Source organism: Thalia democratica, chromosome 5, assembly GCF_965202585.1.
Source record: "Thalia democratica chromosome 5, ktThaDemo2.hap1.1, whole genome shotgun sequence".
NCBI lineage: Eukaryota > Metazoa > Chordata > Thaliacea > Salpida > Salpidae > Thalia > Thalia democratica.
The window spans coordinates 14,354,578-14,426,666 of NC_139169.1; the positions used below are offsets into that span (position 1 = coordinate 14,354,578).

The following is a 72,089-nucleotide window of genomic DNA, read 5'->3' on the forward strand; positions in this document are numbered from 1 at the left end:
GTTAAATCATATTGACTCTTGTAAGAGAAATGATGTAGAAAATAAAATAGTTAGAACTTGCAAATACAATGCCTCCAGTAGAATTAGCAGCAGCGCTGTAGAAAACTTATTAAAGTTTTATAACAAAGGTTGGTTTTGAAAACACAAATTCTTATTTTGTTTTAATTATTTTTTCATTAATAACTTTGCCTCGAGCATAAAGCATGTACTTAATTTCATCATTTAATAAACTAACAGAAAAGAAGATCTTGAAGAAATTAGAAACAATAGGTTTTATTAAGGTTGGTAAAATGCTTAACTCTGAAGATTTGAAAAAAGTTGGTAAAGGCATGGTTGCAATATCATTTAATGTGCAGAATTCCTTATGCTGTTTTGAAGTATCAAGGCTGTTCAATCTACCACGTTTTCAAGCTTGTGCAATTAAGTGCATCGAAAGATGGTTTTGTTATTTAGTAGCCAACAAAAGTCACTTCGATTTAAGTTTGGACTCGTTCAGAAAACTTTTATCGAGCTCAGAACTGGAAATAACTTCAGAAATGGAACTTGTAGTTGCTGTTGATAGCTGGATTAAGCATAATCACAATCAAAGAGGTAAATTTGCCAAGGAACTGATTAAACGAATTCGTCTACCATTGTTGTCAAAAGCTTGCTTAAAAAATTTGTTAACAGATTACTGCTCGTTTTCAAATTGCGCAGACAGTAAAACGTATATAAATAATGCAATTGATAACAAATCAATAGATACATATGACCCGAGTTCTATTGGTTACCAAGCTCGGTATTGCAACCAGGAAAATTTTGAGATAATTTCTAATAAAGGAACTAGTTTGTACAAACTTGATAATACAAAGTCAACCGACGCAAGTAACAGATTTCTAAGCTTTTTAAAACTTCATTCTAGTATTAATAAAAGCGTGTTTATCAACGAAGTCATTTATTTTATGGGCTCTAACTTCATATTTTCCTATTCAACATTGACAAATAAAATAAGTGAAAAGAGAATGTTAGGTAAAATATACTTAAACCAACATGCTTGCATATGCAATTTTATGGGGAAGATTAATATAGTAGGTGGATTCCATGCAAATGGTAGAAGACTAACAATCTACGATCCCAAATTGAATACCTGGGAGGAAAGAGCAGAGATGTCAGTACACAAGTCAGATGTTGCGTTCTCAGTGTTTTGCGGGAAACTGGTAGTCACTGGAGGTTGTATTAGAGACCAACGCCAAGTGAAACATTTGACAAACACAGTTGAAGTTTATGATCATTTTTCCAATTCGTGGTCTCCAATGCCTCCAATGCTTGAAGAAAAATGCAGTCATGACTCAGTGAGCATCGGAAGCAAGCTGTACGTAATCAGCAACAGGAGTAGTAGTGAAGTGTTTGATTATTTTAGCAACGTCTTCGCTCGCATTCAAAAAAGAATGCCCCGTTCTGGCTGGTTCTGGAGTAATGTGAAATGTTTGTCAATTGGAAACAAGATTGTAGCTTTCTCAAGTCACCACCTTTACAAGTATGCTGAGTTCGATGTGGAGAAACAAGAATGGTCGGAAGTCGATGATCAAAAATGGCCAAGAATGATCGAGGGTCGAAGGTCAAGAATGGTTGGTAAGGAAGAAGACCTCCAGTTCTGGTGCAGTTATATCAAGTCGCCTATGTATTAACTTTATATACATATTCTTAACTTTTCTTAAAAAAATTAATCCTTTTTACAAATGGAATTTTTATGAAACACGTTTGTCATAAAAATCGCAATTCATCAAAAACTAAATCATGTGTTTGTTTGTTTGCAACTTTTTATAAATAGAATAAACTTACATATATAAAATTTTAGTTTACTCTGAACATAATTGTCTGGTTTACAATTTTTTTATCTAGTGTTTACTTTTACTTTTTAGTTATTTTGGTTTTGGTGATAAGTTTTAACTCAGGGTTTCTAAAAGTTGAACATAACTGAAATTTATGAGGTGATGAGCGGCAAAGGGAGGGAGGCATAAGCATTAAAGGATAGACAGGGGGCCATGAAGTCATAGTTTGATACTTACACTAGATATTCTTGAGTAAATGATGAAGAGCAAAAAAAGACTTCAAATGTTTTTAATTGTAATTTTGAAACTTATACAGGACATTAGGGTAAAATTTAAGATATATAGGGGCCAAAAGCTATAAAAAGGGGAGTCACAAGGCCATATTTCTAAAATTGAAAATTACACTAGATAGTTCTTAGGCGTTTTTAATGGTAATTTTTCGAGTAATTTTGTTACAGGAGGAGGTCATAGCTTTTTTCATTTCTTTAAAGGGGGTCTTTTGAAAATAGTTTTGGAAACCCTTTTATTAATTGGTTAGATTGAACATTTACAGTCTGTATTCTATACTAAATTGTTTATTCAGAAGTGTTAAAAATCATTACGGTTTAGTTGCTATTTTTTTGCATAGTAGTTCATTTCGTTTTACTTTATGAAAGTTTGTTTATTTTTAATGATGATAATCCTGGACAAGATGTTAAAAGGTATCATTGGTGTGTATCTTGATAACCGAAAGATTTTTTTGTACACTAGGTCCTTCACCCAAGATTTATATCGCTTTTTTGTCGTACATTCTAAACAATAACAATATATTAGTAGTCGCATTAAGTTTAATTTGTGTTTTATTATTATTTCCTTATTTTGAGTTTATCTTCATTGTGGGTCAAAATACAAAGCTATTAAAGATTTTTGAATATTTTATTCAGGTTTCCTAAACTTCTTCTAGGTATTTTAAACAACAAATTTTTAGCTTAATATTTGATATCAATTAGAATTTAAGTTAAGATATAAACTTAAACTATATAACAACATAAAAAAGATACTGTAAATGAGTTTAAAAATAAATCATGATAATAGTTTTTTTAAGTATCGATTTTTTGTACCAATTAGAAATATATGTTACACGTTTAGTCAAACTCGGACAAACTCTTAAAAAAAATTTAAAAGGCTACAACTCAAAAATTAATATACATTTAAAAAATTTTAAAAATGCGTATTCAGTTAAAACACGTTTTTTGTTTGTTTTTACATAAATATATTTATTAAAAAGAAGTTCAAAACACGGACGACTATTATATTTTAAAAATTATATTTGCCACATCACAAACATAGTATTTAAAATAAAAAGACGTTGTTTGTATTAAATAGACCTACACAGGGGCGTAGCGTGGGCAGGGACACTGGCGCATGCGTGCCTCCTAAAAAAAGAAGATAAAAAGAACTTGTTATTTTTATTTTCAAATAATTTAATTTCACTTCTTAACTTGAATTTTTTTCACCATTTTATGTAGTATTCAAAAAGTTTGTTTAACTTATCACATCAGAGATAATCAAATCAGCCGGTGCTAAAATATCATTATGTACCGGCTTTCATGCAAAACTCCATAAAAATATTTTACATTCATAAACTTCATAAGAATTAGAACTCAAAAAGTGCATATATTTGGTAGTGCACTATGGTAGTATATCAGTCAAGTTTGATTTTCTTACAAGGAAAAATACTAACGATTTGTAAACAAACTATCTATTTAAACATATCATATGATGAAAATGATTTAATAAAATTTCTGAAAAATAATAATATTTAACTAAAAAGTATAAAAAAGAGTATTATTGATAAAATATAAAAATAATTACATAAGGATTGTTAATACTAAAGTTAAACATAATGAAATAATCAATAAATAAACCATTAATATAATGTTAACTTCACTATACAAAAAGAATAAGTAAAATGTCAGTAAACTTGAAAATTTTAGTAAAAGTACCTTCTTATTATTATTATTAAAGTGAACAAATCAATTAGTGTAGTTGTATCAACCAGTTTAGTTGGAAAGTTTTGATGTTTTTCCAATGTAGGAAATTCTATGATCTGCAGAGCAGATGTATTTATAAATAACATTTGCTTAAAATGCTTCCGAGAATTTACTTTTGCTGCTAAAGTAGTAAAAAACTTTATTAATGGTGTAGGCCAGTTTAATAACAATGTTGTGTTTTTTACATAACGGCAAGTCTTCTGACGAATTACAGACCACTTCGGAACAAATAAAAACAGATCAATATTTGACTATATTTTAAATTGCACACACTTTCAAAACTCTGAAATAGTTCAAAATTTTAAAGTTTTGAAACGATGTAAACAAAGCGAATATACAGCCTATATTCAATAATGACTAAGGAAGAACGGCCTAAGTTAAAATTGAACGTAAATTGCATTAGAGTTATACCAAAAATAAAAACTGCACACAGCTCTTGACAAAACCATACGTATGCATGATTTAAAGTTGATAGTGACTTCCTTTTTTTTTGTATTTATTTTAGAACTTTTTAAACAACTAACTTTTTACAGCAAACCTTTTCTTTATGGCTTCAAAATTGCAACTATTTTGCTTGAATCGAAAAGTTTTGTTTTTGCGGAGTAACATAGTAATAGTATTTAATTTTAATAGTCTTTAAAACATTAATATTTTTGCATTATGTAATAATTTGCAATCACTATTTCCTATATTTTGATGACTTTTTTGAACTTCTTTGAATACATATACCTTATAACAAATGATCATTGCATCACTGAAGTTTGTGAAAAAATTAAATTTTGGTAGATTCTTTAAAAATTGAAGTTTCTTAGTGACACTGTCAATAACTTCACAAGTGTTAGAATAATCTCCACATATAACAAAAAATTGTAAGTCATGGTTATACTGGCATTAAAAGTTCTTTTTACCAACATATTAGAAACTTTTGTCCATTTTATTCTCATGAAATCAGTATGCTTCAGTTGAATTTCTAAAGTAACCACCAGTAACGACAATCTTACCTTTAAAATCTACTCATGATGCATCTTTTATACTTACAATTATTGAGCTGTATAAGTCCATTTACCATTTTTGATATCATAACACATACATGTTTCAAAATAAGAATAAACGTTTATTTTTGTTTCCCTGCATCCATCAATTATATACAAATTTTGGATAAAACTGCAAGCAATAAATATAGATTGATTATCCAACATTGAAAGCAAATCTATTAAATTTTTACTGGATTCAGAAAGCTTTATTAGCAAGAATTACCTGACTACTGTTTGTACTGTACAAATTTTAACCACAAGCGACTACTTTAGAGTTGAAAATCTAGAAGGAGCATATTTGTTTAATATTTTCACAGCTATTCAAGCTCAAAGGAAATTCCAATCTTTAAATACTTCCTTCATACAAAGAGCAGTACTAAAGTCTTCTTTAGCACAGTATCTTGTTTTGTGCAATAAAGAAGTTCTTTTAATAAGCATTTTGTTTTTCGTGTACTACCTAGACGCTTCAGTTTCCTTGGAAAGTCTGTATCTGGTGCTCCTAAAAGTATTTTCTAGTCTCCTGGTGAATTTTTTTTAGCATGGCAAAACACATATAACAACAACAACACAAAAACAATAGCCTCCTAGTGTAACAAATTTTTCTTTGTTATTTTTGACTTTGAATTCTTACTAGACTCATTTGTAAAATTGGCTCCCGAGAGTACTTGTATTTTCCTATGATTATTTTGTGTTATCAGTTGCTACAAGGTTAGTTAGTGTATGTTTTGTATTGGTTTGTTTAATAAAAATTTTATTAAGCTCAACTACTACTATAGTAGTATTTACATCCGGCAGTAAATACTAATTTGTTTTTAAAAATGGTAGTCCCTTAACTCAGGCCGGGAATTATACTAGCTGTTACCAATTTTAAGGTAATGGTGTTTGAAATTTTGCTTAAACGATTTTTTCAAAAAGACCAATGGAGAGGTCAAAGTTTTATTTTGAACATTTTTCTTTTTGATTTAAATTTTGTGATTATGTACTTATTTGCCTTTAACTAAAAAAGATTACTCAGTTTACTGAAGTGTAAAGAGTTTAATTAAATAGAGATGTGCAAGTTAAATATTTTATTTACAACCAGATTTCGGTGGCAAAATATTGCGACGTTGTCAAATATAATATTTTTACTTTCAGTTTACTACTCTACTATACATGAATGGGTTGCAAAATTTTGCAACCGAAACCTGGTTGTAAATATAATTTTTAATTTCCACATCTCTATTTAATTTTAATAACTTTTAAAAGTTGTTCGTAAACTTAAAAAAAATATACAGTTATTTAAAATTTCTCAAATTTTTTTGTATTTTTAGGTTTAAGTTTCATTTATACGATCCTTTTTAACTAGTTAATTCTTTTGAAAAAGTTCTTCATTTTTTTTTGGCAAGTAAGAAAAGTTGCTTCATACTTTAACACCTTGTTCGGCAAAGTCGTTGACAAGACTCATGTCATTTACTGTTGTTTTTACTTCTAGGTAACCTTTGTCATTAATCCATTGATCTTAAGAGGTATGGTAAGAAAAGAATGACTGCAGCCTAGGATTTAAAATAATCTTGTATTCTTTCCAACAAAATCAGCTAGATCTTTCTTTTTCCTTTCCCAGGTAGCTTTGTAAAATCATTCTTGTATCTAAATATTTTGATCTGATCCTGTTCTGTTTGTTGATTAAATGCATTAAAAATCTAAGGTTCTACTTATGGAGTAATACTACTACTAAAAAACTTAAAGGACATCAGAGATGCCGGTTTATGGAATTTAAACCAAAGGTGCTTTTTTAAATTTGTAATTTTGTGTTATCAAACCCAAGTCTTTGCCAGGAGCTGTTGGGGATGCAGTATAAATGATTCAACAAGGAATGAAATAACGTATACAGAAAAACCAAAAAATCTTGTAAGTTTCCTCACACAAGTGAAGTAGTTTTTTCAATATGTTTTAAGATAATATTATTTTAAATAATAATAATAGGTAAATAAGAATAAGACATTTTTTCAAGTATATCTATAAAATAACGTTGATAGATTATTTTAAAACAAGTTTTCTTGGTTTCTTTTACGACAAACTAAGAGTTATGTTTTATTTCTTGTACTTTACTAAATTTTAGTAGATTTTTATTTTAACCAGTTATTATTTCTTCACTTTATTTAGTGTTCTATACAAAAATTACTGAATAAAATATCAATATTTCTGAATTTTTTTATCTTAGTTTATTTAGTTCTTAGCTAGTAAATAGTATAATTAAGGTGATAAAAATTATATATTTATATTAGCAGCTTAACACAGCATATGTAACTTGATAAAATTTCAAATAAAAGTGATTTACCAGATTATTAGATCCTAACTTGTGCATGACTGGTTGATGAAAACGTTTTTTTACAACTAAATGATTAAGTTATACGTGTAATTTAAAGACTACAAATACTTTTGTTATTAATTTGCACTAGCTAACATGTATTTTAAGTAAAATTTAAAAAAAATTGTATGCTAGCAGTACTTTTTAATTTATTAGAAGTTTTGTTTTTGTAACTAGTTTAATAATAAAAACACGTTAACAAGTTACTATGTTTCTTTATAAAATTAATTTTCAACTTTAATCTAAACTTTCTTTATTCTGACACTTGAGCTGTTATGCTTTTAAGTAAAACCAGTTTTTTTGTTTTAATGTTTATAATACTTAAAACAAGAAGCCTAACACAGTTTAAAATTTTCTTTATCCAAACAAGTTTACGAACGCTTCTTAAATGAATTTCTGAAGTATTGTATTTAAGGTAAAAAAAATCAATAAAACTTTTGTTTTTGTGAAGGTAACTTTAGTCAGGCAATAATGGTTAATTAAATATCTATAACGTATCAATAAGTCAAAAACTTAAAAGTTTACAAGTTATACGAACAAGAATATAAATTACGAATAACTATAAAAAACAATAAAACTCATAACATATTATTAACGCACTCAACTGCCAAATTTGTTTTACTATCATTTCTAATCTGATGATTTCTAACCCGATCACATATAACCTGATGATTTCTAACCCGATAATTTCTAACTCGATCATATCTAACCTGATGATTTCTAACTCGATCATATTTAACCTGATGATTTCTAACTCGATCATATCTAACCTGATGATTTTTAACTCGATCATATTTAACCTGATGATTTCTAACTCGATCATATCTAACCTGATGATTTCTAACCCGATCATATCTAACCTGATGATTTCTAACCCGATTACATCTAATTTGATGATTTCTAACTCGATCATATCTAACCTGATAATTTCTAACTCGATCATATCTAACCTTAGGATTACTAACTCTTTTGTTTAGCGGTGGATTACTACCATTGTTATCCCTAACCCTTTGTTTGTAAGCAGTTCTTTCTACCGTCTTGGGTTGATGACTGTAGGGGTGACTTAAACAAGTAAATTGTGCAAAAACTACGGTTCGTGCTCAAGTGACAAAATTGACTCTCCTAGCAAAAGTGACTTGTGCAAAAAAGAACCGTCCCCATTTTTTAGTAGATAACAGGATGAGCCGGTCAGATTCTGGTCCTGAAGCAGAAACAGAGTACAAAAGTGTCAAAAGTGGTAACTTATGGAATCAAAGTCTAAAAGTAGACTAAATTTTACTGGTTGGGCTAGAAAAGATAAGTTTATAAATGATCGTCTCCCACTATACATGGAAAAAATTAGATTGACTAGGTAGAAAAAAAATTTAGCAATTACTGTTAAAGAGAAAATTCAGTAAAATTATGTCATAAAACTTCAAATAAACATTCTAAAAATTGTAGAATACGGCTTAAACATCTAGCTAAAAACATTCCCACTATTTCAAGACTGTTGTAATATTAAAAAAGTAATTAAGTAAAAAAAAAGTTTAAGCTTAGTGATTAATTTTAAGAGAATTACTAAAGGATATCTAATTGGTTCTACTTCAATTAAAAGCTTTAAGTATTGTTTAAAATTAATTATTAATCTTGGAATTTATCATTTGAGAAGTAGAGAATAACTTATGTTATTTCGTAGTTTAAATAAATTTATTTTTTACCGACTGGTAAGAAAGACAACATTTAGAAAAAATTCAGTTCATAAGCGTGAGTAAAATTGTGAACAAATATTAAAAAAACAAACTTGTTTTTTTTGTTCAAGTAGATAGTTAGGAGAATCATTAAAAATATTTTATTAAAACTTACCTAAATTTTCAGTGGCTTATTTTTAAAATACAACTTTCTTGTAAATCCACTATAAAAAGAGCCAATGTTTTAGTAGGAAACATGTGTTTAAAAAAATATTCCCGTAGTTTTTGAACAACAAACAGATCCAAATAACAAACTAATTTTTATTTTGTTATATTCGTAAAGTAATAATTCAGCTATTTTCAGGCTAAAAAGTCTTTTTTTTTTTGCTTTCTATTTGCTTAACACTAAAAATTAAGCCAAATAAACAAAAATTATTGTGTTGATTAAAACTTTCTTCATAACAATAAGTTACAGGTTGTAACCAGAGGCATTGAAACAAAGTTTAAGTCAAACTAGAAAAAAAAAAAACTTTTAGGCATTAAGTCATGCGTCTTGTATAGCAGGGTTTGCCAAAGTGGGTCACTTTGGCAAGTCAGGGGGAATATGAAAATAGCTGGAAAGGTTTCTTGTTAAGCTTTTTAAATACTTTAATGAGAAACAAAACGAATGTTTAGGTCAGGGTTTGAATAAGTTCAGAAATTTGGGGTTTCATTAAATTCAGGGATTCATAAGCTGCAAAAGTAGGGGTGAGGGGGCGTGAGTAGTAAAGGGGCTATAAGGAAGGTTTACGCTAGTTAATCTAGAGTACATGATGAACTGAAAGCAAAAAGTACTTGGGTGAATCTGAGAACTTTGAAAATAGCACTAGATCAGGGGTCGGCAGCCTTCCAAGGTGGCGGGCCAATTTTTCTAGATAACTCGCAGGCCGTATTGTTAATATTTTTTTTTCCGCGGCGGCAGTTATTTCAAAGAACTTGTGATAATTAGCATTAGTAAAGTTAATGAAGCATTGGTAATGAAGATTTATCAAGTTATAACACTTAGTTGTAAGCTTTTACCGTTTTTTCTTATTACTCTTTTTTGATATATATGTTTAATGTATATGAGCTGAAAAGTACTTCGCGGTCGCAGATTTTGACTTTGAGAGCCGCATTCGGCCCGCGAGCCGCAGTTTGCCGACCCCTACACTAGATGTACTGGGGTTTGTGTTGAGTAAGGGCGATCTGCTTAAATTTTTAAAAAAAAAAACGGCTATGAAAATGAAACCCTGTTATAGCTTAGCTTATCAATAGCTATATGAAAAATCAACTAAACCATTACACTGAAATTGAATTTTTTTGAACAAGTCTGGAAGTTGTTATGTTTAAAAAAATGTTAATTTAACAAGGTTAAAACAAATAAGCAAAAATAAATATTTTAAAAGAATTTTCAATATTTTATAAACTTAATTATGATTAATGTATTTAAAACTTAATAATTTTTTTTGTTAAAATATTTTATTTAATTTATTGTACTCCAGCTATTTATTACAAAACAACAGCTAATTTTTCTTTCCAAGCAGTACAAAAAGATTGCACTTAAAAAATATCAAACACGATAACAAACAATAATCATGCAGTGAAAAATATTCAGGAAAAAATTTAGCAAAATTGAAGTTAGTTAAAAAAATGATTTTTCTAAATTTTTATAGTAAAAAACTAAATAAGTTTAACAAAAAAAAGATTGGTTATGCCGCATTAGTTTAAAAAAAAATTCTGCTGTACTTACTCTACAGTAGCTTTAACTGAGTTGTACTACTAAAGCTAAACAAATATTTAAAAGGTTAAGATAAAATATTTTAGTTATCTAAAAAAAAAGTTAAAACTATTTTTTTACCAATGATTGTTACAAAGTTTTATGATGGATTTCTTAAACAAAATTTCAAATAACTCATAGCAACACCTTGGTCTAAACTGCAATTAAAAAACATTAAAAAAATATGTTTTTAATAAAATGATCAATAAAAAGTGTAATCTTAAAAAAAAAAAGCACAATGTTCATAAAAAACTATAGTTTGTAAAAAAGATAAGCAAGGAAAATTTTTAGTACAATTGTTACATATAGTACTAGTTTAATCTAAACATTAAATTCTATACAGTAAAAAACACAATGAAAATAGAAAAAAAATAAAGAAAAGTTCAAGAAAGGTTTAGGGATAGGAAAAGTTTTAAATGTTTCTTTATCTGTTTAAGTAAACTCTTAAAATCTGTTGGACACAACATACAATCAAAACTTAAAACGGTTATAAAATTTAGAACAGAATCCTAGCTATAATTAACTTTTAAAAGATAGTTTGTATTTACTTTTTGCTACTTATATACACTCTTAAAACTTTAATTAATAAATAAGTACTACTGCATTTTAACTTTTATGTTAATATAAAACATTTTAAAAACATTAAAAAATATAATTATACTCAAACTGTTCATTAAAACTCGACATTTGAAATTATGAAATAACATTTTGCTTTTAAATTAGTTTTAATTTTGCTACTTATTGTACTGCCTCAAAATAAGACTTAACATTAAGTAAACAGAACTTCACTGTTTAACTTAAAACTTAACGAAAATTTCATGTCACAATCTTAAACTTACTTCTTTGAAAATTCAAGCAACTTGTTCATAACCCTGTCTTTTGGGTTTGAACAGATTTTCAAGTTCTTCCAAACTTTTTCCTTTAGTTTCAGGCAACATGGTTAGTGTGAACACAAACATCAACATGCAGATCCCTGCGAATAATCCGAAAGCTCCCGTATCTGTGAGGCCTTTCTGTTAAGAAGATTAAGATAAATAATTACACATAACAATGATACTTCCAGGGTTGCCAATCGTTTTTTCCAATTTTTTTCCAGGTTTTCCAAATTTCTTCCAGGTTTTTGTAAGTACACACTTTTGGGTCTACTTTTAGTTTAAAGTCAAGTTTAAGGTATAAAACTGTGTTAAATAGTATAAAAACGTTGAAAAGATACTGTAAAGCTACTTTAAACATGTTTTTTACAAAAAAAAATATGATGACAAAGTTTTTTTAACTTATATGATTGATTTTTTGAGTCAAATCGAAATTTTACTACTCAACATGTGAAAGTTGTTAAAATTCCGAGTTTTTCCAGATTTTTTTTTGCCTAAATTGTCAAATTCCAGGTAAAGTGACAACCCTGTACTTAATAGCGTTATAAATTGTATACAAAGTTTTGGTATATAAAAACTTAACTCAAAAAAAATATTTAAGAAAAAAAGATTACACTTACAGTATAACTAATAACAAATGTTTACTATTAAACATTTAAAATATTCAAAGTTTTAAAAATAATATGAACATTGTAAAAACTATTGAAATAATTTTTTAGGTTTTATATTTTAGACAATCACTCTATTATTTCATAAATATTTCAATAGGTTAGTAATTAATTCATGTTGACCAAAAATACTTATGGTTGTTTTTATTGGCATAAACTAAACACACAGTGTTTTAATATTGAGCAATATTATACAAACTTCTAATTAAAATAAAACTTTATTTTCTGCTTTAGCAAAAGTTTCATATAGACTGCTTTAGCAAAAGTTAAAAGAACTAATAATTTTTAGCTTGAAGTTTTGGCTATGTCTAGTATTTTTAGCATTAAAGTTATTTAATTTATTTATAACTTTATATCTGAGTTATTATTTATAACAAATTTGAAAAAAAATTCCATTAATACTTCAATAAAATATATTGAAATAAAATGATGTCGACTAAACAATAACAACTAACAAATACAAGTTTATTAAAGGACTTTGCTATAAATAAATTTTCAACACGTTTATATTTACTAAAGTAAACAAAATTTATCGCATTTAAACCTCAGATATATATAATTTCAATGCCAAGTAAACAAACTTATGTAAAACAACATTATGCATTATAGTGCAATAAAACTTATTAAAAGTAAGTTTATCATTACAAAGCAATAAAACTATAAACTTTGAATGAGTTTTGCGTTGCAGAAGTTTATTGCTAGGTATAATAATAAACAAATTCTAATTTTTGTAAAACTTTTATTTTAGAACACTTTTAGAACTGTATGAATGTGATATAAACTTTAATTAAAAAAGTTTACAAAATAGTTTTAATTTAAAAGGAGTTGCAAAATTTTTTTTAAGTTTTCAGAATTTTTTCATGGTTTTTAAAAGTAAAGTTTTTTTATCCACTTTTAGTAAAAAATTAAATTTAAGATTAAAAATTGTATTATACAGGATAAAACTACTGAAAAAATATTGCAATGGTAGTTTAAATGAGTTTTATAATCAATAAATACAAAAGAACAAAAAAAAAACGGTATATAATAGGTTTTTTGTATCTAATATAAAGTTAATTATTTTCAATTAAAAACTGTTTCAAGTATTAGGTTTTTCAATGTTTTCAAGTGATTTACGTTCAAATTCCAGGTTTTCCTGTTTTTTTTTTCCAAAATTGAATAAATTTCAGGTTTTTTGGCAATCCTTTCAACAATTTTAGCAATATTTTTTTTTGCAATAATAACAACTTTACAAAAACTCTATATTAATTTTTAGTTACATTTAGCATTTAAAATAAAAACAGTATATACATACTACATGTTCCTAACTTGTACCTTTAAACTAATTGCCATTAAAAATACCTTTTAACTAATTACTACCCATAAAACTGTTGTTTTCCTTACAATACTTCCAAACATTTATAAACGAAAGATTGAAAAACTAATTATAACTACTTACTGTATTTTACTATTTACTTTGAAATCCAGTAACAAACTAAAAAGAAATATTTAGACTAGCGTTCCCAAAAGTAGGACCCTTTTAGATTGATTTTGACTGACAGGCGGCAATTAATTAGTAAAGAGCCAAAAAACTAAACTAATATTAAAGAAAATAAATATTTAAATAAGGAATAGGCGGTATCTAATAGTTGGGGGCAAGTTTTTTTAATTTCTGTTGAGTGGCATCGTAAAATTTAGTTTAGGAAACCTAGATCTAAATATTAGAAAAAACATAATAAAATCAAGCAAAACCTTACACAACATGTACAAGCAAAGCCATTTTTTTTTCAATTTGTAGATATAAACTTAAAAATAATATGTTTACATTACTGTAAGTAAATTGGATTTAATTTACCAACTTGTTTTAATGAGGTAAAACATATACCATTGGTCTTAACTTTTAGGTTTTAGTATAAAACTTTAGATGTCTCTTACACACTTAGTAAAGTCCTAAAATTGTTTTTTCAGACTTAAAGACTCAAAATCTATACTTTCAACAGGTTTCACAAAACATATAAAATTTTATTACAACACCATACTTACCCTTATATCAGAGAACTCCTTGGTAACGATGAATGCGCACAAGTAATTGAAGAATGTCGCAGTTGATGCCGATTTGCTTCTGGCCCTGGTACATGTCAGTTCTGCAACCATAAACCACGGTATTGGTCCAAGCCCGAATGAAAACGCCATAATGTCTACCATGACGCTTGATAGAGAGAGCCAAGATAGGTAACCTGTAAAAAAGTTAACAATATACTGTTAGGTAATTAATTAACTAGTCAGTTGTTGTATTTAGTTTGGCATAACATTTATTTGAATTATATTTAAAAAAACCATGCTTATCTTTTTAAAAAACAAAAACATTTTTTACTGTAATATTTATAAAATTTATATAGTGTCAACTATGACTTTTGATAAAAATCAATATGATAAGTAAGTAGGATTTTAACTATTGTATTTATAAATAAAAAAATAAGATTTTTTAGGTCAACTTAACCATTTGATAATGATAACCTCGAAGTTTGAATGTATAACAAAAAGTTAATGTTTTTTAAAGCAAAATGCATGTTATTACTAATAGAAATTAAGTTACACTACAAATCAAAATTATTCTTAAAGGATTTAAATAAAACAAAAAATTGTATATGGCTTGCCTATGTATTTAGTCTTATAATTTTTGATAAAATCAACGACATTCAGCAATTAAAGTTAAATAAATGTGAGAAAAATCTTTACTTAGATGTATAGAAAAAACAAAATAATAATTCTTACCATCAGGATCATCTGGTGTTTTGAAATGGAAGTACAAACTGAAAGCTACAAGAGCCAATGACATTACAAGACTGCTGAACATCAGTAGGGTTTTTCTGCCTGAAAAAAATAATTTGATTTAACAAGTGAACTAAACATTAGTATATTTTTTTACATTAAATTTATTAATTTTATACTAAAAGTAAACTAAACTTTAGTAACATTTATGTACATTTAATTCATTCATTTTATATTAAAAGTAATCTAAACATTAGTAAATTTTTTCTAGCCGAATATTTATTTTTTTTAAACAAGTACACTAAACATTAGTAATATTTTTATACATTAAATTGATTAATTTTATACTGAAAGTAAACTAAACATTAGTGAAGTTTATCTACATGGAAATTTTTAATTCCATACTAAAAGTAAATTAAACATTAGTAATCTTTTTGTACATTAGATTCATAAATTTTATATTAAAAGTAGACTAAGCATTAGTATTTTTTTCCACCGGAAACTTTATCAACAAGATATTAAAAGTGAACTAAACAGAAGTAAAGTTTTTTTTAATTACTTAAGATAATATTTACTTATATATACATATAATGTTAAAGGTTTTATAAAAAGTTCTGGTCAGTAGTGCTCGACAAATTAAATTGGAGCTAAATATTTGTTTATCGAATTATATAAAATTATACAGTTGTTTCACACATGAAATGTAAAATGTTCATGTGATCCTCAGTAAGTTACAGTTTATTATAATAGTAAACAGAAAGTTAGATTTTAAAATTTCTAAACTTTCCTAAAAAGCATAAATTAACAATTACAACGTATTATTTCAAATTCAGCTAATCGTACAATAAACTGTACCATTACTACGTCACAATTATTATAAAAATTTTAAAATCGAAATTTCTGTTCACTTTTAGAAAAAACTATAACTTACTGAGGATCACATGAAATTTTACATTTCATGTGTGAAACAGCTGTATAAATATAGTTTTTTATATAATTCGATAAATAAATACATATAATGTTAGATACACATAATATATAAATACTAATAATGAACAGAACACCAGATTTTTTACTTATTTGAAATTAAAATAAATCATTCCAAAGTGTTTTAGTAAAAAAAACAGAACCTGATTAAAAAACCATTGAAAAAAATTAATCTCAATTCTTCAAGCAATTCTCTTTTCGACGAGTTGAGACCAATTTTTTAAATGGTTTTTTAACAAACTTATGTTTTTCGAATCATCACAAGCTGTACGATTCTTTTTAAACAAGAGAGATAACCTACCAATCACCCTAATGTCTTAATAAATGGAATATAATTATAACAATTCAGTAATATAAAAGTGGTACATTATTAACTAATTACTATGCGTAACATAAAGATGATGTTTATTTTTGTTTGAAGAATGTATTTTTGTTAATACTTGCAGAACAAGTTAACATTTTTATAGTATCTATTTAATTAATATGAGAATTTTTGATGTTTGATTCAAATTTTACTTTTAACAAAAGAATAAAACATACTTTTCAAAAAAATTAGTTGATAACTGTTAAAAAATTTAAATATTAAAAAAAGGTTGTGAATCTTTTTTATTTGAAAATTACAATAAGTTTTTGTAAGGACTATCTCAACTTAGTTTGTACAATACAAAACCAAAAAAGTATAACTAAGGTAAAATCAAGCCAATAAACTTTATTGATTTTTAAGTTCACATATGTCGAGTAAGCGTTATAAATTAATTATTAATTTATATTTGCCACAAAACTCACTCTATGTATCATGAATTAAATTTTAGCAGGCTACTTTTTACTCAAAAGTATGAAACATATACAAAACTAAAACACTTGTACTTGTCTTAAAGCAAATTAGTTTAGTAGTTAAAATTTGTAAAACTAATAAAAAAATTATGAACTATTTTACGTTAATAATTTTTGTAAAAAATAGCAAAAAATAAATATTTTTAATCCTACTCAGTAAAAACTAAGTTCTGATCTGAATAAATTTTATCATAATGTTCCCTTTTAGGAACAAAGTAAAATTTTAAATCAGTAAATTTATAAAAATTGTAAAGTTTAATGCTCATTATAATATATTTAATAATCAAACATAAAAAAAAGTTTAAACTAACTGCTTGTAACATCATTTTATAAATGAATAATTTACTTAACTAAACCAGACTATTAATAAAAAAAACTTATTTAACAAAATACTTTGTACAAAAATACAAAATACAAAATACTACATATTCAAAATTTTATTTTACAATTATTAAATTATTAATTAATTATCCATTTAAACCTCAATCTAAAGTTGTAAATAAACAAAAAACTACAAAGTATTAAATTTTTTAGATGAAACTAAAATTACAACATATTACGTCACTTAAACCTGATTACGTAGGTAGTTTAGTTTCAAGTGTAAATGATGTATTAAGTTGCAGTTTTTTATTAATCTCATAAAGTTACTATTTGTAGTTTTTATGAGGTAAAATTAAATAAACTTGAAAACTGAATGGGATTATCAGTTGTAAAATAATTTGTTATGGTAAACATTAGGATACAGAAAATTTTTTTGTTTACATTTTTCTACCCTGAACAATTTTATACTGATCAGTTTTAAACAATATCAAACAGAACTTATTTTTTTTTTAAATGTTTTAATCATAAACTGCATATCATATATTAAATAAAGATTACCAAACATGTAATAATACTAACCCAGTTTATCAACGATGAGGCAAGATATAAAAGTTGCAACAATTTGAATTCCACTGACTAGTAGTGAGGCCATATGTAATTGTGAATCAGTGGTAAACCCGGCATCCTACATGAAAAATTGAATGTTGAATATATTGTAAAACTATCTATTCTTATTAATTAGTGAGGACATATACAACTGTAAATCAGTTGTGAATCCTGCTTTCAATAAAAAAATGGAACTATCATAATGTTAAATACTTCATGTATACCTATAATAAAACTTCATTATTATAAATTAAATAGTTAGTTTCAATTTATTTATCTAAACATTATTAAGGAAGCTCCTAGTAAAAACATTATAAAATGTATTATTAAGTGTTCCACACAATTTCAATGATAGTGATAAGCTGATAAATTTATTAATCAATCATGAAATTGATTAATAAATGTATTATCATTAACCTTGAAAATATTGTTCAAGTAGAACATTATGGCGTTGATACCACTGAACTGTTGAAAGAACATCAGTAATAATGACAATATTAAGGGATATCTGTATTGTCGCTTCATTAACAGTTCTTTCCATGTGCATTCATCCGTATCAGAAGAAGATCTCATTTGATCTTCTAATTCTCTGATTTCCCGACTGCAATCCGCCTGTTTTGATTGGTGAAAAAATGTTATGCTAAATTAAATTAGTTGTTGATTTTTAATGTATCATTTAGTGTTTAATTGTTAAAGAGTAAAGATTTAGTAGAGAAAAGATAAAAAAAAAATAAATATTCATTACTAATATCCTTCATGTAAAACTGTTCAGAAATCTGGTCTTAAAATGATTACAACAGTTATAAACACATTATGTTATAAAGGATTACGTATAAGTACAATTGTAAAACACAAATCCATAAACCATGTTTGAAGTGTACTGTTTCATTTTTAACAGATTTAAAATCATTAAGGTATATATTGCTTTTAAAGTTATTTATAAACACTGTATAAACAGTATATATGATTCTTTAAAAAAAAATGTCTTTTTAAATGTCTTAAAAAAATTAAACCCATGGACACGACTAGAGCAATCTACTTTTAAATATTTTTTCACTAATATAAAGTTTGTTATACTGGAATCTAAACAGATAAAAGAACAGAAAGTTTCATTAGAACTTGTAGTTATTATGGGTAAAAACTATTAAAGTTTTGAATCAAAATAAAAACAACACTCACTTCTTCTCCCCTCAACCAATGTAGAGCTTGTACAGCTTCAAGTTGTTGATTTTTGAAATATAAATACTGAGGTGACTCCTTAACACAGAAAAACAATAATGATTGTAAAAATGCGAACACAGAACAAGCAATGGCGAACCATCTCCAATATAGTGCACCACCTGTGGTAAAAAAAAGTATAAAGTACATACATGTGTTAGATTTATTATTTATTTTAAATTATGTTGGGTATTTTCTCGTACACCACCTATGTACTAATGTCTTGCACAAATGATAATTCATGTAAAAAATTACAATGTTCTGCAGTTATGTTTGACGTGGTAGATTTTTACATTTTTAGGATAGTGTTAATATAACTTAAATGCTATCAAAATCAATTAAAAATAAGGCTCCATATAAGTTAAAAAGTTTTAATTTTCAAACATTAAGAAGTAGAAATATTTACTGTAAACCATCTTAACTAAGTAAGATGATAAAAAATATGTTTGTTTTAATGCAGGAAACAATCTTGAAATTTTTATTCAGTAAATATGTACTGACCTATCAAATAAGATAAGAAAACACCAGTAACAATTCCAAGTTGGTTAGAACTTCCTAATAATCCTCTAAGTTGGGGTGGGGCTATTTCGGCTAAATATACCTGGAAATTATAACAACCGCTAAAAAATATTCATTCATTGAATACATTTCTATCAAAATGATAACTAACTAAATTTTAAAAACACAAACTAATTCTATAACTAAAAAACAAATACTAACATACTAAAATTTTAGAAATTAAATAGTATTTCGGATAAATTAACCTGGTATTATAAAATACCTGCTTAAAGATATTCATAAATTGAATAAATTTATACTAAAACAAACTAATTTTATAACTCAAATAAACAAATACTAACAGGACCAACTAATGACGTAACACCAGTTGCAATACCTTGTATGACCCTGCCAGCGCAAATCATACCAACATTGCTTGAATATGCTATTAGCTGTAAAAATACAAAAAGTTACAATATTATTAGTTGCTTTACAAAAAGTTGCTAGTGTATGATTTTAGGTGGCATATATTTTAAAGTAAATTTTATATCTTTTAAAAACAAAAATTAAAAAAAACTAAATTTGCTAGAATTTTTAACAACATATAAGAACTCATAAAAAAAAATATGCAACTAATAGTTAAATTAAAAACAGAAATGCAAGTTTTTTTACCATATGAAGCATTTATGTATGTTTAATTATATCATTTTTATTTGAATAAAATAGGGAAATAATAATTATATGGCTACTCATTCTGTAAACTTCTTTATAATTTACTTAAATTAACTATTTTATATTTAACAATCACAACTTACTAATAGTCCAACAAGGTAGGGTATGGCTGAAAAAAGTTCACAAAATTTTCTTCCAAATCTGAACATTAGATCACCAGCAATGATTCCACCTAGCATAGCACCAAGTGTTACTAGTGACTGTTGGAAAAAATATTTGAAAATAAACACTTGAATGATTTTTAAAAGTTGGAATCATTTTATAGGTAACTAAAGATTGTTTAAATTTATAGGGTGTTACAATAAAAAAAACATCAACTAATATTTTAAGTGTTACCAGTGACTGTTTGAACAGTGACTGTTCTTAAATTAATAGCTCTACTTGGTCTGATATTGTTGTAGCCACAAGAAAAACTTTAGTTTGGCTAGTTTTATTAATAAATTATATTTAAGTGTTTGTATTTAAATTAGATTAACAACTATTAAAAAGATGTTGCCAGTGACTGTTCAAAGCATTGGCTATAAGTAGAACACAAGCATACCGTATTCAGCACATAATATTTGAGTTAAAAAATATAATTTCACAATGTTTTAAGAAAAAACAAATATAACCTCAATATGTTTACTTTTTTTTGAGTATTGAATTAATAAGTAGAATTTTATATAATAAAAAAAAATTATTTAATTCAAAGTTTTCTCAAGATATATCATACTGTGTTATGCTGCTCATAATACATTTTGACAATGCATAATATAACTTCTATAAAAAATATCCAAAGTTACTAAAAACAAACCCCGATCCAAGTTTCATCATTATCAGTGATGTCGATCTTGGAAGAAGAAGTGTCATCTTGCATAGATTTAATGAGAGGTGATGAAAACCCTAATGCCAATCCAACATTGATGGCACCCACAAAAGCAGCAGATCCAGATAAGTACAAGTTCTTACTTCCTTTTATCCTGTCAATACTTTACAATAACAAAATGCATTATCAGATACTAATACCTTAGGTAATACAATGTGTGTTAAAAAGTTTGTACCAAAATGCATTAATTTATAAGCGAAGTAGTTAAATTGTAAATTTTAATGTACTATTGCTTTTTAGATTTTATATAATTTTTTCAGTTATTATATATTCTTAGTTATTATATATTATATACATAGTTTTATTTGTGAACATAACATACAACAAAAATAACACATATAAATGTAAAAATTGAACAAAAAAAAGTTTATTAGGTTGCTGTTTTAACAAATTTAAATAATTGTTCATATCTTTTCAAACTTTATGATGAACAAAATAACAACATTAAATATTTACTAGAACAAAAAAATATTCATTCTTTTATAAATAGTTTATAGGTTTTAAATTATTTACATTTTTTTATTACTTGTGAAATGTTTTTGAAAAAGACAGCATGAATTTTAACGTTTATGTTAACAAATTTATTTTAGGTGACTATTTACATAACCACCTTAAATACTACAAATAGAATTTGTCACTAGTTTTTAATTTTACGGCAAGATTTAACTCAAAATAGTTAATACAACAAAACTCACACAACTTTTTCTTGCGGTTGTTGAGTTTTTTCTTCCTTGTCTGGGTGCATCAAAGCTCTTGACTCCCCTTCAGAATCAGACATTATTATTTGTAAAAAATTAAATAAATGCTGGTAGAAGTTTGAATAGCATTAGTTTTTTAAATATTCTAACAGCACAAATGTTAATTTTATATAAGCTAAAAATATGATTATTTTTTTAAACAAATTTCGATATATTTTAAACAAATTACTAGTGTGAAACTCTTACTTAAAGGAATAACTTTAAACTTAAAATTATTATGAAAAATGTTAGAATTAACACTAAATAGATAAAGCATAGAATTAAAATATTTTCAAATCTTATTATTGAACAAAAAACAAAGATGAAAATGAAAGACTTTGCAGTAAAAAACTATTTTTTCGAATGCCACCTCAACAGTTCGTTATTAAAAAAACTTATAACTGTTTTCAGTCAAAATTTAGTATTTTTGAATCTTATACCTTAGCTAAATTATCTAATCGAGAAAATATTTTTGGCAAATTATCTTCAGGTTTTCAAAAATTATTTCATGTTTAAAAATTACGTGTTTTAGGATCTCTTTCTAGTTTAAAATTAAGTTTAAGGTAAAACTGTGTTAAATAGTATTGCAACATTCAAAAGATGCTGTACATCAACTTTAAATAAGTTTTATAGCAAAAAAGTTTTTGACAATAACAAAAAAAAATTATCTTCATGATAGATTTTTTGCTTCAAATCGAAATTGTATCACTTATTAGAAGTTAATAGAAAAGTAAAATGTAAAATTTTTTTTCAAATACAGGTTTTTTAGTGATATTTGAACAAAATTTCAAGTTTTTTTCAAAGTTTTTGAAATTCCAGGTTTTTACACGATTCCAGGTTTTTTTGCAACACTGTCTGATAACAGTGTGGTTTACATGGAAACTTAAAAACACGTGGAATATGAATGTTAAAGTTAAAAAACCTGGATTTTATAACAAAAACCATGTAAAAACCTGGAAGTATGATTAAATAAGAAATAACTCTTACATAGTTAATTAAATTTTAAGTTATAGGGAGTTTTATTTATTAAAAAACACATTTTAGGAAGCATTACAATAACTTTTTAACACTTTTACACATTTTTAAACAATTATATTAAATATAATTTTATAATAAAAAGCGAGAGAAAAATGTATACTTAGTACAATTTTGAAGAAAAGATAAGAACTGAAAGAATATTACAACAATTTTATTAATTTTAATTGAATTTTTCATTTTTTATTTAGAAGAAATAATTTTTAGTAGTAGAATTGGTAGCTTAGTAAACATCGGAAGCTAAAGTATAAAAATTAATTTAAAATATTTGCCTTGTATTAACTTTTTATATATTGTTGATCTATAACAAAAAATTAAAAAAAAAAAACTTTTACAAAAATAAACTATTAAATTCACAAGTTTTTACAGAGAAGAAATGCTATTAAAACTATTACATTTAATGAAACCTTTTTTAATTAAATTTTGAATTAACTACAATACAAAACGACAGGTAAATATTTTTGTTCAAGCTTAAAAAAATATTGCACCTAAAATAAATAGGCAAACAACGATCGTGCAGTGGAAAATATCTATATTGAAATATATTTTTATAAAAAGATAATGATACAGCTTTTATACTTCAAATAAAAGACAAAAATTAAAAGGGTAAAAAAGTAAAAACATTCAACGTTCAAAATATTTATTAGATAATAGATTAAATTTCTAAGAATAATGTCTTTTGATGTATTTGTTCAGTAGCAAATTTGAACACTAGTAAAAATAAAATTTTAATGTCAAAACAGCAGTTTTAAAACCAAAGATTTATAAAAGTATGCACACATTTTTTTTAATTTGAAACTAATGATTGTTAAATGTTATATGATGAATATTTTAACAAATGATTAAAAAAAATCTAACAACTTATAGCAACAATTTGGTTTAAACTGCACCTAAAAGATAATAAAAGAGACTTTTTTTTATAAAATAATTAAAAAAAAAGTGTAATCTTAGGAAAAAACAGTGAAAATAGCACAATGATAGAAAAAAAAAAGCAAAGAATATTTTAGTACATTTTACTTATTGAAACTAGTTTAGCTAAACACTAAATTAAATATAGTACAAAATCACAATGAAAACAAAAAATATAACAGGATTTATTTAAATTAGTTCCTAAAAACGTTGTAAAACCAGGTTTAAGAAAGATTGTTGGAAAGTCATTGAAAATTATATAATATTTTGTTGTTGTAAAATAACTTTCAAAAAAACACTTAAAGTAAGGTAATAAAAATAGCAACAATTTTCATAAACTGAACATAAATCAACTTGTTTCCAATAAGAATTTTGTTACAACATACAAATTTATCAGAGCATCTTTTCTTATTATATTTGAAAGGTATGCAGGACATAAAATTTAATGTGATAATTATTATTTTTCAAAGTTGTAAAATAATATTTAAGTAAATATTTATTAAAAAGTTTAAACCCCTAACTTGACATTAATACTTTTGCAAAAAAATAAAATTTTTCAAACAGGTTCCTAAGTTTCAATTTTTAATTATTTAAAACTAAAATCATTTAACGTACACAAACAGCAAAATTTTTCCGAGATTTCACATAGAAACTAACCATTAGAAAACAAAAATTATTTATTGTCAAGCAATTTGTTCGTAACCCTGTCTTTTGGGTTTGAACAGATTTTCAAGTTCTTCCAAACTCTTTCTTTTAGTTTCAGGTAACATGGTTAGTGTGAATACAAACATCAACATGCAGATTCCTGCGAATAATCCGAAAGCTCCACTGTCCGTGAGTCCTTTCTGTTGAGAAAATTAAACTTAGTTATGTTATTTGGATAAACTAAAAATATAGTTCAATAAAATAAAAAAAGAATAAATAAACTTTGTTATCTATGCAGTTCAATATTTTTTGATTTTTTTTTGTGAACTAACTTTTGTTTTTCTAAAGAAAAAGTCAACTTTAAAACAAAAGTTACAAGTTTTCTTAAACAACTTTTTATATAAACACGATTTAAATTAATTTAATTCTTAGTTTCAAAGTAAAAATTGCAACTCCAAAATCTATCAAGTTACTAGAAAACACCCAGGAAAAACTTGAAGAACATTTATAAAAACTGTCTAAAATCCAAAATCATTCAACTTATATACTTTGTAGAAGTTTAACGTATTTTACTTTTAATATCAAAACATTTCTTTAGTTTATAAAATAAACATTTACAAATTTAAAACTATAGCACTGTAAGTCATAAATAAATATAACTGTTATGATTTGTTACTTTTAGATAACTAGTACATAAATCTACATAATTAAATTTTTTTAACAGTAGAAAGATCACCCTTAAAACAACTTATCGCTTTAAATTAAAGAACCAATGATATAAAGCAATCAGGAGTGACGCATGAAGACCTTATAGGGAACAACTTAAAATTCTTAGAACATTGTAGTGTTTATTATATAAATATGCATTTGTGTTTCATTAGCAAAAAATGGTAGGTAACATAAATGCACGAAGCAACACTTTTGCACGAAGAGTCTTTTTTTGCAAGGCGTCAGTTAAGTACGTTTTTAAACATTTTTAGTACTATCTATTTTATCCCTAACCCTTGGTCGGAAATTTTTTATCATCATTATAAATCTATTTATTGCCACTCTTACCACTAACCCTTGGTAGGTAATTTTTGACATTATTATAAATCAATTTATTACCACTCTTACCCCTAACCCTTGGTCGGTAACTTTTATCATTATATAAATCTATTTATTACCAATCTTACCCCTAACCCTTGGTCGGGAATTTTTTTATTGTTGCTATATATCTTTTTATTACCACTCTTACCCCTAACCCTTACTCTTGGTCTGCAATTTATTATCAATCATTCTTTTTTATTACGCTTGTGCAAACTGTCACTCTTGCAAAAGTTACTTCGTGCAAAACTGACCCGTCTCGGCAAAAACTAGCTTAAAATAACTTCTAATTATGAGGAAGATAAACCCTTTTGATTTAAGCGGATTAAAGACCCGCACCACCTATTACGTCATAATACCACTGAAAGCTAACAATACGGACAACTAACCATCAGTACAAAAATAAATAAAAAAGTAAAAAATAACTAAAATATATACTGACCATGACATCAGACAACTGTTTTTTAAACTTCTGCCAAAAAAAACAACAACCAAAATGTGTTTGGAAAACCCTGCTTTACAAGCACAAATTTAAATTTGTACAAAATTTAATAGTTAAAAAAATCATGGATACACTAACCCTGATATCAGAAAACTCTTTGGTAACTATGAACGCGCACATGTAGTTGAAGAAGATCGCACTTGATGTTGATTTGCTTCTGGCCCTGGTGCAGTTAAGTTCCGCTAACATGAACCAGCAAATCGGGCCGAGTCCGAGTGAAAACGCCATAATGGCCACCATAACACTTGATAGGGACAGCCAAGATAAGTAGCCTAAAAATAATTAATCTTATTCAACTATTTATTATCTTAATTATTGTTCTTCAATTTTTAATAAACTTATACAAATTACAACATTAAATAACGGCCTCCATAACACTTGACAAGGACAGCCAAGACAAGTAGCCTGAAAGTTTGTAGTATTTACGCACATAAATACTTAAATCTCATATAAGTAGTGTTATATATTATCTATAAATCTAAATAATATTCACCATGACGCTTGATATAGTAAAATCAGGATAAGTGACCTCAACGTTAATAAAGTTTTTTTTCAAATCATACTAGCTATAGTGTACTTAGTTTTGTATAAAATTATTTTATTCAGTTCGATTATTGCATTAACAACAGCTATAACAAAAATGCAAAATCAATTTACATCTACAGCAATTATTAGAACACTTTTCTAGTTAAAAATAAATGCAAGTAAAGCTGTGGTTTTAAATAAATTTTAGTCACAAACAATCTACATTGAAGTTAATTATTATAAAACACAAAACATTTTTTTACCATCAGGGTCATCGGGTGTTTTGAAGTGAAAATACAAACTCAAAGCTACTAGTGCCAAGGACATTACTAGTGAAGAAAACATCAGTAGGGTTTTTCTGCCTGTAAAATAAATTTATCTTTATTACAAGTGCCATATACACTACTAATAATATGTAACCTAGTTTTTTAAATACTGAAAGCTACCAGAGATAAGCTCATTTAAGAATGCTGAACATTAGTAAGGTTTTTCTACCTAAAACATATTTTATTTATTTATTACAAAGTGCTATGAAAAGTACTGGTGAAAATGACATTTTATTGTTTTTTTAAATTTAATAAAAACGTTTCCAAATATAACATTCATATCTATAACTATAATCATTTGGATATTAGTATGCTGTTTACTTATATTTTTTAAAGTATTAAACACTTTTTTAATTTTCTTATAACTAGTATAAAGTTTTTACAGAAACTTTTAAATAAAAAAAGTATCGAATAAAGTTTATCTATGAATAAACTGAATATTGAATCTAATTATAAAATATATTTGAAAATTTTAAATTTACTAAAAACATTTTATGATATATCTTCATTATACAGAAATTGCAATTACTTCATAAATAATTCAACATTTCATACAACATTGAATCAAAACAACAAGTATAGCTTTAATATAAATACAAATCATAGATGAAATCAAGTCCATAGATTTTTAACATCACATATGAAATTTGCAAGAATTATAAAACAATTATTAACTTAGCCACAAGATTTACTTTATGCTAGTACCATTAAAAAATTTACTAAGTCTTTTTGTTCAATTATATTTGATAAAAAAGCTTTTGAACAATGACTAAGCTTTTATTTTTATAAACGTAAAACACTTCAATAAAAAAAAATATACCAAAACTGCTTGGTAACTTTTTGAACAAAATTAAAAAATTTATGTTAAAACTTGCATTAAATGCAGAATAATTGATCATACTCAGTAAAATATTTTGTTTTTTAAACATCTTTCATGCTGAGATTGGTTTTATAGCAATAATACTTTGATCACGAAAAACATTATGTTTTGAAAGCTTATATTTAAAAGTGAGAACATCTAAAATCATATTAGAAGTAGAAAAAGAAAAACTACAAAATTACAACATATCATGTCATTTAAACTTGAAAGTGAACTAACTACGCAATCAAGTTTATAATCGTAACAACAAAAACGAATACTAAATACTAAATATAGCAAAAAATTTTATAAGAAAATTTACAAAACCATTTAACTTAAAATAAATAAATAAAACCAAGTGAATGTAAAAAAAAAATTAAAACTTTATTTTAATTTGCATAAAAGTCATTAATAAATGCCAGCTTTATGGTGAATATTATATAAATCTATACAACACTGTATTTTTTTATAAGCTTAAAATATTCATAAACTTAAGTATTTAAAAAAAAACGCTTGAAATTTTTATGGTTTAGGTTTTTTAAAGATAGAATGAAAATTGAAAAAAAAAATGTATTTTGAGCTCAAGCCAAAAACCATTACATATTAAAAGCTTAATTTAAATAAACTTCTAAAATAAATAGTGTTATAAGAGCTAAAATAACTAAACTTGATGTAATATAAGACACTTGCTAACGTTTTTCTATTAAAAAAAGTGTTATTTCAAACTCAGCTACTACCAAATGATTTTTTTTTCGAGTTTTTTTTGGTAACTTTTGGTATCAATTAAAAACAGTAATAATACTAACCCAGTTTATCAACAATGAGGCAAGATATGAACGTTGCAACAATTTGAATTCCACTGACTAGTAATGAGGCCATATGTAATTGTGAATCGGTAGTAAACCCGGCTTCCTATAAAAAATAAATTTATTGTAATTTAAAATAGTTTATTTTCAATAATTTGTGGGTACGTATGTAAAGAGTCAGTAGTAAATCCTGCCTCCTATAAAAACTTTCAAAACAGTGTTAAATAACTAAACTTATCATGTAAGTACTAAATTAGTATTCAGAGTTGCGGCTATTAGAGAAAAAACTCATTTTGAGTGACCAAAATTAGTCTTGTTACATCAAGCTAGCTAAAATTGGACTGAGTTTACAAGAAAATTGTAAAAAAGACCAAAAAAGAGAAAAAAAAGGCCTGTTCACCAAATACCTAAAGATACTAATATAATACGAAAAGATTTCATAACAACCAGGGTTGCCAGAGATCAAGCTGAGAAAAATTTTCTGACTTTTCCTGACTTTTTACTAAAATTTTTCTGACTTTTGTAAATTAAACTCTCAATTTAAACTTATTATTAAATACATAATCAAACTTTTGAAACTATATAAAGTTTTCAATCTTATTTTTAAACAGGTTAAAAAAACAGTTTTTTATGCTGAATTCAATCATCTAACTTACATTACATCTATTGAACCATCTGTGTATGATTGATGTATTTGCAATAAACAGCTCTATCAGCAAAATACTTGTATTTTCTAACTAATATACACAACTTGTCTGAAAAAAGAAAAATTATTTTAGCATTTCCTAAAATAAATGTATCTAAAAAACGAAAAGACATATAAGGAACTTTTAAAATTAAAACCTTAAACAATAATGAACTTTTACAACTAAAACTTTAAAACAATAATGAACTTTATCAAACACAGTTCTTTTTTTACTATGTGTACTAAAATTTATTTTCTCCGTTTCTTTATTAGCACTTCAACCTCTTCATTTAATGAAGATATGGTTTCCTTCATCTGGTCTGCATACCGTTTAATTTTCTTGGCAGTTAAAAACATTTCCCTCATTTTATTTAAGTCGTTCTCATCTGCTTCCCCTACACTTGTCAAGGAGAATCTTTTCTCCAAATCTAGCTACAGTTTGTGGGCTTTATTTGTTTTCTTTTTGCACTCATTTTATCAATATTTTCCATATGAAGGCATTGGAAATTAAGTAATTTTGTAAATTTATAGGAAATTTTTGCAATTTTAGTCTGACTTTAAAGGATTTTTAATTATTTTTTACCATTTAAAGGCTTTGGAAAATGAGGAATTTTGTAAATATGAACTAAAAAAATCTGAAGTATTTTAAATTTTGTCAAGTTTTCTTACTTTTTTTCATAAACCCGCATTTTTTCCTGCCTTTATCATTTTTTTTAGTTTTTCCTGACTTTTCTGACCTTGTTGCAACCCTGAAAAACACAGTTTTAAAGCAAAATATCCGAAATCAAAAAAATAGCCTGAATATGTTGAAAAAATTACAATCAACCTAAGTTTTTCTTATATTACAAGCCTTTATTTTATTTTTTATTAGCCTAAGTTATTCTGAGTAGTCTGAGTGTGTTAAAACTCTGAGATTGCAGAAGCTTCTTGAATAAATAAATTATTTTTATTTCTTAAGAGAAAAATACTTGTCATTTTCTAGCAAAGCCACACATTAAACACTCAATACCTTGAAAATGTTGTCCAAGTAGAATGTGATGGCGTTGATACCAGAAAACTGCACAAAGAGTAATGACAATATTAGAGGGTATCTGTACTGACGCTTCATTAACAGTTCTTTCCAGGTGCATTCATCCGTATCCGAAGAAGATCTCATCTGATCTTCCAATTCTCTGATTTCTCGGGAGCAGTCTGCCTACACAAGTTTATTACCATATTACTTAACTTGTTGGTCATTAATACACTGCTTGTTTGACTATTAAAAAACACAATAATAGTTAGATTTTAGGTATTTGTTATTTTAATAGTTTTTTTTTATTTAAACTGATTTTCAACAATAATGTGGTAGGGAAGGCATATAAATTGTTTTTTGACTGCAGGCAAAAAAATGTATTGATAGGAACTAAAAAAAATTGTTTATGTAACAGGACAGAGTATACAAATTAACAATATTCAAAAAACTAACTTCTATGTTTCAGATCATTATACTTACATATATATAAACTTGTGTTTAATAGTTGTTTATCTTAAGTAAAAAAAAACCCTTATATTAGAAATATTATGTTAGAATGCTTTTATGTTTTCAATCATAAACAAATTATCAAGCTTTAATTCAATATTTTTTATTTGATAAAAACTTTATTCATATAAAGAGTTGTGATATGTTTATAAAAAAAACAAAACCAGTTTAATATCCCCCATTGTTTAGAATTCAGTGATTAGAAATAATATAAGTGCTTGCATCAACATAAAAAAAAATATTTATATTATGTATAACAAAAACTTACTTCTTCTTCTCTCAACCAATGTAGTGCTTGTACTGCTTCTAACTGTTGATTTTTGAAGTACAAATACTGAGGTGACTCCTTAACACAGAAAAACAATAATGATTGTAAGAATGCAAACACAGAACATGCTATTGCGAACCATCTCCAATAAAGTGCTCCACCTGTAAAATAAAACAAATAAACTTATTTGCTTAACCTACTAATGGATGGCTTATGAATGTATTTAGCCCACTAAAGTTCTACTTAGCTTTTAGGCGTATGAAATAAGCTAGAAACTCTGTATCAGTGTTTGGATACTTTGAAGTAGGGTAGGCAAATTTTCATGTTGGTCAGCAAAACTTACAATAAAATATTGTGTGGACCTAATTTGTCAGAAAAAAAAAATTACAGGCAGAATATTTTTGGAATGCTGCACTATAACAAAGCACTTAAAAGTGAGCTTGCAGAGGAGCAGTCACTAGGTACTCAAAATTATTAGTTTCCTTTATAAAAGAGCTCTTTTTTTATTCCATAAGTTGACTTCAAGATAAAAAGTATGCACAATTTCTTATGGTAGACCGAACATTGACCACCCCTGCTTTAAAGCAAGTTTTTAATTAAAAGTGATTTTTAAAGTACATAATAGTGTACTACTTAAAATGATGGAAATAATTTGAATATATTTTTTCAACCGCTTTAGTAGCTCAACATTGTCTACATTTATTTATCACCTTACATGTCCAACTAAGTAATGAGAGTAACTTTAAAAAATAATTAGTTTTTAATAAGTACATGACTTTTATTTTCTTAATACTTTATTGGAATATATTTCAATCTATTTTGGTATTTAAAAATTTATAAATGTTATTTTAGTGAACAAAGATACTTGTGTGGTTTTTTACTTTTTAAATGTGTACATAATTAGATCAACAAACCAATCAGATAAGATAGAAAAATTCCAAAAACAATTCCCAGCTGGTTACAACTTCCTATTAAACCTCTTAGTTGGGGTGGGGCTATCTCAGCTAAATATACCTGGTATAATGAAATATTTGCTCAAATATACACAAAATAAATTCACATAAACTGCATTTTTTTAAAAATAAATTAGCAATAAGTTTTAACAACATTTGGTTAAAAATACCTTATTAAATTAATTACTTAAAAAACTGTTCTAACTCATTTACAAATAAGATAGATTTAAAGAAAACAAACTAATTGTTGATAAAATAGCAAACTAACAGGCCCAACTAATGAAGTTACACCAGTAGCCACGCCTTGTATGAACCGACCTGCATAAATCATATAAACATTACTTGAATATGCAATCAGCTGTAAATAAACACATAAAGTTGTATACCATTATTAAAGTAAATCTAACTAAAGCTTTATATGTTTATACTGTGAAAGAAATAAGTTGCTGAATTATGCTGTCAATTGTGAAAATAATTATTTACTGTTTTTTACTGTAAAAATAAAAGTTACATCAGCGTTTTTTGCAACACTTTTCATACTATTTTTGTTTACTTCACTAAATAATATTTTTTAAAAGCGTATGTAGATTTATTTGCAGCTAAAAATTTTTAATTTATTATTTTGTTATCTAAGCAACAGACTGAAAAATAATCTTCAGTTATCTTATTGAAGTTGGTAGTTTATTATAACTTGTATTAAAGCAAATTCAAGATAGCTCAATAACATAACAAGAAATAAAAAACAAACACAACATACTAATAATCCAACAAGGTAAGGTATGGCTGAGAAGAGTTCGCAAAATTTTCTTCCAAATCTGAACATGAGATCACCCGCAATAATCCCACCTAGCATAGCTCCCGGTGTTACCAAGGACTGTTGAATTTATATTTTCTAATACTGATATACCAATATATAACATTTAAACTGAAAAAGGTAATAATCAAGGCTATTAATATTATAGGGAGGTCTAACAATTTACTCAAATAATAATATTGGCTAATATAATAAAATTAAAGTTAAAACTATAAAAACTTTTTATAGAACAGAAAAAAAAATTATTATAAAATAAAATTACATTACAAACAAATAGACTGCTATTTTATAATCATCAATTTTCTTTAAAATTTTAAAACTCCCAAAATATATCTCCTTGTTTGCTTTTTGACCTAAATACTTTAAATTTTTATGCAAAATCTTAAACAGTTCAATATAAATTATAACTAGGAGTTATCAAAGTATTTCAAAACAAAAAATTTAGACAAAGAAACAAAAAAGTTGTTTTCTGATTAAAAAATGTTTAAACTTCTATTTTGTATGAGTAATTTGAGTATAGTAAAAAATGAAAACAAGGTGGACCCCCTTTCCATTACAATAAAAGCTGCTAAACAGAAAAGTAATACAGTAATATTTTTGTGGTTTAATAAAAACTAAAGTAACTTCTAAAAAGTATGATACCAAGGTTTACATGTTAAAATCAATCATATTCACATAAAATCTTATAAGCAATAAATAATACATAAGTTATCAAAAACAAACCCCAATCCAAGTTTCATCATTATCGGTGATGTCAATCTTAGAAGAAGAAGTGTCATCTTGCATTGATTTAATAAGAGGTGATGAAAACCCTAATGCCAACCCAACATTGATGGCACCAACAAAAGCAGCAGATGCAGATAAGTACAAGTTCTTACTGCCTTTTATCCTGTGAATATTAAAACACCAAAATGCATTAATTAGGTAAAATACAGATTGAAATTTACTGTTTTTGAGCTAGTATAAAGTTTTTAGGTGTAATTCAGTATTGAATATATAACATTTTTTATGAACGTAACATATAACATGAATACTTCATACTAAAGTAAAAGTAAACAAAAAAAGTCTATTAGATTACTATTTTAAATAACTTTAAAAACTTCTTCATACTTTTCAGCTTAAATTATGGTCAAAACAACAACGTTAAATGAACACTTCAAAAAAAAAACTTTTTATTTTAAGATAAATTGTAAGTTTTGACTTATTTACAATTGTTTAATTTCTTAAGTTGTATGACATAGTTTTGAAAAAGGCAGTATATAACCTTTATGTTGTTCTATGTTTAGATGCTGTATAAGTTATAGGGTAATTTTAGACTTAAAACAATTAATACCTTGCTTAACAAAACTAACACAACTTTTCCTTGTGGTAATTGGGTTTTTTCTTCCTTATCTGGATGCATCAAAGCTCTTGATTCCCCTTCGGAATCAGACATATTTGATAATTAAAAAATAAATGCTGTTGAAAATTTGAATAGTAATATTTATTATATATTCTAACAACACAAATGTTAATCTTATATAAGCTAAAATTAAAACTGTATTTCTAAACAAGTTGTAGTTTTTTTAAACAGGAGTAATAACAAATTACAATTGTAACACTCTTATTTAAAGGAAAAAACATTTAACTTAAAATAAAAAATATTATGAAAAATAAAAGAATTAACAGTAAATAGATAAAGCTTAGAATTAAAACATTTTCAAACTGAGCTAAGAACAAAAACCAAAACTATAATATATTTTAAAACAAATTTGAGTTTTTTTTTTAAACTGGAGTAACTTGCTACTAAAAAGTAGTAGATTATTAATCACTCTTATTTCCAGAAAAACTTGAAATATAAAACAAAACTTAAAAACTCTAGAGTTGCCATTGGTTTAAATCAACAACTGCCCAGAATGACCTCAAACTGTCTTAAATCATCATAATTTTTTACAAATTTGAAATCAAAAAATTCTTTTAAACTAATAAAGACCAAGTTTTTAACAAACTTAGTTAACTTAAAAAACTTGTCTTAACTAAAAAAGATTGCTCAATTTTCTAAAATGTAAAGAGCTTATTTAATAAAATATTTTATTTAAAATTAGTTTTGGTGACAAAAAATTGAAACTTTTAAATGTAAGATAAAATATTTTATTTTACTTTAATTTATTTTTTATTTATTTTACTTGATATTTTTATTTAATTTACTTGAAGAGGTTGATTTAAGAGATTAATTTACTTGAAGAGGTTTTTTTAATAAATAAAATTCTAAATGTTATGTGCACTTAGGCCTGCTTGGTCAAGATCAAATCAGCAGTTTCTTGCAACTATGCCTGCGGTTGTAGGTTGTCTCGGATGCTGTTGTTGTTGGTCATGTAGTAAAGTTCATTGTTTATTATTAAATGTCATAAAAAAACTATTGCATATAACAGATATTTTGCATTTAATATAAATTTTATTATTTTTTTATGTAAAAGTATACAAAACCCTAGGTTTCTGTTAAATATTAAATTCTAGATCTTTTTTTTTTGCTTAAATTTTAAAAGTTTTAATGGCCAACTTGGTAAAGATTAAGATTATTGTGTTAAATAAATTTTCTTATTGTATATTTTTTAATTAACCTACAAAAATACTATTGATTACAATTTATAAAACTCAATTTGTGTGTATTCGATATAACTTGAACAAAACTGTCACAGTAAATCTGTGTATTATTTTTTTTTTCTCTTCAATTAATCAAAATACCCATAACAATAATATTTGTAAACTGAGATTTGCCAAGAAACTAGATTCTTATTCAAACCTACTTTACTCACATGTTAGTTTTTGATTTCCTTAGATATCTTCAATACTGCAAATACACTAGATATATCACTACTGTAAATACATGTTAGTGTATTGTTTTTTTTTTTTTTTTAATTAGTTACACTGGGTTTTAATAATATTTATAATTTAAGTTTGTTTAGTTGCCATTACAATTGATCAAGAGCTCTTCAAAACAACTATTAAAATAAAATCCCCTACGCTAAAGCAGTTTTAAAATGCAATCTATTATAGCAAAGGCAAATTACACAAAACTAGCTAGTATTAACAAAAAAATAACCGAATATTTTTGTAAAAAGTACAAAATATTAAAACTTGAAGTACATATTGACTATTTTTAGAATTTAGACTAAAAAATTTTAATTATAAACATGAGAGATATATACAAATCAATTAACTTTTATCTTTTAAAGAAATAAAAGTTTTGATATTTTGGTTTTATTTACTTTTAAGTTATAAGTGTTGTTTTTTCACAACTTCTACTCTATAATTAGTAAAAAAAAAACTTGAGTTATTAACTATTATTTCTAAAATCCTTTACTATCTAGATTTTTTTTTTTAAAGCCATGTTTTAGAACAAAATTTATTTTCAAATAACCAAAACATAATTGATTCAACTTTTTTCGATTTGAATGAAAGTTGTGAAAGACGAGATAAAAAAAAACAGTATTAATGCCCGACATGTTTAAAAAGTTTAAGTAGAATCCGGCCCGCAAAGGTAAAACTGCAATTTGTGAGCATTTTTAATTTAGCTCGCAAAACTAAATTTTAAATTTACAAAACTTAGTTCAAGATAGAAAAATAAAGTCTAAAAAATTTTAATACAACAGAAAATTTGAAACTTACATAAGATATTAAAAAAATACTAACAGAAATAGTATTTTTAGAAACGATTTTAATAATTTTGTTTATTTAATAAAATCTTAATGCTCCAGCCTGCCAAGAACTATTTTTTCCATCAAAGACTCTTCGTCTTAATACTTTCTCCATCCTAAATATGATTAATCAATAACTTTGTTTATTTTTTATTATAGTTTTAAAATCGAATTTCAATTTTTCAGTTAATATTCAAGATTTAAATTATATCTTTAAAACTCTAAATACAATTCAACAATTTACTTAAACACCTTTGATTTTCGACTTAAAACTGTAAAATAATTTTCCGTTTTTTTGAATATTTTTGGCGTTATTTGTTATTTTCGGTTTGTATTTAAAAAAGTCTTTTGAATGTAGTCATGAATGTTTTATCTATCTACAGGAACGAGTTTTATAATAGGTATGGGTCTTAGCATATAATTTTATTTTTTGTGTTAAAATTATTTTGAGATATCATTTCTTTTAAAAATATTAGTAAAGCTGTATAATGATTTAAAGTTGAATTTGCTTTAAGCTGATGGATGTAATTAAACTAATAACTAAACAACATATTTAGAAGTAGTTTAATTTTTTTAATGCGATGTTTAGGCTAAAATATTTTTTGTTTGTTTGTTGTTTGTTAAAGAGTTTTATCATATATTTAGCTATATGTAAATTGCAAATAAGTCAATTTGTTATGATAAAGAAGTCTTCTTTTAAGAATTATTTTTAGTTAGTTGAAAAAGATGATTTGCTTTAAGTGATTGGAATTATTGTTGTATATAATAAAATTTTTTTGTTGTTTAGTTTGTTGTTTTAATTAAAAATTATGAAGATAACTTATTTTTAGCTGCAGCTGTAGTATTTTAACAACGTCAAAATACTTTTTAAATATTTTAAATTAAACTTATGACATTTTTTATTCTCTTAAACTTAATATATAATATAAAAATATAATTTTAGTCCTCAAAACTTTTAGTGTGAGTTGTCATAAACTTACATACTTGCGGGCCGCAATTTAACCTTTACTGCATTTCGTTTTTAATAAACACGAGTCTTTATTTTACGCTATTTTACGCTCGCAGATATTTATTTTACCTTTTATTTGACGCATTTGTCGATCCCTATATTGAGTTAAATAATAAAAAAAGTTTTTTATTTTTGTAAAGTTTAAAGATCAAAGTTCGTTTTATACAGACTTAAAAATTTAAGGTTTACAAATAAAAATCAAAATTTTAAATGTTCTTTTTTTAATACGTTTCTACTCAAGTACCTTAGTGCGTTTTTAAGTTAAAAGTAATTATATATTTTAAAACGTTTATAACTTACTTGAAAGTTATCGTTTCAAACTAAGACTTTAAATATAAAGCATTTGTTTGTACTTTGTATTATAAATTTAAAAGTATTATTAACCATTTATTTATATAACTTCTAAACAAGTAAAGTTTTTTGTAAATTAGTACAATCAAAGTTCCTTTAAAAATAACTTAGTTCCTAACAGATTTTATTTTCACATATAACGAATCATAATTATTTTTTTTTATTTTAGTAAGCAAATTTATTCAAAATTAATTTAGCTTAATACTGAAAATATGATCTGTATTAACCGCCACTAGTGATAAAATTAAATATTTTTTCCTAATGATAGTTATTATCAGTTTAACGAATTTAATTATTTTGTTTAACGCCTTTTAATAAGTTTACATTTATTTTTAAACTTATATAAAAATGATAGCTAATAGGTATTAAAGTTTTTTATACAAAATAAGTTATTGAAAGTAGCATAGAAAGTAGTTAAGATTTCAAAGAATACTAACAAACTAGTAAGCAGTACAAAACTATTTGAGATGTAACTTAAATGTTTTTATTATAACTTGAAAAATGTATAGGTTTTTTTCGTAATAAAACAGAAATATAACACATTATTCTAATATGCCACTGTGCTTATTTCACACATACTTAAAACAGTGAAATAGTAAATAAATGTTAATTTTTTTTTAGTAGAACGTTTAAAAATTAAAAGAAAAAAATCTCAACAATAACTTCATACTTAAACGTCATGATCGTAAATACTAAAAAAAAAAACTTATAAAGCAAAACTGAATTAACGAAATAGAGAAAGTAAAATCCAACAGGAAAATTCATTTGTCTTTACAATGGACAGTTAACGTAGAAAAATCACGTTTCTTATAAATCAATCAAGATAAGTTTAATTACATTTATTACGTTATAAGTTCAAAGCCACCTTTAGACATAATTAACAAAAATATGATTAACCACAATTTACGTTTGTAGCTTGCATAAGAAATTTAAAAGTCTAAAATGTATTATAAAAATTAATTAAAGAAGGTAGTTAAACAACAAATAATTTTTTCAGAAATTATTAGACAAGAAAATAGTTGCTAATAACGGTTCAAAAGTTATTAAAGTTATTTTGCATAACTTTTATCTGTTACACGTTCTAAATTAATTGGTATAGAAATTTTTCTAGAATTACATATATTATATGAGCAAATAAACTAACTTTCTTTTCGTTTATTTTTACAACTGAAGATCATCTAGTTACTTAAAAACCCTAAGATATAATTTTTTTAACGTATATACGGTTGGTGTTTATTGAAAGCCAGGCTATATCATTTAAACTTAAAAAATATACTAAAAGGTGAAATGGACTAAGAGTTATTCTTTATAAATTTTTACAAATAAGCTTTTCTATTAGATAAGTAAAGATGTTTGTAAACTTTGCATTACAAAGTTTTAAACAATATATAACAATATTATATTACAAAGTTTACAGTTACTGAGTTTTACCGCAGAAGGAATTTTCAAAATGTTTGATTTAAAAAAGTTTCATAAATTTTAAACTTCATTTATATACTTTTATTTGTGTACAATGACCCGATTGGCCATTTAATATTTAAATTCACAAAACTTCAACTAAATTTTTTATCAATTTTAGTATAGTTTGTTCTATAATATATTTTTATCTACTGAATCACAGTTTAAAAATCCGTTTTTCAGTGAAACTGAGTAAATATAAGTTTTGTAATAAATTATAATTTTTATTTTATGAATCTTCAGTTTGTTAATGTGTTAAATCTTTTTTAACAAAGCATTTACTTTGTTCTTTTTTTTTATACATTTAGTATAAAAAATTAAACACAAATGTCTGCTTTAATTCATTGTTTCATTTATAAATGAGTAAAGTAAACCTGTTGAAAAAATTACAGAACATTAAAAACTAGAAAACTTAATTCATTATATTTATTGAAAAAATTTAAACAAATCCAATTTTATTATAAACATTTGCTTTGAGAGTGTTAATAATAAAAAACAGAAGTATTCAAAGACATAAAAACAACTTTTTCTGCAATTCAATATTAAATATAGACACAATATAAACTTTTAACGAAGTAATATTAATAACTATGCGATATTATGAATATAAATAGTGACTTATTGAACAAAAACGAAAAATTGTTCAAACTTTTTTGTTTCAAGGAATTGGATACACGAGTCATCGAGTTGCATACCCAATTTAATCAAAACTATAATGAGCTAGTTAAGATGAATAATAAATAATAAAAAGTTACAGTCAAAAATTAAACTCTAAAACAAAAAAAAAGTTTTATATTTAATAAACATGTATAATGTATATGTTTTTAATTTTTCAAAGTATAGTATAGTATGGTGAACAATAATTTGCTTTAGATTTATAACTAAAACTAACTTATAAACGCACCTTACAAAAAGTGATTTACTTGCTTATAAAACTAAATCAAATTTAACATATTGAACTATCTTGAAATGCGTATATTTAATTATACAACCGGAAAAGCAAATTTGTTTTACAATAGAAAACTACGTACAAAACTGACACTTTCTTATTAGCAATCGCTCAAAAATTAAACAAATGCGATATAATTTATTGCAAAAAAACCTCACAACTTAACAATCATGTGAACTTGTTGTCTCTTACTACAGAAAACTTGAATTTCTTCTATGATTTGTGCAAACAAGATATGCTTAAGCACACATAAATACTATGAAGAAAATTGCTAAAGTTTATTGTTTGATGATTTAGTCAAGTGAAACCAAGAAACTGAGTTGGTGTTTAACAAACGTTACCACAATAAAACGCTAAGTTCAAAAGTTTGTTATGTCTAGGTAAAATAAAAATGTTTTTGATGATAATTTAATTATCTATAACCCCTATTTGCCACTAGTTAAAATTTTTGTGAACAACCTTATTTGAAAGCATACATTAGTACAAAATTTTTTATTAAACTAATAATTTAAATTTACTCAAAATAATCTTACATTTTTTATAGGAATAGCGACTTAATAACAGTCATTATAATGGCTTTGTACGTCAGATATTATAAACAGGCTAAAAATTCTTTAATACTTAAATAATTTTAAGAGAAAATCGTTTTAGTGATTGTAAGATAATTTCTGCTGTTTTAGAGAAACGAAACTAAGAAAAATGGGTTGTTTCAAGTAGTTGCTACCTTAATTACATTTTAATGTGAAAATGATGTTATGTCTAGGTTATTTTTAGATTAGACAAGGCTAACAATAAATTTATTGCACAAAACTTGTCATTTTATGACTAATGCCAAGGTTAAAGTCCAAATGCATTTAATCGAGTTTCATACAAACATTTAAAAATAAAACGTCGCCAAAAATTGTGAAAACGTAATAAGTATTTTGTCAAGTTACTCATAAGTTTTGCAACAGTCCAAAGTACATAATTACATCAAGACAAAACTGTAAGCACCATTGTGAATCAATAAAATTTCTAATCTTATCGAACAAACTGACCTCGTTGAAAAACTTCAAGTTAGGGGAAAATGTTATAGATTTTTTTATTGAAAACCAGTGTTAGCTTGTTTGGGTTAGCTGCAAGTTAAAACGACGTAAATAGAACTTTCCGAGTGAGTATCGTTTTAATGTGAAAAAAATGTATATGCTCGATTTAAGCTAACAATAAGTTTAACGGAGAACCTTGTCACTTTATGATTCATGAGTAGGCCAACATACACAGAGATCTTCATTGAAAATTTCTCTTACTTACATATGGTAACTTAAAAAAAGGGAAGATTACATTGACACAGGTGAATAAATATAAACTAAATCACTTATACAAATAAAGCTTGCTTCATAAACTTAGATATTAGAAAAATAGTTTTACAAAATAAAATTAAAGTCATACAGAAAGGAAATAAACTAATATTAGTACTAATATGAATCAAATACAGCACACTATACTTACATAATCAGGTCATGCTCTAGTAACCTAAATTTTATGAGAAACATTTTGTTTCGTCCTTTTGTAATTTTTACTGCTGTGGAGAAAAGAAACTGGGTTATAAATACAATAATTGTCATTTAAACAGCCTAATTACGGCTAAAAGAGTAAAATTCGTTAAATTTATGCTCATTTCATAAAACCCTACTTAATATTGTTTATTCATTAAAATATTATTGTAAGTTTCGTAGATATATCGTCATAAAGTTCAAAAAATATTACTTAAACTAATTTTTTTTTTTTAACTCTACTCTTTTTTTGTAAAGAAAATCATTAAAGTGTTTAAATAAGTTGATTTAACTTTTTTTTTTACCATTATCAAAAGTTTGAACTTTTTATCTACTTTTAATTATCAAAATACAAATCGATAAATACTTTTTTTTTGTCTGCGGAGGTTTCCATCTTTACTTTTCAAAAAGTTTTTAAATATTTAGGTAGATTATGTTGTAATAAGTCTGTATTTTTTACATTTATTGTTTAATATGTATAAAATTTTACTACTTTAGAAGAAGTGGACTATAAAAAATTGTATGCTTATTATTTATTATCAATAAAATTATATTAAACCAATAAAAAATCGTCATTTTATTAAAACTATAACAAAATACAAGTTGTTGTTTCGAAAATTTTTAATTTTTTTAAACAATCTTTATCAATTTATTCAGTAAACAAATCGTATTTAACCTTTTTTAGTTCTTAAATTTGTAAACTAAAATAGACAAAAAACAAAACAATTAAATTTAGTATAATTAGCTTAAAAACATCTCACATATTACAAAAAAAAGATAAAATTTTACATAATAAAACTTATAAACAAATTTCATAACAACTGTTATATTAGCATTTACGTTAGTTGACGAAACTTTTACGAAAACAAACTTACCTTTATACCTACCTGACATCAAAAGTCACATTAAATAAATAAAGTGTAAGATATAAGATTGACATTTCTATTTTATAAACAAACAATTCTGCTAATTATAAGAGTGTTTTGCAATATTTTTGTTTATAGCAAGCAATTAATTAGTGTGGAATTTTTTATGAAATCACAAGTGAATATTTAATAACACTACCTAAAAACAACTTTTAATTTTGTTTATAAGACTTTTAAAAGTTTTCAACTATTTCAAGTTTTCTACTTTGTAAAAATAATTGATATAAAAAAATTAAACTTTTAAAAGTTTTATACACTATGTTGCTTTTAAGCGTTTATTGAACTTAAATACTGTCTTTAAACTAAACCTACGTGATACTTAAGCAAATAAGACTAAAGATAATAACATTTAGTCATTAAGTTAAAAACTAACTAAATGAAATTTGATTGTATTAGTTTATTGCATAATTCTCTAAACTCATGGTTTTTAAAACCTTTGTAAAACCTTTATTTGAAAACGAGTTTTTTACTTAAAGCCTTAATTGCGCCCTTAAAAAATATATTACTTTAAATTTTGTAACATACTATCAAAATTCAGATTTAAGTATTAGTTCCAAGTGTCTAGTTCAACAATTGTGATTAAATTGTTAAATTCGATAAGTGTTATATAAAAAAATAATTGCTCTTAAATTTGTTGGTACTTATTTAAAAAATAAATTGATAATAAATCTATAATTTGTTTTTACAGTTTCAAGTACCGTAGATTTAGCTAAAAGTGTCTAGTTTGTTAATTTTGTTTCAAAAGAACTTCGTTTATTTTATAAGTAATTTCAATGCATGAAAGAAAAAAAAAAGTAAACGGAAATTGAAGTCATATGAAAAAGTTATACGGTTTAAATTTACGTATACAATACTGTATGTTAAAATGTTTTAAAATTTGGGTCAATAAATTGTTTTCAGTTAAATTGTTTTAGGTTAGTAAAATGTTGTAAAAGTCATGTTTTCTGATGTATAGTCCTTCTATGACGTAGAAATTGAAAAAGAAATCTTTGTGAATAAGCTCGAAAACAAGAATGTCTTACATAACTTTGTTTTCAATAAGGTTATTTGAAAACTTTTAGTTGAAGCATTTAACTGTTGTTTATATTTTATGCATTTTATGTCTTTAAAGGTATAAAAACACTCAAGCTGTAAGAGTAAAGGAGTTATTAATATTCATATTATTGTTAGGATATTGGCTAGAAAATAAAAGTTTGTGGTTGCTTTTTAAATGTAATAGTTTAAAAGTTGTAAATGACAAAAATCTTATAAAAATATTTTTAGACTTATATGATGTTGTATTTTAATACCCGTTAGTGTTACGTTTCCTTTATTACCTTTGGTCATACTTAAGTGAAATAAACAACTAAAACTATGTTTTAAAAATATCTGTGGTATAAAATATTACTTTGCAAAGTATTTTACAAGGTATACTTGTTAAGTTTACGCTAAACTTATGTGTTTCTTTAACTAGATGTATTTTATTATTAAAAAGTATAGAACTAGGAACAGAATCTCGTGTTAAACCAAACAATACAAAAAAAAGTTTTTTTTAAATTTACTTAAGTTCCTTTAATCTAAGTTAAACCTAATACCTGCAATAATTACGCAATTATGCTTAGATGTAAAAAGAAAATGTTAATTGAAAACGAATTTATTTGGCCCTGTTTGGAAGTGTTTGTTGAAACGTTAATTTATTTTATGGTATAAGAACAGAAATATAACTTGTTTTTAATGTTTTTTTGGTTTTTATATAACACTTACAACTATTACAGATCAAGAGTCGATAACCTTATAACTTTAACATTGTAGGAAATGAAAAATTTTATTATTAGATTCATTAAAACGAATATATTTCAACTTGATTTTAAACCAAATATAGTCTGATTTTTAGCTTATAATGTTAATGTGTTATGTATGTGTAACTAAAAAAACTAACTTTATCAAAATAGTTGTAAGGATTTTACTAATTTCAAATGAAAAGCTTTTTGAACAGTGAAATGCTAAGCTTTTTCTTACACGCCAATTTTACATATGGTACCACTATTTTCTTTGTTACAAATCTACAAAAACTAAAATAGTGCGATAATATATTTGTTTTAGCATTACAATGTTTTATTTTAAGGTATTATGTTTACTTTTTAATTTTGGTTTCTTTTGTTAGAAAATAAATTTTCTTTGAGAATATTTTACAAGTAAATTAAACAAACTCTATTGTTAGATGATTAGCCATTGTTATGTTTCAGTAGTACAACTTGCTCAGTTTAATTGTTGTAACGTTTTTACTGCACACAGAAGTTCTAAAATAAAATGCATTGTGAATTTTTCATTTATAACGATAAATTATTTTATAATATCCGGATTAGTTTTTGAAACTAGTATTATTATTATTAAACTTTACGTCATAGAACTTTTTTTAGCTAACAAAAGTTAAAGTAATAGACTATAAAATAAAAGCTACTTTATCAAATTTTATTAAGTTAATGTTTTAATTACATATTAGTCTATACGACAAAGAATTTATATGTAATCAAAAGCTAAAAAATACGATAACGGAAATATTATAAATTAAAACAATAGATCTTTCTAAAATATTAATGTTATATTAAGTTCTTGCAAAATCAATCGATGTAAGAAAATTAATTTTATTTGCAAATTTATCCAATATTAAAAATTAACTAAAACCTTTAAAAATATGAAATGCTTCTGTAGGTAAAGCTTTTTCGTTATAGAAACTAGAAGTCAAGTACTGTTTGAGACAGCTTTTAAGACAAAAATTTGTAACAAAAGCAATAGATTAAAAATTGAGTTTTTTATTAACTTTAGTCTCAAGAAAGATCATTTAACAAATCTATAGGTAAGCAGTCAAATTATTTTTGTTCGTTATCAAAGCAAGTAAGTTATCAAAATTACAGAAAAAAAGCTTTTAGTAATACTGCATTTGAATATAATACTCAATAAATATACAATATTAAATACAGTCTTATGTAAGTCAAGCGAAAGTTGTAAAGTCACAGGAAGCGAGGAATACATTGTGATTGTGACGTCACAAGACGTGTTTTTAGCGAGATTTTTTCCACCAGTTTCGGCAGTGATATTTGAGAGAAAGTTGTTTCGTGAATTTTGTATAAATTGTCGGTTCGTCGACTAATTGATCAGTTTTCGGCCATTGCTGTGAGTGATATATTGAAAACAATGTTATTTAGAGTTTTGATGTCTTTAAAAGAAAGTGGAAAAATACTTTTTAATACTTGATTTATTTTAAAACATTTTAATTTTAAAATGTACATGGTTGGTATTTAGAATTAAATTAATAGTATAGTAACAACTATGTTTAGTAAAGTTTGAACACTGTTTTGAACAAAAAAGAGAAAGTACTTTTAAATGTGTTTTTTACTTTAAAACATTTGAGCTTTGTAATAAATTTGGCTGGTATTTAAAAAAAAAATATTTAAAGCGCAGAAAAGATGAGTTTGGCTGCCTTTTTAGGTCTAAATAAATATTTTAAAAATTAAACTAATATTGTTTAATGTACGTAATATTTAAAACAGAACTTGCAATCTTTTTTTTTGCAATTTAAAGCGCAATTGAACACAAAAATGTTCAAATTTCAGAAGAAAAATTTTTCATTTTGAAAACTGGTATACTTATAAAACATTACATTTTTTGTAAGTATTCGCTAAACTAGTTTCAAATTATTATAGTTAAATCACCTACTTTAAACGTGTTTGTAGTTGTTTATTTATAGGAAAGATTTTGTTCTAGTTTTTATTTTATCACTAAATACTTTTAATGTTTAAACTACCGGCTAGCTTAGTCATATTATTTACATATTATTATTTATTTATTTTTATTATTTACATACACATTTCTAATTTATCCAATAGTTTAAATATCATATTTTTAATATCACTAAATGATTTCTTAAACGTTTAGTTCTGGACAATAAAATAAATGCTGTGTAAAAGGTAAATAAAGCGTTATATTTAGTGCTGTACTAGTTTAAAACAACTTTATTTGCCTGCTTAAGACGTAAACTATCGAATTCGTGTTTAAAAATTAAAAACTATTAGAAAATAAACAGAAGTTATTATGTCTAAAAACTTTTACTAAAGTTTTGCAAACGAATACAATTAAAAAAAAACTAGGTATAAATATAATTGCCAACAATTTATTGAGACAGAAAGTTTTATTGTGTTTTTGTGACCTATGCTCGCAGTAAAAATGATTTATATACGATTAATAAATCGGTCATTAATCATGACAGCTTCAAACAAGTTTCCATACAATTCGGTCGTAAAATTCAAACAGACAAGTTTATACGCTATAAAATTTATCGCTTCTGTTAATCAAACAAAGTGTACATTGCGATAGTGCTTGTCATTTGAAAGAGACAAAAGAAGTATATTTGCAATAAAAGTTTAAGTCTGAGTGTAGGCAAGTTTGAAAATTGAAATTTTCAAACTAGCACCTAGCTAATGACAGTAGCCTGTATAACAATACACTCGTTTGTAAAATATACCTGCTTGATTTTTATAACTTTACTTAAATAAAGAAAATAAATTTAATTTATTTTTATTTATAGTTAAATTAATCATAGTTTTTTTATCTAAGAAGTTTTTTTAATAAGAATAAAATAGCTTTTGTATTATACATTTAGTCACAAAACAATTGTTGCTTTAAAATATTGTTTTTTAATGAGTATACAATTTGTAAGTAGCTCTACAAAATTTTTTGGTTTGATTTAAAAAAAAAAAACAGCTTTTTAGTTTAATATCCTTTGTGCAAATAACTAAAAACGATAAAACTAAATAATATTTTTTTTTAATTAGTACTTCTTATTACTTAAAAAATTCTTTTCATTTAACTGAAAGTAAACAGTTTTATTGTTCAACTGTTTTAAATCAATAATTTTTTTTTTTAATTTAATAAGTTTGATATAAACTCGAACAGTTAAAATTTACCTTTATATAAAACTCCATAAAAAAGAGGAGTTTTGTAACAAAAATAAACTAAAGTTATTTCTATTAAACAGCTTTTTAATTTAAGCCTATTTATTCTATTTATCTAATAACGATGAGACTATTATCACTGCTCTCACTTTTGGGGATTTTTACCAACATTTGTGGGTTTCCCCAGCCAAGCGGGTTCAACTCAACTTTAAGGTACAAAAGAAAATCCCCTACGAAGAAAAAACAATTTGGAATAAGCGATGCTGCTGTGAGTTTGGATTTGTTTTTTTTACATATATTTTTATTTAAATTTGTAAGAATTAAGCTCATTCAAAAGTTTTGCAAGTTCAAGGTCTACAAGAAGTAACGACAAATATTTTTAGGATTACAAAAGCCCAAAAAAAGGCTTGTATAAGAGACAAGATACACTTTTTGTTACAACTGAACTTGCACAAACTGTATAATTGAAAATTGTATAACTTATTGTTGTGCAACAAATTATAATTGCGTTTAATTGTTCACAAAATGATTACATTAAGGTTGTATAGGGTTATGTTTTATCTATTGAGCAAATTAATTATGCCAAGTGAGTTTTCATCTTCTAAAAAAAAATTAAAAATTGAAAACATTCTATTTCTATAACAGCTGAAGTGAGGTGTTTGAACTTTATCGAGTTTAAAGTACTTTATGCTGCATATTTATTATTTTTTTAAATTTAAGTACTTCAGATTGAATTAACAACACTAACAGTATAGTAGTTTTTTTTTAATAAATTCATACTCTTACAACAAAATTTGATAACAAAAACAAGCTACACTGGAAAATTAACCATTTAAAACCAACAGTTTTGAGAAAGTTATGGTGAAGGAACACACCTAAAAATTAACCATTACACTTGCACCATTAAAAAAAAGAACCATTTTCACGCTCTGTCAGGTAACCATGTGTTTTATAATGCTCGGAACACATGGTCTGTATCTAAGAAAAACACCATTTATATAACCAATAAAGTTGTTCTGTCTCATGAAAATGAATGTTTTTTATTAGTGTACATGACTTTAAAAAAAACAGTGTACATTCAGTTTATGAGATTGTTATACGTATACTCAGTAAACTTTTTTGTATAAACTTTTTTTTACATCTAAATAAACAAATAAATAAATGGTATCTTGAAACAGAAAAGTCTAATATATTTATGATAAAACATTAATAAAGTTTGGCATAATTATTTTTACATAACCATAAAATTTCATAGAGGTATTTGACTATTAAATTTTGTAATAACAAAGGCTTGGCTAAATTTAAAACTTTTAAAAGTTTAAAATATGTGGTTAACCTGTTTTATTTTGAAGCGTAAAATACATACAACAAACTATTAAAAGCCTAATTAGATTTTATCATGTAGGGAAAATGCACTTCTTCAAATAACAATTTTTGTGTTTAACTGACTTTAAAAACGAATGCAATTCGAGTATATATATGAACTGTAATCATTAAACCTAAATAAACTCAATTTATCATGTTTTACAAAATTAAGCCAGCCGTAAAAAACACAACTGCAAAACTTGAATGTTATGCAACACTTTTGTGTCACGCTATAACAAAATGCAAATTGTCAGCTTTGATTGATATTTTAATGCCCTAAACTGTTTGTCGAATGCGTTAAAATTATATGTTTTGTGGTTTGTGTCTTTTGTTACGCCTACTAATGTTTAAAATAGACCTTTTCATACCGTTTAACTGCTGTGCAATGAAGTTTAAAAAGTGTAAAAAACATCTATTGAGTCTTTTGTGAGGTTTTTAAAGGTAAGGTTTAAGTTTACATGAATATAACATTGAATTCAAAACACAAAATAAAACATTATGTTGACTAAAACTCATGAACTTTAGCCTAGAATGTATTAACATTTATAAGGTAAGTTTGACAACAAAGACGTGTAAATTTTAAAGTTTATAATTGTGTTTCAAATATTGGTGTAAAACAAAATTATTGATGGCAACAAGTTCGTCTTTTTTTTTAGAACATTATTAAAGTTGTTTACACAATATACTTAAAAAAATCAATATTAATTTCAAAGGCATACTTGGGTAAATACGGATACCTGTCAAAATCCAAATCATCAGCTATGGAGGCAGGAAGTCTGGTTGACTCTAAAGCTTTCTACGAATCTGTTGCGTTAGTTTATTTGTTTTATTGTTATTATTGTTATGTTTATGCGCTGTGTTAATAACAAGTATTTAAATATTTTTATAGCTTTTGATAAGCTTGTATTTAAATAGTTAACTCAAGTTTATAAAATTATTTTCCGTTTTAAATGGTATAATTATCAGAAAATCCAAACTTAACAAAAGTATTTCAGTTTTTTGACAAAACTGCTTCTAGTATTAAAATATTCTAGTTCTATTTATTTGTTTTAATCAAAGCTGATTAGTACGTTTACAAAAACTTTATGACAAACTTCGACGACGCTCAAACAAATTACTCAAACAACTTTCAATTTAACAAAATAACACTTTTTCACAGGAGACTGCAGGAGATGCTGGCACTGCCGGTCACTGGAAAACTTGATCCCGTAACCATAGAGACGATCCAGATGCCGAGGTGTGGGGTGGAGGACACGCTGGGAGTTTCTCAACTGATGAGCAAAGGTGAGATTGTTGTGACGTCATAATTACGTTTGTAAGCGTGTGAGAAGCTACTTAAGTATAAAATTCAGGATATAATAACTTTAGTTTATTTTTGATATGTGACACACTAGGAGTTATTCAACAAATAAGGAAAGGTAGGGAGAACCAATCAGAAGCAAGTATTAATGTTGTGACGTCATAAAGCTGTATGTAAAAAAATAATAAGATAAAGTTTTGTTTCTTAGTTGCAATCTATCATCATACTATATGACTTTCTACTACGCTCTACTTTCTCCGTTTTACTTCTTCAATAAAAATCGGTTATCAAACAGTACTTAATTTACAAAAGCTCATTTATGGAAAACAAAATTAACTTTTTGTATTATCAGAAATTATGCCACAGACTTTCTTAACATCATAAAACTAACTTATTTTATTATATAATTACCACAAATCAGGAAACTACGCGAAGAGCAAGTTCAGAAACAAGAAGATGCAGAGGAAGGAGAACAAGCGTCAGAAGAAGAGAAAGGGAAAGGGGAGGAAGAAAGGTAAGAGGGGAAACACCAAAGTTGAGAGGAAGAGGAGGGATTTGGGAGAGTTGAAGTTGAACGTGGAGATTGAAGACGGGTTGTTGTTGCATGAAGTGCCGCAGTACGATGAGTTGACAGGAGAGTTAAACGGTGTTAGGATTGACGATGGGGGTCTGGTTGATGAGAGCGACGTTCCCAAGATCAGGAAGAGAAGATACAATTTAGAAGGTTAGTGTTTGATAGTTAAGATAAACTATGTTTTTAACTATTACTACGTTTATTTTGATTTTTTATTTAAAAGATTTAAAATTTGTTTTATTTCACAGAAAAAAAGTAATTTATTAAACAGCCTTTTGGTTAATCGTTAACAAATTAAGATACAAATTATTTTATTGTATGAAATTCTTTTATTTAATATTCCTAAAACCAAAAAAGTTTCTTTTAAATCAAACACAACCTCATTAGTTTATTAAAACAAATTTGCACCAGCTTATTCGACGGTTGAAAGAAGAAGTAAGCAAAATTTTTATTTTGTATCACGGTTTGAGTTTGATTAAACTAATTTTACACTTTTCGGTGAAACACAAACTTGAACTGTTCAGTGTGTTTGTTTTACACCAGTTGCACAACAATAAAGAATAATGTTTTCATTAGCGTTTAAACTTTAGTTTTTAATTTAAAAAATTAAGAAATAAAGTTCAGTTTATTTAAAATATATAAAACATAGTTTAAAATTTTTTTTAAATTTCATAGATCAAAAACAAAACCATGTACGAACTTATTTGTTCTTACCAACTTTTGTGTTAGCTTCTCTTTCAAACTGTAACAATTTTTTGTATTTAAGAACAAAATTTAAGGAACTCGTGCTATTTTTACACTGCATGTTTGTCTGTTTCGTAAAAAAGTGTGAGCACTTATGAAAATTGGTGATAATTTTGATTTTAAATATAAATAATTACTACAAAAACTGTTAAGTTAATAGCCACTACTAACAAATGCAATTGTACATAAATATTATAATATAAATTATTTATAACTTTTATAGGTAGTAAATGGTCCAAGACTGACCTGACATACAAAATTCACAACTACACACCCGATATGAAACAATATCAAGTTGACCAGTCTATCAGAGAGTTTGTTACTAGTTTCTTTATTACTTATTACTTAATTTGGACTTTTTTTTACAATTTAAAAGCTCTATATGTTAAACTACATATAAATGTATTATTTGTATATTTTCAACACACATAAATTGCAGACTAGATCCTGTTTAAAACAGTTTGTTAATTTTAAGGGCATATTATTAAACTATTTTTAGTTTAACTTATTATTGTTTTTTAACTTAAGTAATACTCTTAACAAACTAAAAGTAAAAACATAAAATAAGTAATTTTTAAACAGTGCACTGAAGCTGTGGTCGGATCAAACCCCCCTCACATTCAGACAAGTTACGGGTAAGGCGGATATAAATATCAAGTTTGGCAGGGGCAACCACGGTGACTACTACCCCTTTGATGGACCTGGTTCGTTCTTGTTAGAAGTACAAACAACTTTTTTTTTAACTTTTGAATGTTTTAAATTTTGTAGCTATTGTTGAAGCACATACACACTGACAAATGTTTCCGTTGTCAGTAGTTAGAAATATTTGTTAAATTCAAAATGTTAAATAAGTTTGCTTTAGCAAAGCTTAAAAAATAAAGCTTATAAAAAAAACTGACTTTATAATTTACAGGTGGAACTTTAGCCCACGCGTTTTTCCCTCAAAGCGGAGAAACTCATTTCGATGAAGATGAAGATTACGACTATAAAGACGGAAACGGTTAGATAATAATAATAATAATAATTTGTTGTGTTTTTTTAATGATTAGTATTATTAACTCGTTTTCATACTTAAGCCAGTATACGAATATAACTTAAGTAAAGCGTACTTTTTTTTACGATTAAAATTTGCGAAAACTGTCAAGAAAAAGTAAGATAACTATAAAAAATCTTACTTTCATATGTAAGCAAGTTGTCTCATAACATTACACTATGAAAAGTTTAACAGAAATTTATTTAATCATATTTGTTGCTTAGTTGTTTTAACAAATTTGAAACATAGATATAACTTTTGTCGAGATATGTGTTGTAAATAATAAAGTAAATTACCTATTTACTTTTTCATTATAACAACACTACATATTTTAAAATTAAATATTTTTACAACTAATCTAGCATATTCATCTCAGGAGTGAATCTGATGATAGTAGCCGCCCACGAGTTCGGACACTCGTTGGGTCTGGCCCACTCAAACGTCCCTGGTTCGTTGATGGCACCCGTGTACCAGGGATACGTTGAAAATTACAAACTTGACAGGGACGATATCGTCGCCATACAGCAGATATACGGTTTGTTGGGTTTATGGTTCATTTGTTTGTGTTAATGAAATATTTTTAATACGGTATTTAGCATACCTAGTATTTTATTGTTTGTTTTATATTTAAGGAAACTTTTTATTGCTATTTTTTATTGGATTTGGTTTTAATGCGGCAATCTTAAAAATTTTTTTAAACGACAGGCTAAAACGTTATAACGTCATTAGACTTTATATAGTAAAACTATTAGGTATTTTCAACTGTGTTTAGTTACACACCATTTTACCTGAAAGCTAAAAATAGTCGTATTTTCAAACACACGCAGGATCGTGCAATAAAAATAAGATAAAAGCTACTTTTCAGTTGTGGTACTGATATATCTTTTACTTAAAATCTAGTGAGTAGATGTAAACTTTTAATGACCAGAACTTATTCCGATTTTCATATCCAGGTAAGAAGTACACTCAAACTACAACTACTCGACCCACAACAACAAAAAGAACTACAACCAGGAGAACGACAACCAAAAGAACCACAACAAAAAGACCTAACAACGGCCAAACTACAAAAATACCGCCAAGCACACCCAAACCTACAAGCAAGCCGAATGAGAAAGCCATGGACATCTGTAAAGAAAAATTCAAGTTCAACGCCACTTTCTACGGTAAATATTAAAGACGCAATTGTTAAATTTTTTAACTATTCTATATGTTAGTTTGAAACACAAAGCACACACTTACTTAATATTGTAACAAATATACAGTAATTGAAGTTTTTATTGTGGTTAAATTTTCATACACGTTACTTTCTATTATTATATTCTTTCTTTTATTATATTCATTAACTTTTAACTTATTTAAATATTTGACTTTTTATTATATTTGAAAATGTTCCTTATACATTACCTTGTTCTCTTATTTATCACTTTTCCAGTAAAACTACAATTTTTTTGGCACACTTACCCTATACCCAGTACCTAATATAAAATATTACTTCTTGCAGATCCTGTATACAAGATAATGTACGCTTTCGGTGGCAGATACTACTGGGCTTTTGACGGTGAGGGCAGATTCCAAGAACCCCAACTTATCACCAGAAGATGGGAGAAATCGCCCGAAAGCATCGATGCTGCCGCCTACTCTATTGTCACCAAAAGAACCTACTTTTTTAAAGGTAAACTATTTGTTACATAAATACTATGTATTACAAACTTGTTTGTAAATCATAAACAATCGATTCAGTTTATTGATGTATGTATATTAGTTTAAATTTATATGTATACTAATTAAAGTTGGGAAAAAATTGTTCAGTTTACTAGAAGAGTTTTTTTATAGATTAAACTAAAAAAAAATACAAATCATGATTACGTAAATTTTAACAAAACTCAACACAGACGACAAGATATACCGGTACAGCAAGTTTAAACTTGATGGGGGATTTCCCAGACCAACGAGACATTTGGGACTTCCCAAAAAAATTGATGCTGCCATGCAGTTTGCAGGGGACGGACTCATATACGTTTTCAAAAGTTTGTTTAGTTAATACTGTTTTTGTTTTATAGTTTAATTTTTTGTTAACTTTGTTTCATTTTATAATTGTACTTTGTAAGTATGTTGATTTTTTGTTGAATACACGTCTAAAATAATTTTACGTAATTAAATTTAACTAATTTTTGATAAACGAAAACTGTGAAAACATGTAATTTTCTTCTTCATAAATTAACAAATTTTTTATTTTGTTTCAAAACTATAAGTCAGTAAAATAAACATTTTTCCATAATAATTTAATAATCACATATATAATAATCACTATCAAACGTGCTTAAGAAGTATATATACAGATAAATATACAAACTCGTACTTTAGAAAAGAACTTCTTCCGATTCGACGAGTACCAGGCTTACGACGGAATACAGAGGTACAGCCACAGAAGAATTGAGAAAAGTTGGGATAACGTTCCAAATGATCTAGATGCTGCTATTCAATGGCAAGATGGTTTGAATTCTTACTTACTTTAAAATTTTTATTTTCAAATCTTTGTTTTGAAGTTTTTTGTTTACTTTATTAAACTTATACTCCTGATAATGAAAGCACAATGTAGTGCGCTTGACACTTACTTATAAACGGTGACGACTCTTAATGACGTCATAAAGCGCTCGGAGTAGAATAGTTTATCTGGAATATACTAAATGTTCTGCTTTAAACTATATTTTTGAAGTTTTAACACAACTTAATTTTCAGTTGTAAAAATAAATAAATATTTTAAATTGCTATGAACTCACAAGGTCATCATAACAAGTCCTCTCTGTGTAGAAGTAAATATTAAACACACTAAAATAAAACATTGGTTGTTTTTTGAATTCCTAGCTTAAAAGATGACAAGCGTTTGTTTAAACCGTTATTTTAACTCTCAAGAGAAACTTAACACACCTTATAGTGAAGCGTTATGTGTTTGTGCAAGCTTATTATATTGTTTGTAGTATTCGATTCGTTATTATTTATTTTCAGGAGCTACGTACTTCTTAAAAGGAGATTTTGTGTACAAGTTCTCCTACGATACCATGGATGTAGAAAAAGGCTTCCCTAAAAATTTGAAACGATATTTCATCAAATGTCCTCGACAACAATGTGAGTTTTATTAACAACAAATGTTTTAACGTAAATCTTTGTACGCCTTAAAGGTAAACAAAAACATGAAACAAACATAAATTTTATAAAGTAATATGCATTAATTTTGTATAAGTGAAAAAAAAACTGTTGTAGAAAGGTTTTTAAGTTTTAGCTAGTACTTTTCTTTATAAATGTTTCAAATGCGAACTAATATTTGCTCAAAGGTTTTTACTGTAGCATTTTAGTTAGCAAAAATAGTTTTTTAAAGTTTGTACTAGATACAAACTCTAAAATTTTAGACACTTTAGCATATTTTTACCTTTTACTTATAGCTGCGCCACTTAAATACCGAAAAAGAAAAAACTCAAAAGGCAAAGGCAAAAAGAAAAACAAGAAAGATGAAAATAAAAACGACAAAAATAATAAAAAGAACTAATGTTGTCTGATAAATTGGAAAGTTTTTTTTTACTTTTTTTACTATTAGCTGGTCTAGATTTTACCTCTTTTGTATTAAAAGCTTTGTATAAGCTTTTTACCTTTCATTGTTTTGATATGCTCTTAAGTTTATTAAAAACTATTTTTAGAACCAAGTTCTTAAAAAATCTAAACCTGAAAAGTTAATTGAATACAAATTTTTTCTAATATAAAATGAACAAAAAATAAATATAATGCTGCCATTTTAAGAATTAAATTGGTTATGATTTACGTGTCTAAAAACCATTTCTGAAGCTTTTAGGCTTAACATTTTTTTACAGACTTTACACTTTAAGCGCCTAATGTTTTTAAAGTTCTTTGATTAGTATAAACGCTGTTGCATAAAATACAATAAACACGTCAAAGTTTTTGTAGATGTTTTGTTAAAAACTTAAACATCTAATCAAATTTGTTATTCTTTTTAAAAAGAATTCATTATTAAAAACAAAGCTTTTTGAACAGTTTTTTAGTTATAAGTTTATATTTTTTAGCTTGCAATAAAATACTTTTCTAGCTAAAAACACGTTTTTCTACAGCCAAGACTTTTTACATTTATTCATAAATTTTATGTAGATTCTTATTTTTTTGTTTACAGCTAAAACGCAGCGTTGTTCGAAATTGAACTCAAAATAAAACGTTTAAAAGTACAACAAGTTATCACAAAAATTAAAATTTACTACACACCTTTTACTTAAAACCACTTCTTTTTAAGCACTTTGAACATTGTACACATAAAAAAAGTTATTTGTTTGCAGTTCGTGAGTTTTCTTTAGTTTAATCCTAAATTAAATATTTACTCTGCTCAGTATTAAATTTGATATTTTCAAGTTCATTTAAAAGCATGTGTTGGGATAAAGTCTAATTTTGATTTTGAATGGAAATTGGGTTTGAAATAGACGCTATAGAAAACTTGAATGAAAATTTATCCACTGAAATTAAACATAAAGTTAAAAACGCGTATTTGATTTTATTGAAAGTATATGGCAAGTAGTTAAATACGTCTAGTCATTGTTTATTGAAATTATACAATCGCTGAATTCTTACTCCTGTAAAAACTTTATCTTTCTGTGTTCAATATTAGAAATGCATAGTTTCCAAATGACAAAAAAAATTGAAGGTCATATTTTGAAACAAATTTATTAAAGCAAAACCAGAGATTATTTCAAGGTAACTTACAAAGTTTACATAAAACTTTATTTTAAGTAAAATTAAGAAATTAAAATCATTTTAATTTTTGAACTGCTTTAAGCTTAAAAAAAAAAGTTTTTAAACCGTACAAGCGTTTTGATTTCAGTTGTTTTACCACCGTTTTATTTGGAAGTACAAAAAAATTGATACAAAGTTTTAAGTAGGTTAAATATATATTTTTTAAAAAATCAATACTTAAAGTTAGATCAATACCTAGTGTTTTAATCGCTTTAAAGACCTAAAATTTCTAATTGCTTTAACAAACATTTCAGACATGAGTACTTTTTACGTATTTTGATGCACATTGTATTTCATAAACTTTTTGTTTAAAAACCACTTAATTTAAATAATTAAACTGCATGAAAAAAAGAATAAAAACTTTAGCCAGTTATCAGTTACTACTTCAAACTAGTGTTGTAATTTTTGTATAAAGCTTTTAAAAGTTGTTTAACTTATGTTTTAAATAATGTTTAAATATAAAAAAATGAATGTTAGAAAATTTTTAAACTACCTCTTTACAGTTAGACTTTGTTTTTTAATTTTTGTGCATTAAAAAGTGCATGGTGTTATAAAAAATATATTTTAAGTGTTTGTTTTGAAACAATTTAGCTTTCAAAAATTATACTTTATGTAGTTTTACAAATTAATGAATTATTATTTTGTTAATTAAGATGTTGAAGTTACCTTATATTATCAATGGGCTAAAACTTTATGTTATTTGGCATTCTTTTAACTACAACTAAAACAACTAATTTTTAATATTTCAACTGTCGATATTTTAATTTTGGACTAGTAAAAATAAGCGATGTTCTAAACTTAAACAAGCAAATAACAAACTTAAAACACATACTCAGACCCAAACGAAGTGTTTAAACCATGAGTTATATAAAATTACAATTAAGCTTTATATTAAGCAACTACTGTATACTAGTGCTTTGTTTTTGAACATTTCTTTTTATATTTCCGGTTTAAAATGGTATTGTTGTAAAGAAAACCACATTAACTTAAATAAGTACGGCTCGCCGAAAACTTTTTTCAACAAATACTTTATTAAAAATCTTGGCCCGTTACTTTAAAATGCTGCTTACCTCTGATTTGTATCATACTTTTTATTATTTGCATTTATTTTTAGAAGCCTTATACATTTATGTTTTACGCTTATAATTAAAAAATAAAAAACCAACATCATGTTCCACAAAAAAGAGTTGTAAAATAACACTAAGTTTTTTGAAAAAAAAACTTAGTCAAAAAATTTTGTTAACATAATTTCTTCCAATCAATTTAGCAACTTTTTGTAATTATTTCTTGATTTTTCTTATTTACTAAAAGTTAAGACCCCTGCTTCTCATAGACAGAGTTTTAAACAAAAAATTATTAGCTTATTTTTATAATTTATTCTAAAACTGCCAAAAACCAATAATTACGTCATAAATGTTCAAGAATTTTTGCGCACGAAAAGTCAAAGCGTAGTAAAACACATTTCTCCAAGTTTTTAACAAAACAATTTTGTACAGTTTGGTTAGTTTTACAAAATAGTCGGGGAGCTGACGTTTTGTAGCTACTTAAAATCAGATATTCGCATTTTTGAACATATATTATTTATTTATTATCACAATAAATTAATGGAGCTTACAACTCTAATTCAATTTAAAAAAAAGCATCTTAAACAGCTTGCCTTGCCCAGTAGGTATAACATTTTTGGTTTTAATTAAACAAAAACGCAAAAATGTGTTTCTTTCACCTAAAAATTTAATGAATCATTTTGTTGTTTATTCTATATATAACAACTAAACTTCGTAAAAAATCAATGGAGCTTAAAGTTCTTATGAAAAGCAGACAAAAAACATCTTAAACGATTTGTCTTACTTTGTAGAAATGACATTTTTGGTCTAGATTAAATAAAATAATCAAAAAAATACTTTTTTTGTCCTAAAAGTCTAATAAACTTTTTCTTGTTTATTCTATATAAAAAAACTAAGTTTAGTAAAAAAATAATGGAGCTTAACATTCTTATTAAGTTTAGACAAAAGAAATCTTAAATGATTTATCTTACTTTGTAAATATGACATTTTTTGTTTAGACTAAAAAACATCAAAAAATTATTAAAAGTTATTTATTAAAAAACATCCAATAATGTCATATATACAAAAAAGATAAATCTTTTAAGATGTTTTTTGTTTAAATCTATTAAAAATTTTAAGCTACGTTATTTTTTTACAAAACTTAGTTGTTTTATAAAGAATAAACAAGAAAAAAAATTATTTAAACTTTTGGTTCAAAAAAAAAATTCTGTTCAATCTATATAAAAATTTCATATCTACAAAACAAGACAAGTCATTTAAGATGTTTTCGTCTAAATTTAATAAAAATTGTAAGCTACATTATTTTATTACGAAAACGCGTCTACAGCCAATATGTGTTCAAAAATAGAACATCTGATTTTGAACATCTGAAAAACTTCAGCTTACTATAATAATCTTGGTTTGTCGTAAAAAGGTTGTAAAATTTACAAGACACTCTTGAAGTTTTAGAGAAATATTCTGTTTAAACTTTTAATAATTCTGTGTTTTTGTGTAGTTTACAGTTTTATTAATTTATAAACAACATTAAACTAAAGTTTTAAACAACATGTGCTTTTTTACAAAGAAATCCTTATCATTTTTTTAATATGTTGCTTATCTTGCTTGTGGCTCAATAATGTACAGACTCACGAGTGCTGGGACTTTTTATGCCTTTGTTTTATAATTAGACTAGACCAGATGCTGCATTTGAAGTTTTATTACTGTTTTCATAATATACGTTGAAAAGTATTCAAGTGGAGTGCGATAACCTAAAGATTATTCCTTAAATTCCGATAACCGAAAGGTCCTAGGGCCAAGTATTGTTAAGCGTTTTTGTTATCGTTTAACAAACTAATATAGCATATTAATTAAAAATTTTAGCATATGGTCTGGTATGCATCTTTATTTAATATCCAAAAACTAATGATAACCTTGCAACTACAAATAAAACATTTACAAATCGTCTCTTTTGTATTTTTTTACTAGTACTTTTCATGTTTTGATAAGTCTAAAAGTTGAAGTTTTCCACAAAAACAATCGATATTTTTGCATTTTCATAAAAACATATTTTAAACTTATATACCAAGTGAATTTTAATGTAGTATGTTGTAAATTGAGTTTATGTATGTTCGCTGCTTTGAAATGATTTTTTTACAATCATTTTATCTCTTCTTAAGTTTATATAGTTACGGATTAGTAATAACTAAACAACAAAACGTTGTAATTATTAAAATTCTTTAAAATAAAGAGCTTGAAGTTTTTAAAACAGTTTATATTTACAAATCATTAAGTTAAGAGTTTAATCTCGTTAGATTTAATCAAGCCTATAAATATTTTTGTATATAAGGAAAAAAGTTGTATAAACTGTTATTAATCATAAGGTTGTATTTAATAAAAAACTTGTGATTAAAGTTATTTATATCATTATTAATAAGTCTGAGTTTTTAACCGACTTAATAATCGAAATTGAAAATTTATTTTACCAGTATACATACGACTTAAAAGCGTAGAAATATTAGTTTTTGTTTTAACAGGTTTAGCATTCAACTGTCAACATTTTTACAGTTTTTAAATTACTGTTTAACAAGTTTACAAAACAAAAAACTTTCAGTGTCTAAGTTTTATGAAACTCTGCTGATAATAAAATGTAGTTTATCTATAAAACAAGTTTATAGTATTATAACATTTAAGGATGTATAGTTTATTTAACAACAATAAAAAAAACGCTCAAAACGTTTGGTCCTATGACCTGGTGCAAGAAAAAACCTTTCGGACACCACGTATACCTTTTAACGTCTTGTCCAGGACTGAAAATTGAAAAATAAAGACGTTGTACATTAAAAACCAGTATAAACCATTTGAAATAAAAAACTCACAATAACTCTGTGTTTAAACACATATATAAATAAATATATATGTATATATATATATAGTTATTAGAAAAAAAGTCGCTCTGCCTAGAATATGTTTTCAGATCTTTGCTGAATTAGCTTTAATAAAAAAACAAAGTACTGGACTTTCAAATGATAAACTTTGACAGAGTTGAGATTAACCTTTCTATGTGTTTTTCATTTATAAGTTTAATTTTTGTGTTGAAAAATAATCGTAACTATTTGTTTTACGATATATATTAACATAGCGCTTAATTTGCACGTAAAGGGTTCAAAAAATCGTAGATATATGGTAGGTACGAAAACTGTTGCAGGTCAAAACTTAAGCTTTAAATAATGACACGAATATGTTTTTAAAAAGTTACACTGTAATGTAATATATTATATTGTGTTAGTCTATAAAGCTTTTATGTTTTCATTCATATTACTTACTATACAGCTTGAACAAATACCGTTGTACTTTTGCGTAGTTTTTATTCAAATCCATAAATTCCACCGTTAGAAGAAACTATTTTGCTTCATAGGTAAGAAACATAAACAATGTCATTAACAATATTTTAACAAATGAATATATAAAAGGTAATTTTGATAGACTTATACATGTTCAAGATTTTTTATTCTAGTACAGTACTTTTTTTAGAGTGTCTTAATTGAGTAAACTGTTTTTGCTAGCTTTGTTAAGATTTTGTGAGAACTAATTTTTGTTAAAACAATCAGACTTATATCTTAGTCAATTTTTTTTAAATTTAATATGAAATTAATTAGTTTTTACTTGAGTTACATTTGTTATTAATTATAAAAAGTAACAAACTAACAATAAGAAACAGAACATTGAGTTGTAATGATTTTTAAATGCAGTCATTAGGACCCCTTTGCCATCAGGCCAGACAAACATAAATAACTGAAAAAGTTAAGATACATAACAGTAACAACCAAATAAAAATACTATTAATCAAAAAACTTTACTTGTTTGTACAACTATAAAGTTTAGATAGAAATTGTACCCCAGAAAACTGCTCAACTCCCAGTTTTACTTGTAGCATTATTAACAGTTTTTTTTAACTTATAGTACTTTGAAGTTTCTTATCATAATGGTCAGTAATAAAGTAACTGTTGCAATTCAGAGAAGTCAGAAAACATTAAGTTCTCTTGTTTGTTACCTGTTTACAGTCACAGAGTCATCATTTTTTAAAATATTTAAAATCTATTTTTTAACGGCGTTTTAAAGATGAAAGGGTACTGTTTAAATTATTAACAATTAAATAATTTAGTAGTTAGTTGAACAAAATGTAGGAACGCTTTATTTAAAATAGAACAAATCCTATTTTAAGGTTTTATTTTGTTTGTTTACTTGCGATTGCAACTGAAGAAACTTAATAACTTCAAAAAAATATCTTTTGTCAAGTATCCAATGACCATGCTTTTATTGCTTCTTTTTTTCAATATTTTGTTCCATACTCACCGTCTATTTTTGCTAAAGGTAAAAATTATCACTTTGGGTAGCAAATTTACTTTATTTGTGTTATAGGATAACAACTGAAGTTTTCTTTTTTGCTATAAACTTTAAATAAATAAGCAGCCCGGCGGCAGTCAATATATTTTGTCCTACAGAAACTGTCTCTGACTTTTGTCTCATGTCTAAAACCAGAATCAAGTTCTATAACATTATGTAGGTTGTGATAAAATTACTACTTGTTTTATGTGAGTTATAAACTTATGTAACTTTTTTATAGTTTGTCAAAAGCTTGGCTATAATTCTCTGTATCTATAAAGGTTCTTAAATTTAAACTTGAGGTTATATTTCATAAAATTTAACATTTATCATTCAAGTATAGAACTAATGAGTATAAAAGAAATTTAACAATAACTACATATATAAACTATGCTATCTGACATGTAGAAATTGAATTGAGCAATTTTTTACATGGGTGTAAAATAAAAAGCAATTTTATTCATTCTTCTAATTTTTAACATTTAAGTTTCAATATTCAGGTAAGTGTTAAGGAGGACATAAGAAATACAATATAGTTTAAGTCTTTGTATACATACTGCTCATTTTGAGAAGTTTGTACAGCAATGTATTGTATCAATTTCCTTGATATGTTATTCTTTCATGTGGTTATCAACACCATCGCAGCAACCTATTTATTGAAAAGCTATACATTTTCCTCTAGGATTCGCGTTTAGCATGTATTCTGTGCAAACAATCACTACTGACCTTAGCTAAGTTGTTTTTTTTTTTTGAAATTTTCTTACAGCAAACGTACATGACGTGTCTTTTTTCTACACGTGTGCAAAATTTATATTTCTTACCACTATTTAGCGCTATACAGTCTTTTATGTAGAACAGTGATCATAATAGATTACTAATCTTAGCACATAAAAGATAAGATTTGTGTAATTTTGCATTTAAATCTCAAACCAATAATGCAAACACTTAAAACATAAGACTCGACTGTTCTTAAAAGCTCAGCTCTAATCTCTGTGCTCTCTTTATATAGTGGCCTGCAAATTGTTTTCTTCATACTAAATTTGTTCTTGACAAGCGAGGTTATAAAATATATTCTAGATGAATTGATCACATCAAACCGGTTCGTTCTACGGTCAGCATGACCAACAGGGTCAAAACAATTCTAATGACGCTCGTGAGATCAGAACCACGAGTCTCCAGACGACTACCAGCGCGACTAAAAATCAGTGGTAATTTACTCTGAGATATAAGTAGCCAGTCGTTAATTGCTTAATTTTTAACATAGGTTATAATAACTGAATACATTGACTAAAGTGTTATATTAGCTATGGAATACTTATATATAACCAATAATTCAACATTGTATGCTTATTCATTAAAAGAAATGTAGAAAAATTTACAAAGGAATGAAATGTTGCATTATTTTCCCATATGTTTGAATTCTAAGTATTTTTTCTCTTTGTGATTTATACAACTTTCTCAAACTTTTACAGTGTGGTAAAGAAGACCGAAAAATTGCAAAAGTTATATCTAAAGCCTTATAACTATATCAAAAGTAATATTTAAACGTTAACTCAACTTGATAAAGGTATGGAAAAGTAATAGCCCACTAGACCAACAGTTTAAAGCAAAAATTTTTGGCTTTTCAACTAAAAAAAGTATAAAAGTAATTATTAAGTTAAAAAAAAATAATGAGACTTTTTTGTGGTTAGAACATGATACGAAAGAAAATTATAATCAAAACAAACAGATTGTACAACACAACATAATTGAATTAACAGGCCTTGTGGTACCCTAGCAGAAATTTTAAAGAATATCAAAAAAACATTAAAACATGAGGAAAGAGCAAAAAAAAAGACTGCTTATCCCAGTAATTTATTATTTTAATGTTCTTTTTGGTATTTATATATTTACTCATCTAACTGTCAAGATAATTTAAGTTGCCTCTTCAGTATGTCATTTATGTAAAATTTGAAAAATGTCTTAAAATTTGTAAGTGGTACCGAATTAAACAATTAAATTGTATACATTTTTCTTTGAAAATTTATGTCTACAATTTGTTAAAACTTTTACATTTGTTACCAACAGTTTTGGTTAAGTTACAAGTGTTTCAAGACTTATGATTATCAATAATTTAATACATGGAATAACTAAGCGTTCAAATCATAGTAACTTGCTTATGTTTTCTTTTTTCCTTTTACATGCTTGAAAAGAAGTTCTTTTCTTAACACGTTTACAACATCTACACTTCCTTTTAAACAGCTTGTCTTAATTCAAACTAATTGTTTTAAGTTTGTAATTAAATTATTTCAGTAATTAAGTGATTGCTGTCAATTATATTACACAAAATTAACTAATTACAAGAAAGCAAATTAGAAACAAGTAAATAATTTCTATAATTAAGCTGTTCTTTTTTTCTTTTTCTACATACAAACTGATTTGCTGAAGCTTATAATCGTTCTTGTTTTGTCAAAACCAAAACTAAAATGTCCATTCAAAATATCTTAGCAAAATTTAAGGCCAATGAAGAGTTTGCTCATTTTTTTAATGACAATCAGTATAGTAAAGTAGCTAAGTATGTTATAAAAAACAGCTACATTAGGCTAAGACAATCAGCCAGGGGGTTATACTCTTGTAGCTTAACCAACGCATTTTTGATTTCAAACATGTCTGAAAGAAAAAAACAAATTACAAATTGTAAAATGAATTTCAGTTTGCACATGAAACAAATTGATTTTGAAGAAAAACTAATTTTTAGCATGTTTGAACAGACGACTGGTAACTCACCTACGGCAAATAGCTCCAGCGAAGACAAGCAAAAATCAGAATAAGAAAAATGGGTTTACTTTTCTTTAAAAAGTCTACATGCAACGTCTATTTAGGAAACAAAAAGAAAGAAAATGAACACAAACATTTTTTTACTATTTTTTTTTTGTAAAGTGATGTATCAATGACAAAATTTTTTTATAAACTTGTTAGAGTTATTTAAAGGATAAAACTCAATATGTATGTTAACTGGTAATGTCAAACTTAATAATTTGTCATGTTATAATAGACAAAAAAGACCAGACTTTTTTAGTTGTTCATTCTTATAGTTTTTTGTTTAAAATAAATTATATGATACAGTAAGGTAGTGTTTTGTTTTTTTATAGTAGAAGTACAACATAATTTTTTTTTAAAATTATCTAAAATTTATAAAAAAACTAAATGCAGTAAAAACTAAGGTAGAAGCAATTTTTTTAAATTAACTTAAAATACATGTGTATAAATACTAAGATATGCTTAAAGTTAATTTTTAGAGCATTAAGAGTCATATTTGAAGTTTATTTGGTTAATGTTAAATAAATTAAAAGAGTTTAAGGCTACTCAGGTTAAAACAGAACAGTTTAAATTTTGGTTGAAAAACTTAAACAATTTGAAATTTGTTTTGAAAGAAATCAGGCTAACTTGGGTTAGTTTAAATGAGTTTTTATATCTTAATTTTTTCAAAGTTTGTTCTGTTATATTTCAAAACCAAAGCTTAATTGGTATCATTATTTTTTGTTTTTGACAAATAGTTACCTTTTTTCAGTATTGTAATAAACCTAAGCCAATAAACGCTAATTTGACGTAACTTAAGTTACTTTTTAGTTCGGACTGATTTAGTCCTAAAGAGTGGCAATCTTTATAAAAAATTGTAAAGACAATAAGACAAGGTCTTCACAATACTCTACATATAAAAAAACATATTAAACTAACTGTAATAAACTTGCAAACATAGTTTTGAAGAATAAATAAATGCTAAAAAATTTACTAAACATTAGTAATAAAAAAATAATTCAAAGTGAAAATTATTTTTTGAATGTAAAAACAATCAAATAACTTTAAATGCTGTATTGATTTGTTTATGATGTATATTGGCATAATAATTTTAGTTTTTTTTATTAGAGTAGACAATTGCTACAAAGCCTCTCTAGGGTTAAAAAAATGTATTTGTTGTTAATAGTCTTTTGTTTAAAGTAGTTTTTACACAAACTAATATTTTTTGTATAGAGTTGATCATAAAATCGGGTATAAAACTTTCATAAAAAGTAAAGCATCTTTATTGTATCGTACCATCTAAAAGTTTTTATGCAAATTAATACAGTTTAAAAAAAACAACTAGTTGTATTTATGGATATTTTTAACAACAAGTTATTAAAAAATGATTGGTGCACATTTCTTTCAGTAAATAAAATGTAATTAGTCAATAGTAAATATGAAGCATAGTCTATTTTTAATTACTTGAAAAATATTAAAAGTTTCAAAGTTAAAAATTTTGTAACAGAAACACATGATTTTAAATATGAAAGATATTCTTACTTGATTATACATTTTGTTTCTGTAAGTATTAAATAATTAATTTACACAAAATTTAAAGATCATTGTCAGTGAAAGAACTGTTAAAATGAATTTTTTTTATGTGCATATACAATTGTAATTTATTCATACATTGACATGTGTACATTGCTTGCAAAAAATCTTAAGTATATAATCGGGTAAAGTAAAGAAACATTAACAATTATATATGTGTATTGCCATGAAACTGAAGTCATTGTTTGCAATGTATTTTTTTGTTATAGAATTCATTTTAGAGAGAGTGACCCAGATAAATAAACAAAAGTAGAGGAAAAATTGTTACTATTTAATGAATTTAAATAAGACACTCTTTTTTTTTTGCATAACAAAATCTAAACTCTTACTGTTGTAATCTATAAAGGTCATTAGTTTTTCCTTTAAAACTTACTACTTTATAACTTTATTCTCTATAACACAAAACATCGTCACTAATGACTATGTGTGCAGATATAAAATTGTAAAAATCATTTAAAAACATCAATTTTGTTTGCTAACTGAAAATGAATATATTAATTCCTTGTTTTAGTATTGTAAGGATAAAATTCACTAGTAATTCATAAAAGTTACCGGAAATTTACTACTTTATTTTAATGTTAAAAGAATTTTTGTGGTTACTGACATTTTTAAAAGTAGCAGATTAAAAACATATTGTTATAATTACAAAAAAAACTAACAAATTTAAATGTATATGTGTAGTAGTTTGTTAAACAAAGTAAAATCAAAAACTTAAGTATGACAAAAACTTTGAAGTGACATAATGACTACACTAACATTTACATTTAGCCTCTTATTTCATAAAAAAAATCTTAGCAGAGCTTTACTGCATTTAAACATACTTCATTTTAAAACTATTTTTACAGTGTTTCTGCACCTCTCTCCCCCACTTTTTCCTGGACATAAAAGGTTGGTTTGTGTTACATTCTTTTACCAATTATGATATGCAACATCTCATATTTTTTTTTTTCACTTCAAAACATAAAGCTAATTTAAACTTTTAACTTATTTAACTGTTAATGCTATTATGCTTTAAACTACTTGAAAGTTTGATTTTTAGTTTCAAAGAAATTTGATTTAATTACAATCACGCAATCTACAGTTTTAATCAAATACAATTATTAGTAAAGCCTGATACGTAAACTTTGCAGGTAAATTGCAAGATTTTTTAAAACTAAACTTTTCAGTTAATAAACACACTTAATTTTGTTTTTAAAATTAGAATTACATTGAATCCAATGAAAATAATTTCAACAAGGTAGTGTTTCATTTTAAATTTTTAAAATTTAACTTCCTGTTTTACTATAGAAACAAATTTAGTATGAATACTTGTAAATAAAACAAATTTTTAAATTTCAAAGTTAAATACTTACTTATAAAAAAAGATAAAATTAAAAGATAAGTAGGCGTATAACATAAACTATTGATTTAGCTTTAACACAGCAGAATAGACCAAGTGCTTGTTAGGTACATGTATATAGATATAATTATTTTATAAAAAAAACTGAAACTATAAAAATTTTTCAAATCCAGCTGTATTTGTAGAAAGTTTGACCATTACTAGATTCTATAAAAAAAAAAAACAAGTTGTGTTTAGTATAATTCAAAATAAAATAACCTATATTATTCTATCTTTATCTGCTAAAATAAATATAGTAGTTCTTATTAAGATTCTACTTATAGTAAATCAAGCATGTAAAACACTCAACAAGTTTAATAAATATATATTACATATTTATGATCAAATGTTACTATTTCTAGAAGTTAAAACCTTTATGCTAAAATATTTAAGGCTTACAATCTTGTATAAAGTTTTCAAACAAACATTAAGAATATGTGTGTTTGTTTCTCAATGACGAATTCGAAATAATTGTAAAAGCTAGACAATTCTTTTATTGTTAAGTTAAATCATTAGAATTTATTTTTATATAAAAATCTTAAAATAAAAAATTTAAAATCTATACTTAACAAATTATAAAAACTGTTGTGATATATGCAAGTAAGGTAAGTTTGAATGAAATTTTTAACTTTGTCTCAAAGTCAAAATCTGTGTAAAATTTTTTACTGTTATTTTACTAATATACTCAATATTAAATAAAACTGGTTTTAGTTATTTATGATTTAGTTTAATCAATCTATGTACCATTTTTGTTTACGTTTTGTATATTTTTTACTAAAAGGTTGATGCTAGAGGTTTTCATCTTTGTGAAGTTCTTTCAAAATCTGCAAGCAGTCGGCATGGCAACAGTAGATACATCAACTCAAGTTTTGATTACTTGGAGGTAAGCTAGTTTTTTTTTGGCTTATGTTGTATCTTTTTATAAGACATCAGATCTAAAGTAAATAAATTTTATACCTTTTTTTAGTTATCAACTAATAATTTTGTTGTGTATGGTGCAATTTAAATTGTGTTTTTTTTTGCATTTTACATGAAAGTAGAACAGGATTTATTTTTTTTAAAGGCCCCCACCAAAGAAATTAAAAAAGCTATTGCCCATTATAAGTTTTCTCAAAACACTACTATTAAAAACGCATAAGACCTTTTTTTTTTGCTTCCACTCCTAGAACTTCTAGTGTAAGTTTCAAATTGTGGCCTTTGGCTCCCTCTTTGGCCCTTTATTACTAAGTCCACAAGATTTTAATTTTTATTAGATTATAAGTCAATTTTATTTTCATATCAATAACATTTACTAAATAAGACTAAGTTCTATTGAGATTCATATTCTTGATATTCTCTATATTTTCGAGATCTACTAAATTGCTATAAAACATTAGAAATTGTTAATTACTAACATGATTATTACTTTTGTCAAACGCTATTCAAAACGTAGAAGACATATCAATGAAAATTTTCACTAATAGTTTCATATGTAATAATAATTAAAGTGTTTCGAAAAATAGTATAAGTTGCTTAAAAAGGGTGATGTAATAAAAAAAAATGATTAAGTACTTTTCTTTTCATCTGCTTATTAAATAAAAACACTTTTTTTGACTATCATTTTTGTTCTACATTGACAAGTTCTCATACTCAAGTTTTTTGTAGTTCTAAAATTTTCTGTACCTCTACTAAGTTGCCATTGACTCAGGTTATTATATTTTTAGGCCATCTGAAAAACACTAGGTTTTGAGTGTTTTGAGTGTTTCAAGTTTTTTATTTTCAAAACCTAAGCTTGTTATAAATTTTGTTTTAAATCTCAGTTTAACAATTTTGAGATAAATTTAAAAATAAACTTTTTAATTGTAGAATTTTAAATGCGTTTTTCTCACATTATCTAGTTAGAGTGACAGTATTTTATTGTTGATTTTAACCTCTAATTAGTTTAGTCTTTGCACATACTTAAGCTGATTTAGTTTAGTTAAACTAAATTTTCATACATATTAACTTTTTTGTTAATTGGCAACCCTGTTTCAATTTAAATAACTATTTATAGAGTTTTTTTGCTCCCCTACTTTTGATAGCTGTCAATTTTCCATAAGGGGATAAAATTGCACGAAGATACTTAAGCACGAAGGGTCACTTTTACACGAGCAGACAACTTTGCCCGGAGACATTTTTGCTCGGGTTAGTCTTGTTTATTTTTTTAATAATTATTTTATTAATTTTATTTACTTTTTATTCTGTTTTTTACTATCACTTTTACCCTCGGTCGGTTTTTTTTTTATTAAATTATTTTTTAGTTTTTTATTCTTTCTGTATTTTTTTTATTCTCATGCAAATTAGTATGAGTATTTCTTAAAACCTTACTTACAAAATAAAAATTAATAAATTTAAAAGGAAAGTAGGCATATAAATATCAATTATTAAATACAAAATATTGTCTTTTTTTAGCACAGCATAATTGAAACTTTTATTCTAAACTAAGTTGTTGTTAATTTTACTTTTTTAATATATATTTAGATATGATTAATTTGTAGAAAAACGGAAACTATAAATACTTTATACATTTAGCTATATTTATATTTAGTTTGGTCAACACTAAGTTGTATATTAAAAAAAAACACAAAAACTGTATTTTAAACCTTGTTATTCTGTAGTTACGTTTTAGAAGATATGCAGTGGAAATGTCAATTGAAAAAAATAAACGTTTAACAATAGCATCTTAGTACTTTTATGTATTTCAATTAAATAAAAGAAAACATTTTTTATTTTTTTTTAACTTTAATTCAAAAGGTTATCGTTAAATATTTTTAAAACCTATATTATTTTAATTTAATCTGCTTTTATAGTACAATAGTTTCGACTAAAATTCTACTTATAGAAAATAAAGCTTGTAGAACCCTCAAAAAATTTTATAAATATTTATTGAAAATTTCTGGTCAAATGTTATTATTTCTAAAAATAAAACCTTAATGCTGAAATATTTAAGGATTACATTCTTTTACAAAGTTTTGAGCCAAATATCAAAAAAAATATGTTTTGTTCTAAATGATAATAATTTTGAAGTAGTTTTAAAAACCGGATAATTATTTAATTGTTAACTTAAAACATTAATTAAGTTTATTTTTAGTAAAAATTTTAACTGAAAAAAATTCCAATCAATAAACAAAAAATAATTAAACTGTTATGATAAATGCAAGTAAGGTAAGTGTAAATTAAATATTGAACTCTGTCCTAAAGTCAAAATTTGTAAAAATTTATTGTACTGTTACTTTATTAGTTTACTCAGTATCAAGTAAAACTGGTTTTAGTTTAAAAATGTATTGTCTCTTAAAGATTAACTTTAATTAAACTCAATATAAGTACCACATTAATTTACGTTTTGTACCTATTTTACCAGATGCCAGAGGAATTCAACTTTGCTAAAGCGGAACAACTTTTAAAAAACTGCAAGCAGTCGGCATGACAACAAAAGCAACATAAATCTCAATTTTGATTAGTTGAAGGTAAGCTAGTTTTTTTTTTTACTGGTACTTTATCTCTTTATGAGGACAACAGAGCAAAACTAAATTAAATCTTTTATTATT

General features: G+C 25.5%; 4 protein-coding genes across 4 annotated transcripts in view; 2 read left to right on the plus strand and 2 right to left on the minus strand.

The window, feature by feature from the left end:
- LOC145836264 (kelch-like protein 25) overlaps positions 1 to 1,667 on the plus strand; it is a 1,771-nt gene extending 104 nt beyond the window's left edge. The window contains exons 1-4 of the mRNA XM_082944082.1: positions 1 to 128; positions 238 to 591; positions 742 to 864; positions 1,069 to 1,667. The exon at positions 1 to 128 is cut by the window's left edge and continues 104 nt beyond it. Coding sequence (XP_082800208.1) covers positions 1 to 128; positions 238 to 591; positions 742 to 864; positions 1,069 to 1,667 — 1,204 coding nt within the window. The remainder of the gene's footprint in view (positions 129 to 237; positions 592 to 741; positions 865 to 1,068) is intronic.
- A 9,129-nt stretch (positions 1,668 to 10,796) lies between these two features.
- LOC145835861 (solute carrier family 2, facilitated glucose transporter member 8-like) lies at positions 10,797 to 21,839 on the minus strand. The gene is made up of 11 exons (XM_082943602.1): positions 21,735 to 21,839; positions 20,968 to 21,133; positions 20,258 to 20,374; positions 19,805 to 19,894; positions 19,446 to 19,545; positions 18,906 to 19,066; positions 18,144 to 18,338; positions 17,700 to 17,805; positions 14,982 to 15,080; positions 14,250 to 14,443; positions 10,797 to 11,700 (listed from the first exon to the last, which is right to left on the minus strand). Exons 1-11 carry the CDS (start codon positions 21,815 to 21,817, stop codon positions 11,539 to 11,541), a joined length of 1,473 nt encoding a protein of 490 aa, XP_082799728.1. The 5' UTR covers positions 21,818 to 21,839; the 3' UTR covers positions 10,797 to 11,538.
- Positions 21,840 to 28,464: 6,625 nt separating this feature from the next.
- Positions 28,465 to 34,143, minus strand: LOC145836265 (solute carrier family 2, facilitated glucose transporter member 8-like). Its single transcript, XM_082944084.1, has 8 exons — positions 34,061 to 34,143; positions 33,432 to 33,597; positions 32,664 to 32,768; positions 32,163 to 32,252; positions 31,856 to 31,955; positions 30,942 to 31,102; positions 30,164 to 30,349; positions 28,465 to 28,575 (listed from the first exon to the last, which is right to left on the minus strand). The coding sequence occupies exons 1-8, from the start codon at positions 34,141 to 34,143 to the stop codon at positions 28,465 to 28,467; spliced, it is 1,002 nt and encodes a 333-aa protein (XP_082800210.1).
- A 13,522-nt stretch (positions 34,144 to 47,665) lies between these two features.
- Positions 47,666 to 56,461, plus strand: LOC145836266 (matrix metalloproteinase-19-like). Its single transcript, XM_082944085.1, has 14 exons — positions 47,666 to 47,809; positions 49,620 to 49,717; positions 50,066 to 50,190; positions 50,628 to 50,930; positions 51,748 to 51,838; positions 52,107 to 52,228; positions 52,438 to 52,524; positions 52,934 to 53,092; positions 53,511 to 53,723; positions 54,062 to 54,232; positions 54,453 to 54,587; positions 54,925 to 55,053; positions 55,567 to 55,686; positions 56,001 to 56,461. The coding sequence occupies exons 1-14, from the start codon at positions 47,666 to 47,668 to the stop codon at positions 56,102 to 56,104; spliced, it is 2,001 nt and encodes a 666-aa protein (XP_082800211.1). The 3' UTR covers positions 56,105 to 56,461.
- The last annotated feature ends 15,628 nt before the right edge of the window (positions 56,462 to 72,089 follow it).

Bases quoted from the DNA above. Each gene is read 5' to 3' on its own strand.
- LOC145835861 (XM_082943602.1), bottom strand. From the start codon at position 21,817: ATGTCTGATTCTGAAGGGGAGTCAAGAGCTTTGATGCACCCAGACAAG. The intron at 19,895-20,257 runs GTAAGTTGTGAT...GTATTTTTACAG, and splicing joins CCTACCTTGTTGGACTATTA to CTAATAGCATATTCAAGCAA. The intron at 19,067-19,445 runs GTCAGTACATAT...TTTTTACCACAG, and splicing joins TTTCTTATCTTATTTGATAG to GTGGTGCACTATATTGGAGA.
- LOC145836265 (XM_082944084.1), bottom strand. From the start codon at position 34,143: ATGTCTGATTCCGAAGGGGAATCAAGAGCTTTGATGCATCCAGATAAG. The intron at 33,598-34,060 runs GTTAGTTTTGTT...TAATATTCACAG, and splicing joins TTACCACAAGGAAAAGTTGT to GATAAAAGGCAGTAAGAACT. The intron at 32,769-33,431 runs GTTTGTTTTTGA...TAAATTCAACAG, and splicing joins ATGATGAAACTTGGATTGGG to TCCTTGGTAACACCGGGAGC.
- LOC145836266 (XM_082944085.1), top strand. From the start codon at position 47,666: ATGAGACTATTATCACTGCTCTCACTTTTGGGGATTTTTACCAACATT. The intron at 52,229-52,437 runs GTTCGTTCTTGT...TATAATTTACAG, and splicing joins CTACCCCTTTGATGGACCTG to GTGGAACTTTAGCCCACGCG. The intron at 55,687-56,000 runs GTGAGTTTTATT...TTTTACTTATAG, and splicing joins CAAATGTCCTCGACAACAAT to CTGCGCCACTTAAATACCGA.